The 62,744-nt window shown below is 34.7% G+C and overlaps 5 protein-coding genes across 7 annotated transcripts; 2 read left to right on the top strand and 3 right to left on the bottom strand.

Annotated features, from left to right (window-relative positions):
* Window positions 1-21,336: 21,336 nt before the first annotated feature.
* LOC140787042 (23 kDa jasmonate-induced protein-like) lies at window positions 21,337-23,108 on the bottom strand. 2 transcript variants are annotated; one of them, XM_073135790.1, is made up of 3 exons: window positions 23,050-23,108; window positions 21,964-22,438; window positions 21,337-21,826 (listed from the first exon to the last, which is right to left on the bottom strand). In XM_073135790.1, exons 2-3 carry the CDS (start codon window positions 22,417-22,419, stop codon window positions 21,629-21,631), a joined length of 654 nt encoding a protein of 217 aa, XP_072991891.1. In that variant the 5' UTR covers window positions 22,420-22,438; window positions 23,050-23,108; the 3' UTR covers window positions 21,337-21,628. The 2 variants fall into 2 exon arrangements, with proteins under 2 accessions (XP_072991891.1, XP_072991892.1); XM_073135791.1 differs by lacking the exon at window positions 23,050-23,108 and adding an exon at window positions 22,705-22,929.
* A 6,364-nt stretch (window positions 23,109-29,472) lies between these two features.
* Window positions 29,473-29,955, top strand: LOC140785983 (uncharacterized). Its single transcript, XM_073134144.1, has one exon. It carries the CDS (start codon window positions 29,473-29,475, stop codon window positions 29,953-29,955), a length of 483 nt encoding a protein of 160 aa, XP_072990245.1.
* Window positions 29,956-38,545: 8,590 nt separating this feature from the next.
* On the bottom strand, window positions 38,546-42,731 carry LOC140787045 (23 kDa jasmonate-induced protein-like). Its single transcript, XM_073135793.1, has 3 exons — window positions 40,444-42,731; window positions 39,243-39,717; window positions 38,546-39,100 (listed from the first exon to the last, which is right to left on the bottom strand). The coding sequence occupies exons 2-3, from the start codon at window positions 39,696-39,698 to the stop codon at window positions 38,966-38,968; spliced, it is 591 nt and encodes a 196-aa protein (XP_072991894.1). The 5' UTR covers window positions 39,699-39,717; window positions 40,444-42,731; the 3' UTR covers window positions 38,546-38,965.
* Window positions 42,732-51,060: 8,329 nt separating this feature from the next.
* LOC140787041 (23 kDa jasmonate-induced protein-like) lies at window positions 51,061-52,899 on the bottom strand. Of its 2 annotated transcripts, none has more exons than XM_073135788.1 (3): window positions 52,776-52,899; window positions 51,688-52,162; window positions 51,061-51,550 (listed from the first exon to the last, which is right to left on the bottom strand). In XM_073135788.1, exons 2-3 carry the CDS (start codon window positions 52,141-52,143, stop codon window positions 51,353-51,355), a joined length of 654 nt encoding a protein of 217 aa, XP_072991889.1. In that variant the 5' UTR covers window positions 52,144-52,162; window positions 52,776-52,899; the 3' UTR covers window positions 51,061-51,352. The 2 variants fall into 2 exon arrangements, with proteins under 2 accessions (XP_072991889.1, XP_072991890.1); XM_073135789.1 differs by having other exon boundaries at window positions 52,429-52,798.
* A 1,312-nt stretch (window positions 52,900-54,211) lies between these two features.
* LOC140786728 (uncharacterized) lies at window positions 54,212-58,001 on the top strand. Its single transcript, XM_073135353.1, has 3 exons — window positions 54,212-54,763; window positions 56,212-56,275; window positions 57,181-58,001. The coding sequence occupies exons 1-3, from the start codon at window positions 54,234-54,236 to the stop codon at window positions 57,655-57,657; spliced, it is 1,071 nt and encodes a 356-aa protein (XP_072991454.1). The 5' UTR covers window positions 54,212-54,233; the 3' UTR covers window positions 57,658-58,001.
* The last annotated feature ends 4,743 nt before the right edge of the window (window positions 58,002-62,744 follow it).

Below are 62,744 nucleotides of genomic sequence, written 5' to 3'. Positions count from 1 at the left end.
GCATCATCTAGCCTCGAGAGTTGACAAAACCTTTTTTCAAGTTTCCCTTGTATATGCCCAGAAAGATAGCTTCTAGAAACCCCTAATCAGGACTAATAAGAGCAAGTTAACAAAATTGTTCGAACGAGATCTGGAGCGTTCAAACGGTTTGAGTTCCAGCCAATCGCGTTCCACAAATCTCGTTCGAATGGGTATCGAATGTTCGAAGTCTTTAACTCATCCGTTCAAACATCTTTCCCACATTCAATAACCATTTGTCTCTTGCCGTGTATCACATTTGAATGGAATATTGTTACGGATATTTGTTCGAATGCCTTTTCACTCTTATGAGAAAAATGCTTCATGGGAAAACCTGTAACACCCCATTTATACAAAAAAATGGTGCACACATGCGTGGCATGTGCGCCCCCTGCCTTCTCCCTCCCTCTCTCTTTTCTTTCTTCTTCTCTTCCTTTCCTTCTTTTCTTCTTTTTCTTTCTTCTTCCTTCTCCCTACTCACAGCTGCCATAGCCCCATTTTGGTTTTCGCCGCATTGGAGCATCGTGGAGGCTTGCCGTCAACGCCAATCGATCCACCTGTAAGTGCTCTACCCTCCTCTTGTAGTTAATTTTAGTTAATTTGGACTAGATCACTTGTCATTTCATTTCTCCCCCTTTTGGCCTCATCGGCGTTTTGGCTGGTCGGCAATCTCGGTCGCCACCGTGCCGGTCTGGGAGCTTCACCTCATGAAGCTCTCCCGGTTGCTGCCCTTTTCACCCCTACGCGTGGTTGTGCATCGAGGCTTATCCCGACGGCCTTGTGAGCTATTTTTTGGCTACTGCCATCACCGGCTTCGCTACCCAACAAGTGGGTTAGCTTCCTCTTCGTGAGGAGTCTCCGTGGGGTGCCCACATTTGTACAAACAGTTTGTGTGAGCTCTACGATTAATAAAGGTAGGAATTACGATATAGACCTACCCAAGCTTGTAGTGAACGTTAATAATATATTTAACTAATTAGTGATAAAAATATTATGCTTATGCTTTTTATTTACTTTTCTTATCGAGGTGGACTCCGTACCCTATAAGGATGATCTCATGGCGTAGTTGCAGTTAGTATCAAGAAAGCAGTTCAAGTAAGTAAAACTTTTATAATCTAGGAGTAGTGTAGAGAATGAAATATCTTACCTTATAAAATCATCACATTCATAGCATACATGTGCATATGTTTTTCTTACCATTATTATTGCACGTTATGCATGGTAATTTTATTTTGCTGTTCGGTAAGATTTTGTATATCATGATGTCTACGCATATTTATTGGGCATGATCATATATTTTAGCATGCAAAACATGATAATGATGGGCATTACATTATGTTTCTTGTGTTGTATAATATTATGCCACTTGCACATATGCACGATCATAAAGGGCGTGATTGCTGCATCTCAACAGTACCCGACACCTCCCAAACTAGGGTTAGGGGCGGGCAATACTATGATACTATATATATATCATGATGTCTACGCATATTTATTGGGCATGATCATATATTTTAGCATGCAAAACATGATAATGATGGGCATTACATTATGTTTCTTGTGTTGTATAATATCATGCCACTTGCACATATGCACGATCATAAAGGGCGTGATTGCTGCATCTCAACAGTACCCGACACCTCCCAAACTAGGGTTAGGGGCGGGCAATACTATGATACTATATATATATATATATATATATATAAATTAGGGTCCAAGGATGAGGTCTTAGTTTGTTGATCACAAACAATCAGGTAGCCGTTTTGCGGAGAGATTGGTGATTTATTATCGATCGACAAGAGTCATGGCCGGAGCCGCCGAGTGGCCTCTCACCTTGGCAGGCAGTTGAGACGAGGTGGATTCTCACCGTCGGCTGCCTCTAGCATCTTAGCTTCCCCTCGACTGTCTTTTGTTTGTCTAGAGGAGCGTGTCGGTGGGTCCGCCTTGGTTGCCGGTGGCTGAGTTAGCCGGCAGCCCTCCCCCCTAACCAATTGGTTCTTGCCTGTCGGTGGGTGGTCCCCATCTTCCCCTAGGGTGCCTTCCTCTGCCAATGGGTGTTGGCCTGTCTATCGGCCCTGGCTGTCGGCGGCAGTGGCCTCCAGCAGCCACCCTTCCTCCCTTATTTCGATCGAGGTGAGGAAGGAGAGAGGGGGTGTCTTGGGCTCAGGCTAGGTGTAGCCAACCTGAGTGCTGAGTCAGGCTGGGTGCAGCCTAGCCCGAGTTTCAAGTCCGGCAGGGTGTGACCCAGCCCGGGGCCCACGTGCCGGGCTGGGCTAGATGCGGCCTATCCCGTACTCTAGGTTGTGGTTGGGCTGCATGCAACCCAGGCCAGGTTTGGGGTGAGTGGGGTTGCAGGTCGCCCAACCCATGTATTTTTTTTGGTTAAGGTGGGCTTTGGGCCAATTTTTGGTGGATTTATTTTGGCTTTGTGCTGGCTAAATAGGGTAATTACCATCTGATTATCTGTTTAAATTATTTAAGTTATTTTTAATCATTTTTAGTGCTGGCAACCGTGAGCCTTAATTAATTATTGTTTTTAGTTGATAGTAGTGTTCACTACATTAATTGTTTTATAAATTAATTTTAATGAGTTAGACCATGGCCTGAGACCGTCCGTTACAAATAACACATAATATGAACTAGCTCTAATTGGATATTAATATTTGCTGATTATAATTTTGGGCTAATTCAATTTTATCAAAGAAGTCGGTGGTCAGGGTGTATCTGTATTAATTGCTCATATCAGAGAATTAATACATATAAATGTAGGAAACTGATATTAAGTAAATTGCATTATTTGACGAAGCTTATTAATTAAATATTTCATAATAGCAATTTGGGCAATAATTTGAGGAGAATATATTTATTACGTTTAATAATGCATTAGGTCTTGGTACAGCTATGTGAGCTCTACCTGATTAATAAAGGTAGGAATTACGATATGGACCTACCCAAGCCTGTAGTGAACGTTAATAATATATTTAACTAATTAGTGATAAAAATATTGTGCTTATGCTTTTTATTTACTTTTCTTATCGAGGCGGACTCCGTACCCTATAAGGATGATCTCATGGCGTAGTTGCAGTTAGTATTAAGAAAGCGGTTCAAGTAAGTAAAACTTTTATAATCTAGGAGTAGTGTAGAGAATAAAATATCTTACCTTATAAAATCATCACATTCATAGCATACATGTGCATACGTTTTTCTTACCATTATTATTGCACGTCATGCATGTTAATTTTATTTTGCTGTTCGGTAAGATTTTGTATATCATGATGTCTACGTATATTTATTGGGCATGATCAGATATTTTAGCATGCAAAACATGATAATGATGGGTGTTACATTATGTTTCTTGTGTTGTATAATATAATGCCACTTGCACATATACACGATCATAAAGGGCATGATTGCTGCATCTCAACAATACCCGACACCTCCCTAACTAGGGTTAAGGGCGGGCGATACTATGATACTTATATATATATATATATATATATATATATATATATATATATATATATTAGAGTCCAAGCATAAGGTCTTAGTTTGTTGATCACAAACAATCAGGTAGCCATTTTGCGGGGAGATTGGTGATTTATTATCGATCGACGAGAGTCATACTCTTTAGGGTGTTTAAGATAGAGAGAGAATGGTAGGATGACGTAGACCTAGCAGTACTCGATAATGCACGGTGAGGGCGTCCATAAGCGACAGCTCATGATTTTTGCATAGTAGTTTGATGATGTGGAACCGAGGGCTTGGATGGTAGTATCGATGTGCGATACTGACCTATGCGATGGGCTTACGATTGAGATCCTTAGTCTATGGTGGTGGACAATTGGTCATGCTGTTCGCTTGGTGATAGGTTGGTGATTCTACCGCTCGGATCTACCCTCCCTTAGGGGAATGTGTGGGGTTGAGTGTGAGATGATGTGGCCTACGGGTGTAGCTCTATAAGAGCTCAGTGTGAGCTCGAGTTTGAGGACTTCGTGGTAGGTTATCGATTGCTAATGCATGTGCATATTGGATGAACATGACGAGTATGCTATAGTGATGCATTCTATTTGATTATAATGCGCATATTTATATTTACTTTTTGTTGTATCTTTCATCACACTACTTTTAGACTATAGCAGTGGATACTTGTTGGGCTCTATGCTCACCACTGTTTAGTGGAATTATTTTTAGATTAGTAGATGAACCCCAGGCGCGTGGAGGATCTGACGAAGACTAACTTTGAGTCTTCTAATTCTTACTCTTATTCTATTTATGTAAATTAAGTTAAATGGCTTGTAGCTCCTACGTGGGCTTTGTCTTATTTTTGTTATGGATATATATTTTGGATTTGTTGTGACCTTAGTGTTATGGGCTTTTTTGCCTGTATTATTTATGGAAATGTGGGTTTTTTGCTTAAATATTATGTTGAAATATTAACCAGCAGGTTACATGAGTTCTACCCACACGAGGGGTACATGTTTGGTAGCGGGTGTTACAAAATTTGTTCGAACGAAAACTCTTCTTATACAATTCAATCTAATAAGTTACAATTCATATGATTTTTGTTTTGTCACAAATTTGCTAATTACAAGTGCTAATATGACATAAATAAAATTTAATATTCAGAAGTACCCTTTTTATTTTACAACAACTAATTAGAAAAATATTGTTTTGTGAAAATTCTTCTTTCTCTGGCTTTTCTTCATTTCAATCTTTCTTACTTTAATTTTGATATTTGCAAATATTCCAACAAAAAGATATAATAGATAGAATGATCAAAAGTTTGACAGTTTTAATAGTCAATTAGTTTCACCGTTAATTTTAGATGGAAGAAATAATGGTTGCATATATATTACAATTACAGCGAGATTAAGTTATCATGATACAAAAAAAAGTTCAAGAGACTTTGGATTTGAACTAAATATAAGAGGTAAAATATTTTTTTTTGCAAATTAGTAGTACATTATTCTTACCATTTAGTACAGTGATTTACAAGTATCAAACGAATTATTCAATGCTTAAGAGGCTAGAATTACGTTCTATACTCATCATGGTTTCAAATATTAAATTATGAATATGATTTTTGAATGGTGCACGAATTGTCCAGTTACCAGGTAGAGATGGGATTGAAAGGAGCGTTTGAGGAGCTGGAAGATGTACAAAAGCTAAAGGTAATGAGTGATATGATTGAGGATTAATGTCTTGCATAATTTTGTTGATCACCTCATTTTCATCTCTATGCATTAAATAAATTAGGTGGATAAGTTGAGTTAACCGGTTGTTGTTAGTTGTTATCTCAACAATGTTACTTTAAAAGCTTAAGCTTACAGGTCTAGAATGGTGAATTTGGATTATTTACACTCTTAACACTTCTGGCTCATATTTGAGGTAAATGAGCGACCTCGGGCAAACATGATCATTAGGCTCGACCCGTCCAAACCCATCGGGTTTTAATTGGGCTAGGCCCGGCTCGAGCCTGATTTAGGCCTGGCCCGATCCAAGCCTAAGATGGTAGTGGGTGGCATGGGCCAAGCGTTTGCCCGTCCGAAAGCCCGATCCGTTACTCTTATCTATGACCCAATGCATAATGCATGCATATTGCTATAATTTTTTTATTTCTAAATTGGATATTTAGTAAACTATATATCAATATATAACTATGTTATCATGAAAGATAACTAAAATGTCCTATTAAACTCGGCCCAATAAGATATAATATTTTTTATATTTAACCCATTATGTTAAACCCATTATATCCAACCCAAGTCCAATATGTAATGAACCAATGGACGGTAACGGGCTACAATATTTTAGCCCGGCCAGAGTGATTGGTGGGTCGGGCCATGAATAAATATTTAAGCATAGTTGGCTCGAAAAGTCCGGCCCGAACTAGGCCGTTTCGCTCGATGATCACGTCTAACCTCTAGTGAGCTGGGCCTGGCTGATAAGCTCCCTTCAACTAGATGAGGATTTTTTCTAAGGTAAATCCTTAGGCCATCTCTCACAGAACCTCACCGCCCTTACTCACGGCGTTAAGAAATGGTCTTATAATGAATCCCCGTTTTAAGCACAAGGCCATTGAGGATGAGATTTTAGATCTCCCGTCCCATTCTTGGCTAAATAGATTCAAGACCTTGCCAAGATTAGGATGGAGTTCTTGATTTTACTTCAAACACATCTTCACTAGTTCTAGCCCTCCCTCCCCTTCTAAGGCACTTTAGTCTCTAGGTTTTGTTGTCAAGATCACAGCCCTCTTGTCACTGCTCCTACTGAGGAAGAGATCTGCAAGGTCCTCAATAGCCTGGGCTCAGACCGAGCTCTAGGTCCTGATGGCATAAACGCATGTTTCTTGCAAAAACTCTAGCCAATCGTTAAGAGTGCTATATGCATTGAGGTGCAAGCCTTCCCAACGAGCATCATAGATGCTGCCCTTAACTGGTCCACTATCATGCTCATCCTAGAAAAGGAAGTTCTCGCGGACATCAATGACTACATGTCAGTCAACCTATGTAACACTATCTATAAGATCATAGCCAAACTCGTGGATAGAACCAAATCCCACATTCTTAGTCTAATATCTGCACCCTAGAATGCCTTCGTGCTAGGTACGCAGATCACAAACAATCTGGTTATTGCATTGGAATTGGATCAATTAATCCCGTAGTTTTCTTGTTCTCCATTCTAGAGTTTTCAATATTAATTATTTATTATTATTATTATTATTATTATTCTTGGTTTTTGCTTTTGATTTCTTCTATGTTTTATAAATTTGTTGCAATATATCCATATGTATTAATAGATAACTAACAAGTATCTTTCACGTTAATGCATGCATGAAGGTGTATCATAGAATCCTCCATGTATCAGGACTAGGAAGTATCGAAGTGGACGACGTGAAAACCGTCATATGAGGCATAGGCAAACTTGTCCTCCTCTACAAAGTGAGCACGCTGGTGTGGGACTTCTTCTTGGCAGAGCACAGCTTCCAAATAGCAACTCGTGATGCAGTGGTGGACGTAGCGTCGTACGTCGACGGTGCACTAGTCAGGTGAGTTGTCATTGCTGCCTCGATTAGCGGAGCATTGGAAGGCATTGAGGCATCTGCTATGTTTGTGCTCTTGGCCTGGACATTGCCTAGCATAATAGGGAGCTTTCTCATTGGAGCATTTGTTGGGTGGTTGCTTGATTTCTTCATCAAATATAGGGGAAAGGACACAATAAATCGGCACGGATGGGCATGTATGTTATGTGGCACCCATGCCTGATGGGGTTTCTTTTGCACGTCAAATTGCATATGAAAACAATCCTCCAAAACCTTAGATAGTAAGGTTTTTCATATGAACTCGGTCAGGTCTAACCACATCATAAGGATATTGGGCTCGATAGATCGAGTCAATCTATATTTTAATTAATTGATCATAATGTAAGCCTTTAAGATAAGTCTAGTTAAGTCATCTAAGCCCATAAGATAAGTCTAATCAAGTCAAATAAGCCCTTAAGACAAGCTAGTTAAGTTAAGTAAGTTTTTAAAGCAAATCCTAATTCCAATCGTGTAAGCTTTTAGGACTATTTCTACTATGACTCATTGTACAGCGACCTCTATTTATAGAGGGGTTGGGCTCTAATCATCTAAGCATCCAATGAAGAATAAATAATTATGTTTTAACTTTAGACCATTACAGGAGTAAGAGTAAGATAATTTAGGAGTAGAAGTAAATTTATCATAGCCGTTTATTTTTCTAAGATTAGATTCAACTTAGAACCCTAATTCTACCTCTCAATCCTAACTACCATTTTCCTCTATGAGCCACCTTAGCTTATGGTTGTTTTTCAAATGATTCATATCGTTTTTCAACTATCACCTTACCTTACGGTTCTCTAACTTGAAAGGTATTCATAATAGCCTTAGTAGCAACATCATTGGCAGATGCATTGTCAAAGGTGATAGTTGATACTTTATCTTCTATCTGCCAAGCAATTAAACAATTAATAATATATAACATCTGAAATAGCATCTCCAGTGCGTAGAGGTTCAAATTGTAAGAAATTGATAATGCATTTTACAAAGTCCAATCAAAACTAACAAAGTGAGTAGCCAAAGACATATATCTAACATTTTGATTTGAGGTCCATAAATAATTGATTAGCTGTAATTAATTGACACATAAGTGCGCACATTAAGATGTAAAAAAATTATTAGCCGTCTATTATGCTATTCTCTCACATGAATTTATATAATGATCTAAAGCAAAGGATTAGCTACAGTAAATTGGCTAATAGTGAGCACATTAAGATGTAAATAATAATATAAACTAATGCTTAGAAAACACCTCCTGTCGGTGGAGGATGAGATTTTTTGGCGGAAGACAAGTTTAACTAGGTGAAGCCCGATGATAGTGGATTTTAATGGATGATATGAGGTCTGTAACACCCACCACCAAACTCGTGCCCCGCACATGGGTAGAACCCACGTGACCTGTCAGTCAATATTTCAACACAATATGCAAGCGAAAAGTCTACATTTTCATAAATAATATAGACAAGAAACCCATAACACTAAGGCCGCAATAAGCCCAAAATACATATCCATAACAAAATAAAACAAAGCCCACATAGGAGCTACAAGCTATTAACTTAATTTACAATAATAAAATAAGAATAAGAATAAGAATAAGAATTAGAATAAAAAGACTCAAGCCAATCTTCGCTAGATTTGCCATGAACTCCGGCTCCTCTACTAATCTGAAAATATTTCCACCAAAAGATGGTGAGCATAAAGCCCAGCAAATTTCTACTTCTATAGTCTAAAGGTAGTGTAATTAATGATGTAACAATAAGTAAATATAAATATGCGCATCATGATTAAGTCAATACATCAGTCCTAACTATCAAGTCAACTCGATGCTCACACTAAGCTCCGCCCATAGGCCATGTCAACACCATACCACATAATGTGCATTCGGCATCTCTAGATTTAATCATAACATTTGTATTCATCTCTAGAAAATGATAAGCTTTGCTATTAGAAGTATAACCAATAAAAGCACATTTAGTAGTTCTTACATTGCGGTGGTCGTCAGAAGGTGGCAGACAACTAAAGGCGACAGTGGGCTATTGTATAGTGGGGTGGCTTGTGCTAGAGGATAGTGGCTAGGGTTTGGAACAATAGTTCGGCGATTAAGATCTACTCCTACAAAGATAGTGACGATCTAACGAATACGATAAAAGATAAATGCGAGATAAAGAAAATAACTAAACTCAATATCATTCCATGATAATAAACAACTCATGACCACTCTTATTTATAAGAGTAAAGTCCTAGTGGATTGGATCCACATGCGGGGTATCTACTTTATTTGAAATTTAAATAATAAGCAAGTCTAACAAAATAACTTGACTTGACTCGACTGACTTAACCCACATGTTCGTATCTAGTTCGTAATAGTGGCATCAGAGCCAAGTTTCGATCCTGGGACCTATGTGTTATGGGCCTAGGATGTAGAATGTAAGGAAATTATACTATTTTTATGGTTTGCATCCTTATTAGTTACGAATCCAATGGTTTTGGTTTCACATTATTTCTAGGTTGAAGTGAAAAGATAAAAAAAACAATGGAGGAAGATCAAAATTGGATAAATTGGTAATTATCTAACATTGCGACGAAAGTTGGAGAGTGGTAGATGACTAAAGGTGGTGATGGACGGCTGTAAGGTAGGTGGATCGTGGAGGAAGATGGTGGTTAAAGTTTGAAAGTTTAGAAGGGTTCTACAGTTAAGATTTACTCCTATAAAAATAAAAACAATCTAACCGCTACAATAAAACGGTAAATATGATAATAATAAATTAACTAAACTGAATAATTTCTCAATGCTTAGATGATTAACTCATGACCACTTTTATTTATAAGAGTAAAGTCCTAATGGATCGGATCCACATGCTGATTATCCATTTTATTTAAAATTCAAAATAATAACGAAGTCTAAATAAATAACCCGACTTGACTCGACTTACTTAACCCACGTATTCGTATCTAGTTCGCAATAGTGGGCATTAGAGCCAAGATTCGATCCTAGGACCTGTGTGTTATGGGCATAGGATCTAGAATGTAATAAAATTATAATATATTTATGAGTTGTATCCTCATTAGTTACGAATCCAATGGTTTTGGTTTCACATGATTCTGAGGTCGAACTGAAAAGATAAAAATAAAAGAATGGAGGAAGATCATAATCAGATAAATTGGTAATTATCTAAAATTGCGACAGTCGTCGGAGGGTGGCGGATGACTAAAGGTGGTGGTGGACAGCTGTAAGTAGGTGGCTCGTGGAGGAAGGTGATTGCTAGGGTTTGGAAGTTTGGAAGGGGTCTACGGTTAAGGTCTTCTCCTATAAAAAAAAGATCATTTGACAGCTACGATAAAATGGTAAATATGATAATAATAAATTAACTAAACTGAATAATTGATCAATACTTGAATGATTAAACAAAGGAGTCTATCCCTTCTATATATGTTGGTCGGGTACAATGAATCCTACTAAAACTAGTCATAAAGGCATACACAACTCGAACTAGAATTTGCCCTAAAGGTTTACTTGACATAATTGGGCATGCCTTATAGGCTTATTTGACTTAACTAGACTTGCCTTATAGGCTTAATTAGAGTTTGGCCTCTTCTATTTCCAAATTAAGACAAAGACAAAATTCACTTAAAATAGAATTCGAAGTGCCTTTCATAAAATAAATGATAAAATCTGGACTAAAATCCATTTCTTGTGTAATTCTTTTATATAATCTTATTTCCACATCTTCAAAACAATTTTCAAAAGAATCATGATCTAGAGATTTAGATTCCTTAAATGTTTTACCTTCAAAAAATTCGGCATCTCTAGATTTAATCATAACATTTGTATTCATCTCTAAAAAATGATAAGCTTTGCTATTAGAAGTATAACCAATAAAAGCACATTTAATAGTTCTTACATTGCGGTGGTCATCGGAGGGCGACGGACAACTAAAGGCGACAGTGGGCTATTGTATAGTAGGGTGGCTTGTGCTGGAGGATAGTGGCTAGGGTTTAGAATAATAGTTCGGCAATTAAGATCTACTTCTACAAAGATAGTGACGATCTAACGAATACAATAAAAAATAAAGGCGAGATAAAAAAATAACTAAACTCAATATCATTCCATGATAATAATCAACTCATGACCACTATTATTTATAAGAGTAAAATCCTAGTGGATTGTATTAAGGAGCAAATTTGGCAACATCTTGTAGCGTCATTATCCCCTCGTATACGGTGGTGGTGTCCTCACGGATGGACACACCTGACTAATACTCGTTCAAGACATCTTCGCAATGGATGCCAGATTTCTCCATCTTATCACTGATTACACCCCAAACGGTGTTGTCGAAGTGGTTGGGTTTGCGGATCTCGGTGTATGCCTGCAGCATGCATGAAAAATTAATAGATCATTAGTTCTGTAAATGGTTTTGCTCACTCGGCCCTTGATTGTACTGCGTGCCTTAATGGTTATAAATGATTGTATGAATAGTACTTAGTTTGCATGAATAAATGATTCTATTCAACGGGTTGTCCCAAGCCAACATCCAGTCACAATGATCCCCAGCTTGGTTCTTGTCGTGGTACACTACAGCTGCACTTGAGCGAGATGCTACTCCAGCAACTTTCCCGTGTAGAAACGCACCCAAGCAACCTTATCAATCAAGATAAAATAAAAATACTAGTGCTGATGTAGACATTTATTTGTGAACACAGAGAAAAAATACACTAGTGTTGATGTAGACATTCATTTGTGAACACACTAAACCCGAGCGATATTTTTAGTTAAGTTAAAATAAAAATATTGGTTCTAATACAGACATTCATTTATGAATGCAATAAACCCGAGAGACCTTATTAGTCAAGATAAAATAAACACATTGGTTTTGATGTAGATATTTATTTATGAACATACTAAACCTAGGCAACCTTATTAACTAAGATACAATAAATACACTGATGTTGATGTAGACATCTAATTGTGAACACAAAAACCTAAGCAACCTTATCAAAAGTCATGAGCCATCACATACCCAACCTCAGCGACCTTATTGATTAAGATAAACTAAAACACCACTATAGATGGTCGAAGGCATTGAAAAAGTCCATCGACTTATTGAGAGAATTAAAATTTTTTTCTATGCATGGCATGATGCACCACCAAAGATGGATGTCTGCTTATAAATAACCATGGGATGTTCCTCTTCCTCATTACACATGCATACTTGTCATACTCAAATGAATAGAGTTGTTATTCTCAACGATGGCCAGCTTCGCAAGCTTGCTCTTATTATTTACCGCACAGAAGAAGATACCTTATACTCCATCAAATTTGGGTCCGAAAACGAGCTCGCCAAGTACCACGCGGATAGTAGGTCTAACTACGAATCCGTGTTGGGTCTCTTGGATGCTGGCTCTGAAGTGAAACGCAAGTATCAGGATGATAAAGTTAAGGCTCCTATTGCTGATAACATCAATTCTTATATTGTCTACTACGTAAATAATGCACTCCAAACTATACCAAACTAACTTGTACCAATAAAATATTTAGGAAAGATCAATGAACACATCCAATCTCTTATTAAAATCTGGATGAGGTGAGACCAATAGCTTGGAACAACAACGGCGTCTAACGTATGAGAATCGAAGCAGCCAAGTGCGGCGATGCTATGTTGAAGTTTACTAAGATGTATAAAAGTAGCTTGTCACACGATTACTCTACATGGGACAAGAGCACCGGCATGGAGTTTCATGAGCTAGTGGAGAGGTACGTACTCCCGTCCATAGATTTTATGTTTTCATCTTGGTTTTGTTATGTTTAAATTAGATTGGATATTGTTTTTGACCTAGCAAGATATTTGCATATTTCTCTCTCTCAATACTTTATCATATGCTTTAGTTTTGTTATATACCCCTTTAGATTATGGTTAAAAAAAATGATATATACCTATACCAAGAAAAAGCACATAGATCAAAATTAGCTTGGGAAAATACAATTTGCAATCATATGTGGTTTAACCAAAATTTTAATGTTGATTGAAGTCTTTATTTAAATTATTGCGATTAATTTTTATTTAATCTTATGACTATTAATTTTTGTATGATCATATATTTATCTTGAGAAATTTACATAAAAATTAGTTTAAACTTTTTCCCCTATTATTGTTAATATTTTGTTTCTTTAATTAAATGGTAGGGTATGTAGAAATTTCTGGTAAAGAAACACATATTTTTAAGAACGTCAACCACAAGGCAAGGCAATAATTAGTTGTTGTAGCTCAACGTTAGTGACTCTTGAAGCAATCTCAACTGCCTTTTCACTCTTAGGAGAAAAATGCATTCGAAAAACCCGTCCGAACGGAAACTCTTCTTATACAATTTAAATAATAAGTTACAACTCATATGATTTTTCTTTTGTTACAAATTTGCTAATTACAAGTGCTAATATGACAGACGTAAAATTTAATATAAAAATTCAGAAGTACCCTTTTTATTTTACAACAACTAATTAGAAAAATATTGTTTTGTTAAAAAAAATTGTTTTTTCTCTGGCTTTTCTTCATCTCAAGCACTTTAGTTTTGATATTTACAAATATACCAACAAAAATAGCATAATAGATCAAATGATCAAAAGTTTCACAGTTTTAATAGTCAATTATTTGCAACGTTAATTTTAGATGGAAGAAATAATGGTTGCACATATATTACAATTACAAGGAGGTTAACTGATCATGATACAAATAAAAGTTCAAGAGACTTTGGATTTGAACTAAATATAAGTGGTAAAATGTCTTGCATAATTTTTGATTGAGGATTAATGAGTGATATGATTGAGGATTAATGTCTTGCATAATTTTTGATGTACGACTTTTGTTGATCACCTCATTTTCATCACTATGCATTAAAAATGAGGTAGATAATTTGAGTTTACCGGTTGTTAGTTGTTATCTCAACAATTTTACTTTAAAAAGCTTAAGCTTACATGTCTAGAATGGTGATAGGATTATTTATGCACTTAACATCTCTAGCTCATATTTGAGGTAAATGAGCAACCTTGAGTAGACATAATTATTAGGCCTGACCTGCCCAAACCAGCACAGTTGTAATCGGGCTAAGCCCCGCCTGAGCCCGATTTAGGCTCAGCCCAACCCGAGCTAGAGATAGTAGTGGGCGATATTGGCTAAGCTTTTGCCCGTCCGAAAGCCTGATCCAGTACTCTCATCTATGGCCCAACGCATAATGTATGCATATTCCTATAAATTTATTAGTCTCAAAATAGATATTTAGTAAACTATATATCAATATATAAGTATGTTACTATAAAAGATAACTAAAATGTCACATTAATCTCAGCCCAATAAGATATAGTATTTTTTTTATATTTAACCTATTATATTAGACCCATTATATCCAACCCAAGCCTAATGGACGGTAATAGGCAAGAATATTTTAGCCCGGCCCGAACCAGGGCTGCTCGCCCGATGATCACGTCTAACCTCCAGTGAACTGGGCCTGCCTGATTAGTCCCCTCAACTTGAGGAGGACTTTTTCTAAGGTAAATCCTTAGGCCCCTCTCTTATGGAACCTGACCGCCCTTATTCACGGCGCTTTTGATCTCTTCTATGTTTTAAATCTGTTGCAATATATCTATATGCACTGATAGATAACTAACAAGCATCTTTCACGTTAATGCATGCATGCAGGTGTACGATAGAATCCTCTAGGTATCAGGACTAGGATGTATCGAAGTGGACGACGTGAAAACCGTCATATGAGGCGTGGGCAAACTCGTCCTCCTCTACAAAGCGGGCACGCTGGTGTGGGATGTCTTCTCGGTCGAGCATGGCTTCCAAATTGCAACTCGTGACGCAGTGGTGGATGTAGCATCGTACGTCGGTGGTGCGCTAGTCGGGAGAGTTGTCACTGCCGCCTTGACTAGCGGAGCATTGGAAGGCATTGAGGCATCTGCTATGTTTGTGCTCTTGGCCGGGACAATGTCTAGCATAATAGGGAGCTTTCTCATTGGAGCATTTGTTGGGTGGTTGCTTGATTTCTTCATCAATTCTAGGGGGAAGGACACATTCAGCACAGATGGGCATGTATGTTATGTGGCACCCATGCCTAATAGGGTTTCTCTCGCACGTCAAATTGCATATGAAGACAATCCTCCAAAACCTTAGTTAGTAAGGTTTTTGATGTATACTCAGTCAGGTCGAATCACATCATAAGGATATTAGGCTCAATAGATCGAGTCTATCTGTATTTTAATTAATTGATCATGATGTAGACCCTTAGGGTAACTCTAGTTAAGTCAAGTAAGCCCATAAGATAAGTCCAATTAAGTCAAATAAGCTCTTAAGACAAGTCTAGTTAAATCAAGTAAGTATTTAAGGCAAATCATAATTTGAGTTTCGTAAGACTTTAGAACTATTCCTAGTATGACTCATTGTACAACGACCTCTATCTATTTATTAACACAAAATATGAGACGAGAGAAGCATAAAAAAATGATCTTTATTTTTTTTAAAAGGGAATAATTTTCTAAGTAGTTGTTATAAAACAAAACTTGCGTAAACCTGCCCAAGTGAATAGTTTATGTAAAAAATTTGATTGCAACTTCCACCGGTGATAAGGGAATATGAGTAATAACAAGAAATATAGTTACAAATTTACCCTCTTCACTTTTCAAAGCAACGAATATCTTTACAAAATAATAAGTATAATATCTCACTATAAACAAATAAATATATAAAATATGACTAAAATAGACTAGGTATAGAAAAGTGATATGCCCCTTACCAAAATAATCTTTAAGCACAAAAATAATTTTCTATTTATTATTATATAAGTATATTTTATGATAATAAATTTGATAATATTTTTGTGTTTTACCCAATATTATTTTTAAATACCAATATTACCCTTGCAAAACTTTTGAGAATATCTTCATACATTAAATGCTCGGAGATCTCATAAAAACCTTCTTGCAATATGAGGTAAAAATAAATAATATTTTGTAGTGCTCTTATTGAAAATATTACAAAAATATTGAAAAATATTTCTTTTCAACCCATAATTGATGAAAAAATATATCTACAATTTGAAAAACAAAAGATATCATCTGAAACCATATCAACAAAATTTTATCTTAGACTATCTCCATGCTTATATATTTAATTGTAAATAAATAGATAAATTTTTAATATATGTTGATTTCAAACATTAACAAAATATTCTCATCCTTAATAAAGCTAACTTCAAATCTAGCATAGTGAAATTCTTTCTAATGCTTATCTAATATTATAGTATCCTCTATATGGAAAATAATTATGGCATACCAGTGTAGAGGTCTGAAAGTATTACCTATTGAGGTTTCCATTTGAGAGGTGAGGAAAAAAAAAATTAGAGAATAATGCAAAAGAAGAACTATTTGAGTTTTTGTTGCTAGAATGAAAAAGAAGAAAAAAAATTTAGAAGTTGTTATATTGCTGAAGGAAAAAGAATGTATTTTGTCAATTTATATATTTGTACTATCGTTTCCCAAAAGGTGATATCTTATTTACTAGAAAAAGGTACATAAAAAATGACAAGAATCAAAGCTGCAGTTAGGCGATCATTATAAGGAATAGACCAGGGATGTAGGGCTGATCTTGTGGTGTGGATGGAAGAGGGGGAAGGTTGGTGAATGAGGTGGAGAATGGCCAAGGGTTTGGATGGAAGTGGATGGATGGATTAGGGCATAGGGAAGGTGGCTAGGTTGTAAGAGAAGGATAGAGAAGAAGATGCGCCGCTCCTTAGGGTCAAGAGATACGGCTAGTCGAGGAGATGGTTAGCAATGGTGGATCACAGGAAGATCTAGGTCAACCAAGCTTGGAGGAAGGAGAAGAGAAAGAAGAAGAAGAGTCAAAGTTCCTTTGATTAATTAATAATGAAAAGAAGCTACCTTTCCACATATTTAGAGGCTAGCCAATCATTCAAAATCCTAAAAAAATCTTATTACAACTCAATTTTTCTATCGCTCATTCGAACGCACCCCGATCACGTTCGAATGCCCCAAATAGGTCTCAGGATTTGCTAATGTGAATCAGTCATTCAAATGCCCCAAAACAAGGCTCCAGATTTGCAAATGTTAATCAGGCATTCGAATCCCAACCATTTGCTTTCGAACTCACTTGCTAAAATCTATCTTATTTCCCTAAACATCTAGTAAGCAATTAACAAGACTTCAAGGTTTAAAAATGAAATACAATGCATAATTAAACAAAAGCTAAAAATTAAGATAACAAGGGACGCCAATGAACCATCACAACCCACGATGCTTCCCCCATCTTGTCCTCAAGATGTGAAGTCTAGTGTGGATGTGGTGTCATATGCTTCCAAATGATAGCACGCAATGCAGTGGTGGATGTGGTATCGTACGCCAGCGCGTTGCTAAAAAGAGTCGTCAGAGTTTTCTTATAGGAGCATTTGTGGGGTTCTTGTTTCATCTCTTCATCAATTCTTGGGGTCATGACATATTTAGCACTGATGGGCATACATGTTATGTGGCACCCATGCCTGATGGAGTCCTTCCTACACATCAAATTGCTTGCTTGGGGTATTTCTACATAAAAACTTTTGTGTTTACAATTGTCTTTTTCACGCTTTATTTTTAGCATATTATTATCAATAGCGTGTAATAAGTCTTATCTCGGAAGTTGTTTCTTATGTTTTTCACTCTCAAAGTGTAATGCCCCCACCCGGCATAGGCATGTGCATGCCCACGTGCCCACACGGCACGCGGCAGGTCGGGCGGGACCCATCACGTACAAATACACTCCTGTGCACATATAATCATGACATCATTAAATAATACCTACTAACATATCCATGCTCACATAATTCAACACTAAATAAATTATACTATCAACTAAATAAACGTATTAATATATAAATATCCAAGTCCACAATAATATACACTAGACCACTACAAAATCTAGCAGGACCCACACAGGTTATGATAAACCATCAAGATACAACTAAACAACTAATACACGAGTACACTATAATTTGACATGTATTATACAAATCATCGTCTAATATGCCTTAGCAAATGGCATGTGTCCAAATATCTGCTACGCACATAGACTAACGACCTCGGACGTAAGGCCACAGAATTGCGACTATGTCGAGCGATCAATCATCCACCAAGCGCGTCCTAACCCTCACGCTAATTCAGGTATCCTCACGCTTTCTATCAACTATCATATCAATTATATTTTATGTTGTCCTTCTAAATAACAGATCATATACATATATCAAGTACGATAACAAGTCAATGCATAACAAGAATATAGGTGGAACAGGAATCAAGAGAAAAATAATATAATATAGTCTCCAACCATTTAGTCAACACATGTATACCCATGCTAATTGTCACATGCATACTCATGCTACAGATCAACATGTACATAAAATTATAATAGTATAGTCATCTCTAATCATCTCTATTTATCATCATCATACTCATATCCAAAATCAACATAATCACATGCATGATAAAAATATGCTCGACTATAATCATCTCTAGATAAAGTCATATAATCATGCTGGAGGCCAAAACATGCATGCACATAATATATAATATAACCTAATTTGAGAAATGCATCTAGGGGACCGACGTCGGTAGCACGGCGGTGGTCTAAAGTGACCGGCCTCGGCATACCAAGATGGGGAAGCTTAAGAGACAGAGACAGAGAGAGAGAGAGAATGAGAGGGATAGATAGACAGAGAGAGGCGAGAGGCGGTGGCGAAAACGGGCAGCAACGGTGGGGAGCTGGTTGGCTGCGGCAATGGCAGTTGGGGCCACGTCGGCCGGCCACGTCGTGCCCAATGTTTTTTTTAATTTTTTTTAGGACAGGTTGTTACATAAAGCCACTAACTCAGACTCCATAATAGAATGAGTTATACGAGTATGTTTATTAGATCCCCAACAAATAAAAATACAACCAAAAGTAAAAATCCACCCACTTGTAGATTTAAAATCATCATCGACATAGTTTTAGTTTGCGTCACTATATCCTTCAATAACATATGTATTTCCTCTATGGTATAGTGCAAATGATTTAGTTTCTTCCAAATATCCTAATACAATGGATATTGATTTCCAATGCTTAAAATTAGGAATAACTAGTGCATCTACTTAATTTGCCTACCACATAAGCAATGTCTAGACATGTGCAATACATTCCATACATCAGACTCTCAATAACCCTTGAGTAATCAAGTTATGATACACATCGATTTTTATCAAGCTTCAAGCTTGAATTATAAGGAACTCTTGAAATCTTATTATATAATTGAGAAACTTCTTTTAAAAGATTTTTTTCATATAATGACTTTGTGACAATACAAGAGACTTTCTATCTTTGTGTATTTACATACGAAGAATAGTTGTTGCAATATCCAAATCTTTCATATCAAAATGTGATGATAAAAAATTTGTACTTATTTTAATGCATAAATCACTCTTGCTACAAATAAATATATCATCCATATATAAGCATATGGTCACAATATCATTATCAATCATCTTATAATAGATGCATTTGTTTGTCTCATTTGATCGAATTCATTAGAAATGATAACATTGTCAAACCTCTCATGTCATTGCGTAGGGGCTTGTTTTGGACCATATAATAATCTAACCAATTTACATACTTTATTTTCTTGACCTTGCAAAATGAAACCTTCTTGTTGATTTATATAATCTTCTTCATCCAAATAACTATGCAAAAATATCATTTTCACGTTCATTTGATAGATTTTGAAATTATATATTAATGCCAATAAAATTAAGATTCTAATCAAAAATATCCTAGCTACGTAGGCATCGGTATCAAAATAATCAATGTCCTTGGATTGTCTAAACCATTTCGCTACCAATCTAGCCCTATACTTGTCAATGGATTGATCAGATTTAAGTTTTCTCTTAAATATCCATTTACGTCCAATAAGTTTAGATCTCAGTCTACCAAATTCTTAAGTATTATTAAACAAAATGAACTCCATTTCATCATTGTTCCAAAAATTAGCATTCTTGATTTCATTGCTTCATCAAAGCTAGAAGGATCACTCTCCATATTAAGACAAAGACAAAATTCATTTAAAACAAAATTTGAAGTGCCTTTGGAAAGATAAGTTATAAAATCACCACTAAAATTCATTTCTTTTCTAATTCTTTTAGATTTTCTAATTTCCAAATCTTTAAAACAATTTTCAAAGAATCATGATCTAGAAATTTCTCCTGATTATTAAAATATCTAGAAATTTAGATTCTTTAAAGGTTTTATCGTCAAAGAATTCGGCATCTCTAGATTTAATCACAACATTTGTATTCATCTCCGGTAAAGAATAAGTTTTGCTATTAGAAGTATAACTAATAAAAGCACATTTAGTGGTTCTTACATTGCAGCAGTCGTTGGAAGGTGGCGGACAACTAAAAGCGGCAGTAGACGACTATATAATAGAGTGGCTCATGGTGGAGGATGGTGGCTAGGGTTTGGAATAATGATTCTACAGTTAAGATCTACTCCTACAAAGATAGTGATGATCTAACGAATACGATAAAAGATAAATGCGAGATAAAAAAATAACTAAACTCAATATCATTCCATAATAATAATTAACTCATGACCACTCTTATTTATAAGAGTAAAGTCCAAGTGGATTGGATTCACATGTGGAGTATCTACTTTATTTGAAATTTAAATTAATAAGCAAGTCTAACAAAATAACTTGACTTGACTCGACTAACTTAACCCATATGTTCGTGTAATACTTGCATTAGACCCAAGTTTTGATCGTGGTACCTGTGTGTTATGGGTCTAGGATCTAGAATGTATGGAAATTATACTATTTTTATGGTTTGTATCCTTATTAGTTACGAATCCAATGATTTTGGTTTCACATGATTTCGAGGTCGAAGTGAAAAGATAAAAATAAAACAATAGAGGAAGATCAGAATTAGATAAATTGATAATTATCTAATATTGCGATAGTCGTCGGAGGGTGGCGGATGACTAAAGGTGGTGGTGGATGGCCGTAAGGTAGGTGGCTCGTGAAAGATGGTGGTGCCTAAAGCTTGAAAGTTTGAAAGAGTTCTACAGTTAAGATCTACTACTATAAAGATATAGACCATATGACAGCTACAATAAAACGGTAAATAAGATAATAATAAATTAACTAGACTGACTAATTTCTCAATGCTTGGATGATTAAACAAAAGAGTCTATCCCTGCTATATATATTAGTCGGGTACAATGAGTCCTACTAGAACTAGCCATACGGCTTACACAACTCAAACTAAGATTTGCCCTAAAAGCTTACATGACATAATTTGACTTGCCTTATATGCTTATTTGACTTAATTAGACTTGCTTTAAGGGCTCACATGACTTAATTAGACTTGTCTTAATAACTTACATCATGATTTAAATAAAAGATAAATAAACTCGATCCATTGAGTCCAATATCATGATGATGTGACTCGACCCGACCCGGTTCGTATTAGGGAGCAAATTTGGCAACATCTTGTAGCGTCATTATCCCCTCATATACGGTGGTGGTGTCATCACCGATCGACACACCTGACCAACACCCATTCCATACATCTTCAGAATGGATGCCAGATCTCTCCATCTTATCACTGATTACACCCCAAACTGTTTTGTCGAAGTGGTTAGGATCACGGATATCCGTGTATGCCTGCAACATGCATGAACAATTAATAGATCATTAGTTCTAAAAATGGTTTTGCTCACTCGGCCCTTGATTGCACTGCATGCCTTGATAGTTATAAAATATTAGAATTTGGCCTCTTCATGAGTACGAATAGTACTTACTTTGCAAGAATAACTGATTCTATTCCACGGGTTGTCCCAAGCTAGCATCCAGTCACAATGATTCCCTGCTTGGTTCATGCCGCGGTACACTACAGCTGCATTTGAGCCAGATGCTGCTCCGGCAACTTTCCCGTGTAGAAACGCACCCCACTGGCCATTCTCTATCTTGTATGGGTATGGGGAGTACCAAATGTGGCCAAAATAATCATGGCTCGTGATATACGTTAGAGGGTCCCCAGTGGCATTGTAAATAACGCATAGTGTGGCGACTCCATTGCCATACCTCTGTTTTAGCTGCTCCACGAATTGACGAGCATTCACATCCTTATTCTCTGCATTTTTCATATCGAGAGCAACTTTAGCCCTATCTTTGCGTGTTATCGGCTTTCTCATGTATTCGTTCATTCTTTCCAATGTTTTGGTGGTGATAGGGGTTCCAAATACGTTGTATGCCATCGATTATATATATCAATTCCTACAAACGCAAATAAATATGAGTGTTGATTATAAGTTATTATTGTTACATAACATCGCTAAAGCTGACAAATTATATAACTTTATATAATCGTTTGAAACCGAATAATTTAGCCCCGAATGTATTGCCGATCTTCGTTCACTTGGATGCATGATCTTATTTTATATATATATATTGCACAAGAATATATGTTTCTAATTATTAGATTAAAGAAGCACGCATATATAGTAATCTAAAGGCCATGAAAAGGTTAATAGTTATTGCACCTCATCATAAGCAGTGCATGTTTGTAAAAGTTATATAAGATTACTTCCTTGCGAGCGAAGATTGCAAAGATCTCCGTCATAGGGGCTTTGCATAGAGAAGGAGAAGCAAAGATCTCCCAAGTTTTGTACTACAAAGTAAAACTGTATGATGAAAACTAATAAGAATAAAGAAACGATGGTAGGATAATTAAATATATGATGGTCGAAGAAAGGGTGGAAGACTATATATAAAACGAAAAGACCAAACGGAGAAAGAAAGAAGTGAAAATAAAATCAAAGAGATGTGATAGGTGAAAATCGAAGGAGATCTCTAGCAAATATTGCTCTAAGTAGATAAAACAATACCTCACAAGAGTTCTCCTCAATCTTTCAAAAGCATGGCTTTGCTAACACATCTATATATAAAGAGAGAGTTTCTTCCGTGCAATCGAATTAATTCTTTATCAATCAATTTGATGAAAATCTAACGGTTAAGATCTTTAAGGGTATAATAGGAATGAAAGATATTATCGGTTTAGCAGGTAATTTTTTTTAGATATATAATCTTGCACATTATTTTTTAACAATTATATTATCTTAATATTTTATTAAGTAAAAGACATATATATCATTAACTGAGAGTAATGTATATATATTAAAATAAGGGTATTGATGTCTTTTATAATTAACTTGATGAAATTTTAATTACATTTATCTTTTTAATTATTTTTTATTATTTACATATATCTCCCATTAGTTTAAGATTGATTTAAATTAAATTTTAATAGATAGAGATAGAGAATTGTATTTAAATTAAAGTTTATCTCCAAATAATCAAATTTAAATTATTTAATATTAAATGATATCTCCTATAATTAAGGCATAATTATATTTAAGAGAGAAATCTTAACGGAAAAAACGTGTAGAGCGCTTCTTCCATACTTATCAATCACTTTGATGAAGATCTAATGGTTAAAATCTTCAAGGGTATAACAAGAAAATTGGAAAGTTAGGCACACGTAATTAATCTTCTTAACTGATATACTCTTTTTCTTACGTAATGTGATTTTGAAACCGGTACTGGAAAACCGGTACCGGGTATGAAAACTGGCTATTATAGCCGTTGGATTAAGATTATAATTTTTAAAGGTGCATTGAAGTATTTGCCATATATAAAATATTTCGGGCATCAAGTTCTCGTGCCATCTGTCAAGAAAGTGTTAGCTAGTGCTAGTGTGAATGGAATCAAAGATATTTTATGCACATAATTGTTAAAACATAGTGCAGAATTTCTAAATAGTAAAAAAGCAATGTTTAAATCACAAATTAGTTAAAAGGAAGGTGTTAAATATAAATTTTTCCGACAAAATTAAATAATTGTAAGTAGTAGATGAAAGGACCATTCAGTTATGATTTCGCTTGGTGTCGATCATTATTTGGGATATTAATTAATTATTATTTATGATATTAATTAATCGCAAAGACAGTTTATGTAAAAAAATTTTCCGACAAAATTATTTCAGGCATCAAGTTCTGTGCCATCTGTCAAGAAAGTGTTAGCTAGTGCTAGTGTAAATCGAATCAAAGATATTTTATGCACATAATTGTAAAAACAAAGTGCATAATTTCTAAATAGTAAAAAAGCAATGTGTAAATCACAAATTAGTTAAACGGAAGGTGTTAAATATAAATTTTTCTGACAAAATTAAATAATTGTAAGTAGTAGATCAAAAGACCTTTCAATTGTAATTTCGCTTGGTGTCAATCATTATTTGGGATATTAATTAATCGCAAAGACTAGTTTATGTAAAAAAAACTTTCGACAAAATTATTTCGGGCATCAAGTTCTGTGCCATCTATCAAGAAAGTGTTAGCTAGTGCTAGTGTAAATCGAATCAAAGATATTTTATGCACATAATTGTTAAAACATAGTGCAGAATTTCTAAATAGTAAAAAAGCAATGTTTAAATCACAAATTAGTTAAAAGGAAGGTGTTAAATATAAATTTTTCGGACAAAGTAAATAATTGTAAGTAGTAGATGAAAGGACCATTCAGTTGTGATTTCGCTTGGTATCGATCATTATTTGGGATATTAATTAATCGCAAGGACTAGTTTATGTAAAAAAATTTTCCAACAAAATTATTTCGGGCATCAAGTTCTGTGCCATCTATCAAGAAAGTGTTACTAGCTAGTGTAAATCGAATCAAAGATATTTTATGCACATAATTGTTAAAACATAGTGCAGAATTTCTAAATAGTAAAAAAGTAATATTTAAATCACAAATTAGTTAAAAGGAAGGTTTTAAATATAAATTTTTCTGACAAAATTAAATAATTGTAAGTAGTAGATGAAAAGACCATTCAGTTGTGATTTCACTTGGTGTCAATCATTATTTGGGATATTAATTAATCGCAATGACTAGTTTATGTAAAAAAAATTTCCGACAAAATTATTTCGGGCATCAAGTTCTGTGCCATCTGTCAAGAAAGTGTTAGCTAGTGCTAGTGTAAATTGAATCAAAGATATTTTATGCACATAATTGTTAAAACATAGTGCAGAATTTCTAAATAGTAAAAAAGCAATATTTAAATCACAAATTAGTTAAAAGGAAAGATGTTAAATATAAATTTTTCCGATAAAATTAAATAATTATAAGTAGTAAACGAAAGGACCATTCAAGACCATCCACTTGTAATTTCGCTTGGTGACGATCATTATTTGGGATATTAATTCATTATTATTTGGGATATTAATTAATCGCAAGGACTAGTTTATGTAAAAAAATTCCCGACAAAATTATTTCGGGCATCAAGTTCGTGCCATCTGTCAAGACAAAGTGTTAGCTAGTGCTACTGTAAATCGAATCAAAGATATTTTATGCACATAATTGTTAAAACATAGTGCTGAATTTCTAAATAGTAAAAAAGCAATGTTTAAATCACAAATTAGTTAAAAGGAAGGGTGTTAAATATAAATTTTAATTACAAAATTAAATAATTGTAAGTAGTAGAAGGAAGGACGGTTCAAGATCATCCACTTGTTCTTTCGCTTGCTGTCGATCATTAATTGGGATATGAATTAATCATTATTGGACTAGTTTATGTAAAAAAAATTCCCGACAAAATTATTTCGGGCATCAAGTTCTGTGCCATCTGTCAAGAAAGTGTTAGCTAGTGCTAGTGTAAATCGAATCAAAGATATTTTATGCACATAATTGTTAAAACATAGTGTAGAATTTCTAAATAGTAAAAAATCAATATTTAAATCACAAATTAGTTAAAAGGAAGGTGTTAAATATAAATTTTTCTGACAAAATTAAATAATTGTAAGTAGTAGATGAAAAGACCATTTAGTTGTGATTTCGCTTGGTGTCGATCATTATTCGGGATATTAATTAATCGCAAGAACTAGTTTATGTAAAAAAAATTTCCAACAAAATTATTTCGGGCATCAAGTTCTGTGCCATTTGTCAAAAAAGTGTTAGCTAGTGCTAGTGTAAATCGAATCAAAGATATTTTATGCACATAATTGTTAAAACATAGTGTAGAATTTCTAAATAGTAAAAAAGCAATGTTTAAATCACAAATTAGTTAAAAGGAAAGATGTTAAATATAAATTTTTCCGATAAAATTAAATAATTGTAAGTAGTAGGAAAGGACCATTCATGACCATTCACTTGTGATTTCGCTTGCTGCCGATCATTATTTGGGATATTAATTAATTATTATTTGGGATATTAATTAATTGCAAGGACTAGTTTATGTAAAAAAATTCCCGACAAAATTATTTCGGGCATCAAGTTCTGTGCTATCTGTCAAGAAAGTGTTAGCTAGTGCTAGTGTAAATCGAATCAAAGATATTTTATGCACATAATTGTTAAAACATAGTGCTGAATTTCTAAATAGTAAAAAAGCAATGTTTAAATCACAAATTAGTTAAAAGGAAGGGTGTTAAATATAAATTTTTTTGACAAAATTAAATAATTGTAAGTAGTAGAAGGAAGGACCGTTCAAGCTCATCCACTTGTTCTTTCGCTTGCTGTCGATCATTAATTGGGATATGAATTAATCATTATTGAACTAGTTTATGTAAAAAAATTCCCGACAAAATTATTTCGGGCATCAAGTTCTGTGCTATCTGTCAAAAAAGTGTTAGCTAGTACTAGTGTAAATCGAATCAAAGATATTTTATGCAAATAATTGTTAAAACATAGTGTAGAATTTCTAAATAGTAAAAAAGCAATGTTTAAATCACAAATTAGTTAAAAGGAAGGGTGTTAAATATAAATTTTTCCGACAAAATTAAATAACTGTAAGTAGTAGAAGAAAAGATCGTTCAAGATCATCCACTTGTTATTTCGCTTGTTATTTCGGGCATCAAGTTCTGTGCCATCTATCAAAAAAGCAATGTTTTAACTAACGAGTGGACCGTTCAAGATCATCCATTGTCTCTAACCTAGCTAGATATTTGCATATTTCTCTTTCTCAATACTTTATCATATGCTTTAGTTTTGTTATACCAAGAAAAAGCACATATATCAAAATTAGCTTGGGAAAATACAATTTGCAACCAAATGTGGTTTGACCAAAATTTAGGGTACCTCCCTGCAGTGGTGGAGCGAGGGAGGTACCCTCTCTTCTCAGCCCACTGTAATTAATTTGTTTCCTATTCTTTTTACTCTTTACTTATTTTCAATCAGTGTGCATCTCTAATAACTCACTTGATCGCTATAAGTGTTCTTTCTCCCTTCAATCCAATCCATTTGAGTGGGGTCTAAATATTAAATATTAAATATTATTTCTTAAATTGGTCCATGGGAAAGTTACGTAGTTGGTTTGATAAATATATCAACTGAGATCATCAATGCAATCATTTAACTATTTAATTATAGGCTGGAAATTTTAATGTTGATTGAAGTCTTTATTTAAATTATTGCAATTAGTTTTTATTTAATCTTATGACTATTAATTTTTGTATGATCATATATTTATCTTGAGAAAATTACATAAAAATCAGTTTAAAATTTTTCCCCTATTATTGTTAATATTTTGTTTCTTTAATTAAATGGTAGGGTATGTTGAAATTTCTGGTAATGAAACACATATTTTTAAGAACCTCAACCACAAGGCAAGATAATAATTAGTTGTTGCAACTCAGCCTTAGTGATTCTTGAAGCAATCTCAACTGCCTTTTCACTCTTATGAGAAAAATGCTTTGTGGGAAAACCTGTCCAAATGAAAACTCTTATACAATTCAGATAATAAGTTACAACTCATATGATTTTTCTTTTGTCACAAATTTACTAATTACAAGTGCTAATATGACCGACGTAAATTTTAATATAAAAATTCAGAAGTACCCTTTTTATTTTACAACAACTAATTAGAGAACTATTGTTTTGTTAAAAAAAATTGTTCTTTCTCTGGCTTTTCTTCATCTCAATCACTTTAGTTTTGATATTTGCAAATATTCCAACAAAAAAGCATAATAGATGAAAAGTTTCACAGTTTTAATAGTCAATTATTTGCACCGTTAATTTTAGATGGAAGAAATAATGGTTGCACATATATTACAATTACAAGGAGGTTAACTGATCATGATACAAATAAATGTTCAAGAGACTTTGGATTTGAACTAAATATAAGAGGTAAAATATATTTTCTACAAATTAGTAATACATTATTCTTACCATTTAGTACAGTGATTCACAAGTATCAAACGAATTATTCAGTGTTTAAGAGGCTAGAATTACGTGCTATACTTATCATGGTTTCAAATATTAAATTATGAATATGATGTTTGAATGGTGCACGAATTGTCCAGTTACCAGGTAGAGATGGGATTGAAAGGAGCGTTTGAGGAGCTGGAAGATGTACAAAAGCTAAAGGTTATGAGTGATACGATTGAGGATTAATGTCTTGCATAATTTTTGATGTACGACTTTTGTTGATCACCTCATTTTCATCACTATGCATTAAAAATGAGGTAGATAATTTGAGTTTACCCGTTGTTAGTTTTTATCTCAATAATGTTACTTTAAAAAGCTTAAGCTTACATGTCTAGAACGGTGATTTTAGATTATTTACGCTCTTAACACCTCTAGCTCAAATTTGAGGTAACTGAGCAACCTTAAGTAGACATGATTATTAGGCCTGATCCACCCAAACCAGCCCAGTTGTAATCAGGCTAAGCCTGACCTGAGCCCGATTTAGGCTCGGCCCAACCCGAGCGTGAGATAGTAGTGGGCAGTATTGGCTAAGTTTTTGCTGGTCCGAAAGCTCGATCTACTATTCTCATCTATAACCCAACGCATAATGCATGCATATTCTTATAATTTTCTTAGTCTCAAAATAGATATTTAGTAAACTATATATCAATATATAAGTATGTTACTATAAAAGATAACTAAAATGTCTCATTAAACTCAGCCTAATAAGATATAGTATTTTTTATATTTAACCTATTATGTTAGACCCACTATATTCAATCCAAGCCTAATATCTAATGAGCTAATGGACGGTAATAGGCTAGAATATTTTAGCCCGGCCCGAACCAGGGCTGCTCGCCCGATGATCACGTCTAACCTCCAGTGAACTGGGCCTGGCTGATCAGCTCCCCTCAACTTGATGAGGACTTTTTCTAAGGTAAATCCTTAGGCCCCTCTCTCATGGAACCTGAACGCCCTTATTCACGGCGCTTTTGATCTCTTCTATGTTTTAAATCTGTTGCAATATATTCATATGTACTAATAGATAACTAACAAGTATCTTTCACGTTAATGCATGCATGCAAGTGTATGATAGAATCCTCCAGGTATCAGGTCTAGGAAGTATCGAAGTGGACGACGCGAAAACCGTCATACGAGGCGTGGGCAAACTCGTCCTCCTCTACAAAGCGGGCATGCTAGTGTGGGATGTCTTCTCGGCCGAGCATGGCTTCCAAATTGCAACTCGTGACGCAGTGGTGGACGTAGCATCGTACGTCGACGGTGCACTGGTCGGGAGAGTTGTCACTGCCGCCTTGACTAGCGGAGCATTGGAAGGCATTGAGGCATCTGCTATGTTTGTGCTCTTGGCGGGGACAATGTCTGGCATAATAGGGAGCTTTCTCATTGGAGCATTTGTTGGGTGGTTGCTTGATTTTTTCATCAATTCTGGGGGGAATGACACATTCAGCACGGATGGGCACGTATGTTATGTGGCACCCATGCCTGATGGGGTTTCTCTTGCACGTCAAATTGCATATGAAGACAATCATCTAAAACCTTAGTTAGTAAGGTTTTTGATGTAAACTCAGTCAGGTCGAATCATATCATAAGGATATCGGGCTCGATAGATCGAGTCTATCTGTATTTTAATTAATTGATCATGATGTAAACCCTTAGGGTAAGTCTAGTTAAGTCAAGTAAGCCCATAAGATAAGTCCAATTAAGTCAAATAAGCCCTTAAGACAAGTCTAGTTAAGTCAAGTAAGTATTTAAGGCAAATCCTAATTTAAGTCGTGTAAACCTTTAGAACTATTCCTAGTATGACTCATTGTACAACGACCTCTATCTATAGAGGGCTCTTTTGTCTAATCGAAGCATCCAATAAAGAATAAATAATTATGTTTTAGCCTTAGACCATTATAAGAGTAAGAGTATGATAATTTAGGAGTAAAACTAAATTAATCATAGCCCTTTATTTTTCTAAGAGTAGATCTAACTTAGAATCCTAATTCTACCTCTAAATCTTATCCATCATATTCCTCCACAAGCCACCCTACTTTACGGTTGTCTCCCACCACCCTCGGCTGACCGCCACCCTTCGACGATCGCCGTTAGATAATTATCAACCTTTCCAGTTCTAACATTCTTCCACTATTTTAATTTTATCTTTTCACTTCGATATTGAGATCATGTGAAACTAATGCCATTAGATCCGTGACTTCCGACGCTTCTTTTTATAAACATATCATAATTTTCTTACATTCAAATCGTTTCAAATCTAATTTGTAACAATTTTGTTTGCATAAATGACATTAAAGTTAATGATGGTAGATATATGAGCTACTGTGATTTAACAACAAGGGTAATGTACTCATCATATATGTAAACGATAAGACATATGAAATCATCTCTTTTTATAGTTTACAAATGGAAAAATTATATTTGATCCTTTATAGCTAGGCTAAATTCTGACATAAATCTTGGAGTTATATTGGTGTCACTTAATCTGTATACAGTTATTATCTATTTTTTTAATATTTGTAATTTTAAAACATAAATTAAGAAAATATGAGATGAGAGAAGCATAACACAAAAGGATCTTTATTTTTTTTTAAAAGGGAATAATTTTCTAAGTAGTTGTTATAAAACAAAACTTGCGTAAACCTGCCCAAGTGAATAGTTTATGTAAAAAATTTGATTGCAACTTCCACCAATGATAAGGGAATATGAGTAATAACAAGAAATATAGTTACAAATTTACCCTCTGCACTTTTCAAAGCAACGAATATCTTTACAAAATAATAAGTATAATATCTCACTATAAACAAATAAATCTATAAAATATGACTAAAATAGACTAGGTATAGAAAAGTGATATGCCCCTTACCAAAATAATCTTTAAGCACAAAAATAATTTTCTATTTATTATTATATAAATATATTTTATGATAATAAATTTGATAATATTTTTGTGTTTTACCTAATATTATTTTTAAATACCAATATTACCCTTGCAAAACTTTTGAGAATATCTTCATACATTAAATGCTCGGAGATCTCATAAAAACCTTCTTGCAATATGAGGTAAAAATAAATAATATTTTGTAGTGCTCTTATTGAAAATATTACAAAAATATTGAAAAATATTTCTTTTCAACCCATAATTGATGAAAAAATATATCTACAATTTGAAAAACAAAAGATATCATCTGAAACCATATCAACAAAATTTTATCTTAGACTATCTCCATGCTTATATATTTAATTGTAAATAAATAGATAAATTTTTAATATATGTTGATTTCAAACATTAACAAAATATTCTCATCCTTAATAAAGCTAACTTCAAATCGAGCATAGTGAAATTCTTTCTAATGCTTATCTAATATTATAGTATCCTCTATATGGAAAATAATTATGGCATACCAGTGTAGAGGTCTGAAAGTATTACCTATTGAGGTTTCCATTTGAGAGGTGAGGAAAAAAAAAATTAGAGAATAATGCAAAAGAAGAAGAACTATTTGAGTTTTTGTTGCTAGAATGAAAAAGAAGAAAAAAAATTTAGAACTTTTTATATTGCTGAAGGAAAAAGAATGTATTTTGTCAATTTATATATTTGTACTATCGTTTCCCAAAAGGTGATATCTTATTTACTAGAAAAAGGTATATAAAAAATGACAAGAATCAAAGCTGCAGTTAGGCGATCATTGTAAGGAATAGACCAGGGATGTAGGGCTGATCTTGTGGTGTGGATGGAGGAGGGGGACTGATCTTGTGGTGTGGATGGAGGAGGGGGAAGGTTGGTGAATGAGGTGGAGAATGGCCAAGGGTTTGGATGGAAGTGGATGGATGGATTAGGGCATAGGGAAGGTGGCTAGGTTGCAAGAGAAGGATAGAGAGGAAGGTATGCCACTCCTTAGGGTCAAGAGGTACGACTAGTCGAGGAGATGGTTAGCAATGGTGGATCATAGGAAGACCTAGGTCAACCAAGCTTGGAGGAAGGAGAAGAGAAAGAAGAAGAAGAGTCAAAGTTCCTTTGATTAATTAATAATAAAAAGAAGCTGCCTTTCCACATATTTAGAGGCTAGCCAATCATTCAAAATCCTAGAAAAATCTTATTATGACTCAATTTTCCCATCGCGCATTCGAACGCATCTCGAGCACGTTCGAACGCCCCAAATAGGTCTCAGAATTTGCTAACACGAATCAGGCGTTCAAACGCTCCAAAACAAGTCTGTAGATTTGCAAATGCGAATCAGGCATTCGAATGCCAATCATTTGCTTTCGAACTCACTTGCTAGAAACTATCTTATTTCCCTAAACATCTAGTAAGCAATTAACAAGTCTTCAAGGTCTAAAAATGAAATACAATGCATAATTAAGCAAAAGCTAAAAATTAAGATAACAAGGGACGCTAATGAACCGTCACAACCCACTACGCTTCCCCCACCTTGTCCTCAAGATGTGAAGTCTAGTGTGGATGTGGCGTCGTATGCTTCCAAATAATAGCACACAATGCGGTGGTGGATGTGGCATCCTACGCTAGCGAGGTGTTGCTAAAAAGAGTTGTTAGAGTTTTCTTATAGGAGCATTTGTGGGGTTCTTGTTTGATCTCTTCATCAATTCTTGGGGTCATGACATATTTAGCACTGATGGGCATACATACATGTTATGTGGCATCCATGCCTGATGGAGTCCTTCCTACACGTCAAATTGCTTGTTTGGGGTATTTCTACGTAAAACTTTTGTGTTCGCAATTGTCTTTTTCACGCTTTATTTTTAGCATATTATTATTAATAGCGTGAGATAGGTCCTATCTTCGAAGGTGTTTCTTATGTTTTTCACTCTCAAAGTGTAACGCCCCCGCCCGGCATAGGCACCTGCACACCCATGAGCCCACAAGGCACGCGCAACACACGCGATAGGTCAGGCAGGGCTCGTCACACATAAATACACTATTGTGCATATATAATCATGACATTATCAAATAATACCTACTAACATATCCATGCTTACATAATCCAATACCAAATAAATCATAATATCAACCAAATAAACATGTTAACATATGAATATCTAAGTCTACAATAATATACACTAGACCACTACATAATCTGGCAGGACCCACACAGGCCACGACAAACTATCAAGAGACAACTAAACAACTAATACACGAGTACACTATAGTCTGATATATATTATACAAATCATCATCTAATATAATAAAGTACAAATATAATAAACAACGATACAACTCAAATTTTATACAAATTATCATCTTTACCGTCTCGCACTTATAGCTCACCTCATCAATCTAAAATATCTTCTTGGGATATCTCAAGTCGCTATCACGTACCACATATCTAAGGGGTTAGAAAAGAAATAAAGAGAGACATGAGCAAAAGGCTCGGTGAATAGACCTTACTCCAAATTAGTGATGCTAAACGAGAGTAAATCATGTACTAAATAATATGAATCAGAAAAAGCATCATGTTATGAATGAGTATATGAATGTATCATCAATAATATATAAATGAAAAGTAGATAACATATCATAACTAATAAAAGTATGCAATCATCGACAATGAATAAACAAATCATCATGTCATACTATCATCATAACTCTCTCTCAAATATGACACATGATGCATGCTGACCATGACCATGCTATTATACCAAATGCAACCATATATGATGTATATTGATCACTCGATAATCAGGTAATCAGATGATAAAAAAATTATATGTATTTTTTAACATCTTAGTCATCAATATCAACTCTATATGTCATCATCATACTAAACCATGACCATGCTATTGTACCAAATATAACCATATATGATGTATATTGACTACTCGATAATCAGGTAATCAGATGATAAAGAAATCATATACATTTTTCAATATCTTAGTCATCAATATCAACTCTATATGTCATCATCATACTAGACCATTGTGCACAGTTAATACCCGGTACTCGGTCTCAACATCATGCCCAAATGCTCAGAGTATACTCTGTCACCCATAAGAAGTATCTTAAATATAACCATACCCTATCACCCACTAGGGTATCAACATCCATCCGGCCGGGCACCCTTCTAGCCGATAGAAACCTCGTGAGGATAACTCGCCATATATGCCCTGGTGAATGACATGTGTCCGAATATCTGCTGCGCACACAGACTAACGACCTCAAACGTAAGGCCATAGGATCGCGACTATATCGACCGATCAATCATCCACCAAGCGCGCCCTATGATCAACTATAATCATCTTTACATAAAGTCATATAATCATGCTGGAGGCCAAACAAGGGGGTTCGGGATCTTAAAATATTTAAGTAGCATGAAGTTAGTCGTTTATCTAATTAGAATTAATTTAAGTAAAATATAAAGATTTATTAGATTTAGAATTACTTCTTTTTATTTTTTATTACATAACTAGATCTATATTATAGATACGATTCAAGCACTATAATTATACTATTATCATAAAATGCTAGTTATAACATAAGGAGAAATTTTTGTTTCGTTTTATTTAAAAATATTCTAAATATATAATTATAAAGTAAAAGCTAAATAATTATAAATAAGATATAAGTATAGATAAGATCTATTTTATAATAAATTTTATAATTCTTACTCTATCTTGATTAATCAAAAATTATATAGTATTTACTTAATTATGCAAAATAATAAATAAATAAATAAATAAGACTAGTATCTTATTCTACACACAATAGTATACAATAAATTGTTAAAATTACTTAAAATGCATATACTATGAATATTAGTACATAAATCTAATATAAATAAATAAATAAATATAAGTATTACCTATATTTATGCTTAATAGTTATAACCTAATTAATCATTAATTAAACTAATTATAATTAATAATCATCATGATGAAGAATATATATTATTATGAACATAATTAATGTCTAAATAATTTATCTGCATTAATTAAGAAAGCGATACCTAACTAAATAAATAAACAAACATAAAATAAAATAAATAATAAAAGCAATGTTAGTAGTGCTGGGCTCGGCGAGGACTGTTGCAGAAATAGAAGAAAGAGCTAAGAAAGGAGAAGAAGAAGGAAGAGAAAGAAGAAGATGGAAGAAGAAGAAGATGGAAGAAGAAGAAGAAGAAGAACAATAAGAAGAAGAAGAAGAGGAGAAGAAGAGGAGAAAGAGAGGAGGGGACCGGGCCGGCAGGGAGGGGCTCGGCCGTTGTTGGCCAGCTAGCGGCTGGCCTCTTGTCGGCGGCTCTGTTCCAACGAACTCGAGCGAGAGAGAGAGAGAGAGAGAGAGAGAGAGAGAGAGAGAGAGAGAGAGAGAGAGAGAGAGAGGGAGAGAAGAAAGGGGGCACCCGGTCGCTTCTTGGTGACGGGTCGAGTGGTCGAGGGCAACGGTAGTAGGGAGAAAGAGAGAGAGAAATAGAGAGAAACGGAGAAAGAGAGAGGGAGAGAGAGATAAAGAGAGAAAAAAAGGAAGAGGAGGAAGGAGAAGGAGGAGGCTCACCAGCGTCGATAGCACAGCGGTGGTCCAAAGTGCCCGGCATCAGCATACCAAGATGGGGAAGCTTAAGAAAGAAGAACGAGGGAGAGAGAGAGAGAGCATCTAAGAGGAAGAGAGAGAGAGAGAGAGAAGTAAAGGGAGAGATAGATAGAGAGAGGCGGTGGCAGAAACGGGAAGTGGCGGTGGGGGCCCCTCCCCAGCCAGCTGGCTATAGTCGGTTGGCTGTGACAACGGTAGTTGGGGCGCGTGGCAACCCCTCCCCCCTTACACACAAGCTACTCATGCAGCTTGCATGGCCATAAGGCCGGCCACATCGTGCCCAAATTTTTTTTTTTTTAAGGACATGTTGTTATACAAAGCCACTAATTCAGACTCCATAATAAAATGAGTTATACAAGTATGTTTATTAGATCCCCAACAAATAAAAACACCACCAAAATTAAAAATCCACCCACTTGTAGATTTAAAATCATCATCGACATAGTTCAGTTTGCGTCACTATATCCTTCAATAATGCAAACGATTTAGTTTCTTCCAAATATCCTAACACAATGGATATTGATTTCCAATGTTTAAAATTAGGGAATAACTAGTGCTTCTACTTAATTTTCCTACGACATAAGCAATGTCCGGACATGTGCAATACATTTCATATATCATATCTCAATAACCCCTGAGTACTCAAGTTATGATACACATCGATTTTTATCAAGCTTTAAACTTGAATTATAAAGAACTCTTGAAATCTTATTATATAATTGAGAAACTTTTTTTAAAGGATTTTTTTTCATATAATGATTTCAATACAAGAGAGTTTCTATCTTTGTGTATTTTCATACCAAGAATAGTCATTGCAATATTTAAATCATTCATATCAAAGTGGGATGATAAAAAATTTCTTGTTATTTTAATGCATAAATCACTCTTGCTACAAATAAATATATCATCCATATATAAGCATATGGTCACAATGCCATTATCAATCATCTTATAATAGATGTATTTATATGTCTCGTTTAATCAGAATTCATTAGAAATGATAACATTGCCAAACCTCTCATGTCATTGTATAGGGGCTTGTTTTGGACCATATAATGATCTAGCCAATTTACATACTTTATTTTCTTGATCTTGCAAAATTAAACCTTCTCGTTGATTTATATAATCTTCTTCATCCAAATAACTATGCAAAAATGTCATTTTCACATTCATTTGATAGATTTTGAAGTTATATATTGATGTCAATAAAATTAAGATTCTAATGAAAGTTATCCTAGTCACATAGGCATAGGTATCAAAATAATTAATGTCCTTGGATTGTCTAAACCATTTCGCTACCAATCTAGCCCTATACTTGTCAATAGATTCATCAGATTTAAGTTTTCTCTTAAATATCCATTTACATCTAGTAAGTTTAGATCTCAAAGAAAAGTCTACCAAATTCTTAAGTATTATTAAACAAAATGGACTCCATTTCATCATTGATAGCTTCCTTCCAAAAATTAGCATTCTTGATTTCATTGCTTCATCAAAGCTAGAAGGATCACTCTCCATATTAAGACAAAGACAAAATTCATTTAAAACAAAATTTGAAGTGCCTTTTGCAAGATAAGTTAGAAAATCAGTACTAAATTTCATTTCATTTCTAGTTCTTTTAGATTTTCTAATTTCCAAATCTTTAAAACAATTTTTAAAAGAATCATGATCTAGTGATTTCCCTTGATTATTAAAATATCTAGAGATTTAGATTCTTTAAAGATTTTATCGTCAAAGAATTTGGCATCTCTAGATTTAATCACAACATCTCCAGTAAATAAATGAGTTTGTTTATTAGAAGTATAACCAATTAAAGGCACATTTAGTGGTTCTTACATTGCAACGGTCGTCAGAAGATGGCAGACAACTAAAGGCGACAGTGGACAGCTATATAGAAGAGTGGCTCGTGGTGGAGAATGGTGGCTAGGGTTTAGAATAATGATTCTACGGTTAAGATCTACTCCTACGAAGATAGTGATGATCTAACGAATACGATAAAAGATAAGGGCGAGATAAAGAAAATAACTAAACTCTATATCATTCCATGATAATAATCAACTCATGACCACTCTTATTTATAAGAGTAAAGTCCCTGTGGATTGGATTCACATGCGAGGTATTTACTTTATTTGAAATTTAAATTAATAAGCAAGTCTAACAAAATAACTTGACTTGACTCAACTGACTTAACCCACGTGTTCGTATCTAGTTTGTAATAGTGGCATTAGACCTAAGTTTCGATCTCGGTACCTGTGTGTTATGGGCCTAGGATCTAGAATGTAAGGAAATTATACTATTTTTATGGTTTGTATCCTCATTGAGTCCAATGGAGGGAGATCAGAATGGGATAAATTGGTAAGTATCTAATATTGCGATGGTCGTCAGAGGGTGGCAGATGACTAAAGGTGGTGGTGGATGGCCATAAGGTAGGTGGCTTGTGACGGAAAGTAGTGGCTAAAGTTTGAAAGTTTGGAAGAGTTCTACGGTTAAAATCTACTACTATAAAGATAAAGATCATCTGACAGCTACGATAAAATGGTAAATATAATAATAATAAATTAACTAGACTGAGTAATTTCTCAATGCTTGAATGATTAAACAAAAGAGTCTATCCCTTTTATATATATTGGTCGAGTACAATGAGTCCTACTAGAACTAGCCATACGGCTTACACAACTCAAACTAGGATTTACCATAAAAACTTACATGACATAATTTGACTTGCCTTATAGACTTATTTTACTTAACTAGACTTGTCTTACTAACTCACATAATTTAATTAGACTTGCCTTATAGGCTTATTTGACTTAATTAGACTTGCTTTAAGGGCTCACATGACTTAATTAGACTTGTCTTAATAGCTTACATCATGATTTAAATAAAAGATAAATAAACTCGATCCATTGAGTCCAATATCATGATGATGTGACTCGACCCAACCCGGTTCATATTAGGGAGCAAATTTGGCAACATCTTGTAGCGTCATTATTCCCTCGTATACGGTGGTGGTGTCATCACCGATCGACACACCTGACCAACACCCGTTCCGCACATCTTCGCAATGGATGCCGAGATCTCTCCATCTTATCACTGATTACACCCCAAACGGTGTTGTCGAAGTGGTTAGGTTCACGGATCTCGGTGTACGCCTGCAACATGCATGAACAATTAATAGATCATTTGTTTTGTAAATGGTTTTGCTCACTCGGCCCTTGATTGTATTGTATTGCATGCCTTAATAGTTATAAAATATTAGAGTTTGGCCTCTTCATGAGTACCAATAGTACTTACCTTGCATGAATAAATGATTCTATTCCACGGGTTGTCCCAAGCGAGCATCCAGTCACAATAATCCCCTGCTTGGTTCATGCCGCGGTACACTACAGCTGCATTTGAGCCAGATGTTGCTCCGGCAACTTTCCCGTGTAGAAACGCACCCCACTGGCCATTCTCTATCTTGTATGGGTATGGGGAGTACCAAATGTGGCCAAAATAATCATGGCTCGTGATATACGTTAGAGGGTCCCCAGTGGCATTGTATATAACGCATAGCGTAGCGACCCCATTGCCATACCTCTCTTTTAGCTGCTCCACAAATTGACGAGCATTCACATCCTTACTCTCTGCATTTTTCATATCGAGAGCAACTTTAGCCCTGTCTTTGCGTGTTATTGTCTTTCCAATGTACTCGCTCATTCTTTCCAATGTTTTAGTGGTGACAGGGGTTCCAAATACGTTGTATGCCATCGATTCTATAGATCAATTCCTACAAACGCAAATAAATATGAGTGTTGATTATAAGTTATTATTGTTACGTAACATCGCTAAAGCTGACCAACTATATAACCTTATATAATTGTTTGAAACCGAATAATTTAGCCCCGAATGTATTGCTGATCTTCTTTCCTTCTTCTATTTCCAGATTTCATCGTACAACATAATACAAATAACTATCAAATTTGTCATTACTTTCTTTTGTCCTGCGCTACTATTTTCTTTTAGTAAGAGAATATATATATATATATATATATGCCTATCGAATAATGTTAATAAGATCATGCAACCAAGTGAATAGAAGCAAGTATTACACAACAATATATGTTTCTAATTATTAGATTAAAGAAGCACTCATATATAATAATCTAAAGGCCATACAAAAGCTAATAGATATTGCACCTCATCATAAACAGTGCGCGTTTATAAAAGTTATATGGATTACTTCCTTGCAAGAAATGACATTCCCTCGTAGGGGGCATTGCAGAGAGAAGAAGCAAATAATAATATCTATATAACTTTTATATACGATGAAAATTAATAATAAACGGTAGGATAATTAAACATAACATGGCAGAAGAAAAGGTGGAAGACTATATATAACAGGAAAAGATCAAATGGAAAAAGAAAGAAGTGAAAAATAAAATCAAAGAGATATGATAGGAGAAAATAGAAAGAGATATGTAGCAAATATTGCTCTAAGGAGATAGAACAATACCTCACAAGAGTTCTCAATTTTTCACACAAGCAGGCTTTGCTAACACATCTATATATAGAACATTTCCAGACTCAAAGAGCGGACAATAGCTATTAGGAAAATTTGTATTTTATACTTTTTTTTAACGAATTTATAGTTCACACTCTATAATTTAATTATTTATAATTTGAGATATATATTTTAGCCAATAGGTATAGAAGTAAGTTGATAGAATATTAGAAAGACTATGACAATATCCTTGGTAATCACGTTTTTGCCCTAAGAGAGGAGAGTGCAAGAGAGAAGAAAAGTGGAAAACTAAGTGTATTTTAGTTATTTTTTTTCAAAAAATATTTAACATTGACGGAAAGACGAGATGGAGAGTGGAAGAGAGAAGAAAGGTGGGAAACTAAGTTTATTTTAGTTATTTTTTTTTAAAAATATTTAACATTGAGGGAAAGACTGGATGGAAAGGACTTTATAACTACTATATAAAAAGACTATCCACACAGTTCGTAGACTTTATTCGCAAGCTGCAATTACTAGATGGAAAGGACCACCCACCTACTAGAATTAATAAATAGTATTATATGTTGAAAATATTGGAACACCAGATATACTGATTTACATCCTCTATATATATATATATTTATTTGTGAATATACTAAACCTTAGCGATCTTATCAATCGAGATAAAATAAAAATATTAGTATTTATATAGATATTTATTTGTGAACGTATTAAACCCAGGCGACCTTATAAATCAAGACAAAATAACAATAGTGGTGTTTAATTTTATCAATCGAGAAAAAAAAACACTAGTGTTGATGCAGACATTCTTTGGTGAACACACTAAACCCGAATGACCTTATCAGTCAAGATAAAATAAAAAAATTGGTTTTGATGCAGATATTCATTTGTGAACACACTAAACCCGAGCGACCTTATCAATCAAGATAAAATAAAAACATTGGTGTTGATGCATGCATCCATTTGTGAACACACTAAACTTGAACGACTTTATCAAAAGTAAAAAAAAAAATATAGAATTTATTATTGAAGATATGATTTGTTGAAAGTTCATGAGCCATCACATACCCAACCTAAGTGACCTTATCAATTAAGATAAATAAAACACCACCATAGATGGGCGAAGGCACTGATAGAGTCCATCGACTCGTTGAGAGAATTGATAATTTGTTTCTATGCATAGCTTGATGCATGACCATATATGATCTCTGCTTATAAATAGCCATTAGTTGTTATTCTCAATGATGGCTAGCTTCGCAAGCTTGCTCTTATTATTTACCGCATAGAAGAAGATGCCATATACTCCATCAAATTTGGGTCCGAAAACGAGCTGGCCAAGTACCTCGCGAATAGTAAGTCTAACTGTGATTCCGTGTTGGGTCTCTTGGATGCTCTGAAGTGAAATGCAAGTATCAAGATGACAAAGTTAAGGCTCCTATTGCTAATAACATCAATTCTTACATTATCTACTGCGTAAATAATGCAATCCAAACTGTACCAAACTACCTTGTACGAATGAAATATTTAGAAAAGATCAATGAACACATCCAATCTCTTATTAAAGATCTGGATGAGGTGAGACCAAGCTTGGAACAACGACGACGTTGATCGTCTGGGAATCGAAGCAGCCAAGTTCGGCGTTGCTATGCTGAAGTTTACAAAGATGTATAAAAGTAGCTTGTCACACGATTACTCCACATGGGTCAAGGGCACCGGCATGGAGTTTCATGAGCTAGTGGAGAGGTACTCCAGTCCATAGATTTTCTATTTTCATCTTGGATTTTGTAATGTTGAACTTAGATTGGACATTGTTTTTAACCTAGCTAGATATTTTGCATATTTCTCTCTCTCAATACTTTATCATATGCTTTAGTTTTGTTATATACCCCTTTAGATTATTGTTCAGAAAAAAATGAAATGTACCTATACTAAGAAAAAGTACATAGGAAAATTAGCAACCATATGTGGTTTAACCAAAATTTAGGGTACCTCCCTGCAGTGGCGGAGCGAGGGGCCAACCTCTCTTCTGAGCCCACTGTAATTAATTTGTTTCCTATTTTTTAACTCTTTACTTATTTTCAATCAGTGTGCTTATCTAATAACTCACTTGATCGCAGCAAGCGTTCTTTCTCCCTTCAATCCAATCCAATTGAGTGGGGTCTAAATATTAAATATTAAATTTTATTTCTTAAATGGGTCCATGGGATAGGTACGTAGTTGGTTTGATAAATCTATCAACTGAGATCATCAATGCAATCATTTAACTATTTAATCACAGGTTGGAAATTTTAATGTTGATTGAAGTCTTTATTTGAATTATTCCAATTAGTTTTTATTTAATCTTATGACTATTAATTTTTGTATGATCATATATTTTTCTTGAGAAAATTACATAAAAATTACTTTAAACTTTTACGCCTATTATTGTTAATATTTTGTTTCTTTTATTGAATGGTAGGGTACGTAGAGATTTCTGGTAATGAAACACATATTTTTAAGAACATCAACTACAAGGCAAGGCAATGATACAATGCTTTCTGAAGAAAATAAAAAAAATTACGTTGGGACAACTTTTTTAAGTTTTAGTGGAATTTACGGACATGAGAATTACTTTTATCATTCTAACACTAGCATTGAGAAATTGTGGTCATCTGCCCTACAGATGAGCTTGTGGAGAGTGAAAATAGTTGGAAGTACTTTCAATATTGTTATTACTTGCAATCTTAACGATAGTGTTTTGCTTGACTCCCCCTCAATACATCGCCTCTTGTGCTTGGTTCACAACCTAGATGTCCCTTAAAGTTGTAGCTAAGCTTCGGTGACCCTTGAGGCAATTTCAACTGCCTTTTACAATCTTGTACTAAGTGAGCATGAGATGACTCCAATATCTTCAAGCTTCATGCCTCTCCAAGAGCACACCTCTCTTCTCTCTCTCCAAGAGCACACCTCTCTTCTCTTTAGTATAGCATCATCTAGCCTCGAGAGTTGACAAAACCTTTTTTCAAGTTTCCCTTGTATATGCCCAGAAAGATAGCTTCTAGAAACCCCTAATCAGGACTAATAAGAGCAAGTTAACAAAATTGTTCGAACGAGATCTGGAGCGTTCAAACGGTTTGAGTTCCAGCCAATCGCGTTCCACAAATCTCGTTCGAATGGGTATCGAATGTTCGAAGTCTTTAACTCATCCGTTCAAACATCTTTCCCACATTCAATAACCATTTGTCTCTTGCCGTGTATCACGTTTGAATGGAATATTGTTACGGATATTTGTTCGAATGCCTTTTCACTCTTATGAGAAAAATGCTTCATGGGAAAACCTGTAACACCCCATTTATACAAAAAAATGGTGCGCACGTGCGTGGCATGTGCGCCCCGCCTTCTCCCTCCCTCTCTTTTTTTCTTTCTTCTTCTCTTCCTTTCCTTCTTTTCTTCTTTTTCTTTCTTCTTCCTTCTCCCTACTCACACCGCCATAGCCCCATTTTGGTTTTCGCCGCATTGGAGCATCGTGGAGGCTTGCCGTCAACGCCAATCGATCCACCTGTAAGTGCTCTACCCTCCTCTTGTAGTTAATTTTAGTTAATTTGGACTAGATCACTTGTCATTTCATTTCTCCCCCTTTTGGCCTCATCGGCGTTTTGGCTGGTCGGCAATCTCGGTCGCCACCGTGCCGGTCTGGGAGCTTCACCTCATGAAGCTCTCCCGGTTGCTGCCCTTTTCACCCCTACGCGTGGTTGTGCATCGAGGCTTATCCCGACGGCCTTGTGAGCTATTTCTTGGCTACTGCCATCACCGGCTTCGCTACCCAACAAGTGGGTTAGCTTCCTCTTCGTGAGGAGTCTCCGTGGGGTGCCCACATTTGTACAGCTGTGTGAGCTCTACCTGATTAATAAAGGTAGGAATTACGATATAGACCTACCCAAGCTTGTAGTGAACGTTAATAATATATTTAACTAATTAGTGATAAAAATATTATGCTTATGCTTTTTATTTACTTTTCTTATCGAGGTGGACTCCGTACCCTATAAGGATGATCTCATGGCGTAGTTGCAGTTAGTATCAAGAAAGCAGTTCAAGTAAGTAAAACTTTTATAATCTAGGAGTAGTGTAGAGAATGAAATATCTTACCTTATAAAATCATCACATTCATAGCATACATGTGCATATGTTTTTCTTACCATTATTATTGCACGTTATGCATGGTAATTTTATTTTGCTGTTCGGTAAGATTTTGTATATCATGATGTCTACGCATATTTATTGGGCATGATCATATATTTTAGCATGCAAAACATGATAATGATGGGCATTACATTATGTTTCTTGTGTTGTATAATATTATACCACTTGCACATATGCACGATCATAAAGGGCGTGATTGCTGCATCTCAACAGTACCCGACACCTCCCAAACTAGGGTTAGGGGCGGGCAATACTATGATACTATATATATATCATGATGTCTACGCATATTTATTGGGCATGATCATATATTTTAGCATGCAAAACATGATAATTACAAGGAGGTTAACTGATCATGATACAATTATTTTAATCATGCAAAACATGATTAATTTTAGATGGAAGAAATAATGGTTGCACATATATTACAATTACAAGGAGGTTAACTGATCATGATACAAATAAAAGTTCAAGAGACTTTGGATTTGAACTAAATATAAGTGGTAAAATGTCTTGCATAATTTTTGATTGAGGATTAATGAGTGATATGATTGAGGATTAATGTCTTGCATAATTTTTGATGTACGACTTTTGTTGATCACCTCATTTTCATCACTATGCATTAGAAATGAGGTAGATAATTAGAGTTTACCAGTTGTTAGTTGTTATCTCAACAATTTTACTTTAAAAAGCTTAAGCTTACATGTCTAGAATGGTGATAGGATTATTTATGCACTTAACATCTCTAGCTCATATTTGAGGTAAATGAGCAACCTTGAGTAGACATAATTATTAGGCCTGACCTGCCCAAACCAGCACAGTTGTAATCGGGCTAAGCCCCGCCTGAGCCCGATTTAGGCCCAGCCCAACTCGAGCCAGAGATAGTAGGCACAGTTGCAACTCGTGACGCAGTGGTGGATGTAGCATCGTACGTCGGTGGTGCGCTGGTCGGGAGAGTTGTCACTACCGCCTTGACTAGCAGAGCATTGGAAGGCATTGAGGCATCTGCTATGTTTGTGCTCTTGGCCGGGACAATGTCTAGCATAATAGGGAGCTTTCTCATTGGAACATTTGTTGGGTGGTTGCTTGATTTCTTCATCAATTCTAGGGGGAAGGACACATTCAGCACAGATGGGCATGTATGTTATGTGGCACCCATGCCTGATAGGGTTTCTCTCGCACGTCAAATTGCATATGAAGACAATCCTCCAAAACCTTAGTTGGTAAGGTTTTTGATGTATACTCAGTCAGGTCGAATCACATCATAAGGATATTAGGCTCAATAGATCGAGTCTATCTGTATTTTAATTAATTGATCATGATGTAGACCCTTAGGGTAACTCTAGTTAAGTAAGTAAGCCCATAAGATAAGTCCAATTAAGTCAAATAAGCTCTTAAGACAAGTCTAGTTAAATCAAGTAAGTATTTAAGGCAAATCATAATTTGAGTTTCGTAAGACTTTAGAACTATTCCTAGTATGACTCATTGTACAACGACCTCTATCTATTTATTAACACAAAATATGAGACGAGAGAAGCATAACAAAAAATGATCTTTATTTTTTTTAAAAGGGAATAATTTTCTAAGTAGTTGTTATAAAACAAAACTTGCGTAAACCTGCCCAAGTGAATAGTTTATGTAAAAAATTTGATTGCAACTTCCACCAGTGATAAGGGAATATGAGTAATAACAAGAAATATAGTTACAAATTTACCCTCTTCACTTTTCAAAGCAACGAATATCTTTACAAAATAATAAGTATAATATCTCACTATAAACAAATAAATATATAAAATATGACTAAAATAGACTAGGTATAGAAAAGTGATATGCCCCTTACCAAAATAATCTTTAAGCACAAAAATAATTTTCTATTTATTATTATATAAGTATATTTTATGATAATAAATTTGATAATATTTTTGTGTTTTACCCAATATTATTTTTAAATACTAATATTACCCTTGCAAAACTTTTGAGAATATCTTCATACATTAAATGCTCGGAGATCTCATAAAAACCTTCTTGCAATATGAGGTAAAAATAAATAATATTTTGTAGTGCTCTTATTGAAAATATTACAAAAATATTGAAAAATATTTCTTTTCAACCCATAATTGATGAAAAAATATATCTACAATTTGAAAAACAAAAGATATCATCTGAAACCATATCAACAAAATTTTATCTTAGACTATCTCCATGCTTATATATTTAATTGTAAATAAATAGATAAAGTTTTAATATATGTTGATTTCAAACATTAACAAAATATTCTCATCCTTAATAAAGCTAACTTCAAATCTAGCATAGTGAAATTCTTTCTAATGCTTATCTAATATTATAGTATCCTCTATATGGAAAATAATTATGGCATACCAGTGTAACAAGGGACGCCAATGAAATACAATGCATAATTAAACAAAAGCTAAAAATTAAGATAACAAGGGACGCCAATGAACCATCACAACCCACGATGCTTCCCCCATCTTGTCCTCAAGATGTGAAGTCTAGTGTGGATGTGGTGTCGTATGCTTCCAAATGATAGCACGCAATGCAGTGGTGGATGTGGCATCGTACGCCAGCGCGTTGCTAAAAAGAGTCGTCAGAGTTTTCTTATAGGAGCATTTGTGGGGTTCTTGTTTCATCTCTTCATCAATTCTTGGGGTCATGACATATTTAGCACTGATGGGCATACATGTTATGTGGCACCCATGCCTGATGGAGTCCTTCCTACACATCAAATTGCTTGCTTGGGGTATTTCTACATAAAAACTTTTGTGTTTACAATTGTCTTTTTCACGCTTTATTTTTAGCATATTATTATCAATAGCGTGTGATAAGTCTTATCTCGGAAGTTGTTTCTTATGTTTTTCACTCTCAATGTGTAATGCCCCCACTCGGCATAGGCATGTGCATGCCCACGTGCCCACACGGCACGCGACAGGTCGGGCGGGACCCATCACGTACAAATACACTCCTGTGCACATATAATCATGACATCATTAAATAATACCTGCTAACATATCAATGCTCACATAATTCAACACTAAATAAATTATACTATCAACTAAATAAACCTATTAATATATAAATATCCAAGTCCACAATAATATACACTAGACCACTACAAAATCTAGCAGGACCCACACAGGTTATGATAAACCATCAAGATACAACTAAACAACTAATACACGAGTACACTATAATTTGACATGTATTATACAAATCATCGTCTAATATGCCTTAGCAAATGGCATGTATCCAAATATCTGCTACGCACATAGACTAACGACCTCGGACGTAAGGCCACAGAATTGCGACTATGTCGAGCGATCAATCATCCACCAAGCGCGTCCTAATCCTCACGCTAATTCAGGTATCCTCACGCTTTCTATCAACTATCCTATCAATTATATTTTATGCTGTCCTTCTAAATAACAGATCATATATATATATCAAGTACGATAACAAATCAATGCATAACAAGAATATAGGTAGAACAGGAATCAAGAGAAAAATAATATAATATAGTCTCCAACCATTTAGTCAACACATGTATACCCATGGTAATTGTCACATGCATACTCATGCTACAGATCAACATGTACATAAAATTATAATAGTATAGTCATCTCTAATCATCTCTTTTTATCATCATCATACTCATATCCAAAATCAACCTAATCACATGCATGATAAAAATATGCTCGACTATAATCATCTCTAGATAAAGTCATATAATCATGCTGGAGGCCAAAACATGCATGCACATAATATATAATATAACCTAATTTGAGAAAGGCATCTAGGGGACCGACGTCGGTAGCACGGCGGTGGTCTAAAGTGATCGGCCTCGGCATACCAAGATGGGGAAGCTTAAGAGACAGAGAAAGAGACAGAGAGAGAATGAGAGGGATAGATAGACAGAGAGAGGCGAGAGGCGGTGGCGAAAACGGGCAGCAACGGTGGGGAGCTGGTTGGCTGCGGCAATGGCAGTTGGGGCCACGTCGGCCGGCCATGTCGTGCCCAATGTTTTTTTTTAATTTTTTTTAGGACAGGTTGTTACATAAAGCCACTAACTCAGACTCCATAATAGAATGAGTTATACGAGTATGTTTATTAGATCCCCAACAAATAAAAATACAACCAAAAGTAAAAATCCACCCACTTGTAGATTTAAAATCATCATCGACATAGTTTTAGTTTGCATCACTATATCCTTCAATAACATATGTATTTCCTCTATGGTATAGTGCAAATGATTTAGTTTCTTCCAAATATCCTAATACAATGGATATTGATTTTCAATGCTTAAAATTAGGAATAACTAGTGCATCTACTTAATTTGCCTACCACATAAGCAATGTCTAGACATGTGCAATACATTCCATACATCAGACTCTCAATAACCCTTGAGTAATCAAGTTATGATACACATCGATTTTTATCAAGCTTCAAGCTTGAATTATAAGGAACTCTTGAAATCTTATTATATAATTGAGAAACTTCTTTTAAAAGATTTTTTTCATATAATGACTTTGTGACAATACAAGAGACTTTCTATCTTTGTGTATTTACATACGAAGAATAGTTGTTGCAATATCCAAATCTTTCATATCAAAATGTGATGATAAAAAATTTGTACTTATTTTAATGCATAAATCACTCTTGCTACAAATAAATATATCATCCATATATAAGCATATGGTCACAATATCATTATCAATCATCTTATAATAGATGCATTTGTTTGTCTCATTTGATCGGAATTCATTAGAAATGATAACATTGTCAAACCTCTCATGTCATTGCGTAGGGGCTTGTTTTGGACCATATAATAATCTAACCAATTTACATACTTTATTTTCTTGACCTTGCAAAATGAAACCTTCTCGTTGATTTATATAATCTTCTTCATCCAAATAACTATGCAAAAATATCATTTTCACGTTCATTTGATAGATTTTGAAATTATATATTAATGGCAATAAAATTAAGATTCTAATCAAAGATATCCTAGCTACGTAGGCATCGGTATCAAAATAATCAATGTCCTTGGATTGTCTAAATCATTTCGCTACCAATCTAGCCCTATACTTGTCAATGGATTGATCAGATTTAAGTTTTCTCTTAAATATCCATTTACATCCAATAAGTTTAGATCTCAAAGGAAAGTCTACCAAATTCTTAAGTATTATTAAACAAAATGAACTCCATTTCATAATTGTTCCAAAAATTAGCATTCTTGATTTCATTGCTTCATCAAAGCTAGAAGGATCACTCTCCATATTAAGACAAAGACAAAATTCATTTAAAACAAAATTTGAAGTGCCTTTGGAAAGATAAGTTATAAAATCACGACTAAAATTCATTTCTTTTCTAATTCTTTTAGATTTTCTAATTTCTAAATCTTTAAAACAATTTTCAAAAGAATCATGATCTAGAAATTTCCCTTGATTATTAAAATATCTAGAAATTTAGATTCTTTAAAGGTTTTATCGTCAAAGAATTCGGCATCTCTAGATTTAATCACAACATTTGTATTCATCTCCGGTAAACAATAAGTTTTGCTATTAGAAGTATAACTAATAAAAGCACATTTAGTGGTTCTTACATTGCGAACATCGTTGGAAGGTGGCGGACAACTAAAAGCGGCGATAGACGACTATATAATAGAGTGGCTCATGGTGGAGGATGGTGGCTAGGGTTTGGAATAATGATTCTACAGTTAAGATCTACTCCTACAAAGATAGTGATGATCTAACGAATACGATAAAAGATAAATGCGAGATAAAGAAAATAACTAAACTCAATATCATTCCATAATAATAATTAACTCATGACCACTCTTATTTATAAGAGTAAAGTCCAAGTGGATTGGATTCACATGTGGAGTATCTACTTTATTTGAAATTTAAATTAATAAGCAAGTCTAACAAAATAACTTGACTTGACTCGACTAACTTAACCCATATGTTCGTGTAATACTTGCATTAGACCCAAGTTTTGATCGTGGTACTTGTGTGTTATGGGTCTAGGATCTAGAATGTATGGAAATTATACTATTTTTATGGTTTGTATCCTTATTAGTTACGAATCCAATGATTTTGGTTTCACATGATTCCGAGGTCGAAGTGAAAAGATAAAAAAATAAAACAATAGAGGAAGATCAGAATTAGATAAATTGATAATTATCTAATATTGCGATAGTCGTCGGAGGGTGGCGGATGACTAAAGGTGGTGGTGGATGGCCGTAAGGTAGGTGGCTCGTGAAATATGGTGGTGCCTAAAGCTTGAAAGTTTGAAAGAGTTCTACAGTTAAGATCTACTAATATAAAGATATAGACCATATGACAGCTACAATAAAACGGTAAATAAGATAATAATAAATTAACTAGACAGACTAATTTCTCAATGCTTGGATGATTAAACAAAAGAGTCTATCCCTGCTATATATATTAGTCGGGTACAATGAGTCCTACTAGAACTAGCCATACGGCTTACACAACTCAAACTAAGATTTGCCCTAAAAGCTTACATGACATAATTTGACTTGCCTTATAGGCTTATTTGACTTAATTAGACTTGCTTTAAGGGCTCACATGACTTAATTAGACTTGTCTTAATAACTTACATCATGATTTAAATAAAAGATAAATAAACTCGATCCATTGAGTCCAATATCATGATGATGTGACTCGACCCGACCCGGTTCGTATTAGGGAGCAAATTTGGCAACATCTTGTAGCGTCATTATCCCCTCATATACGGTGGTGGTGTCATCACCGATCGACACACCTGACCAACACCCATTCCATACATCTTCAGAATGGATGCTAGATCTCTCCATCTTATCACTGATTACACCCCAAACTGTTTTGTCGAAGTGGTTAGGATCACGGATCTCCGTGTATGCCTGCAACATTCATGAACAATTAATAGATCATTAGTTCTAAAAATGGTTTTGCTCACTCGGCCCTTGATTGCACTGCATGCCTTGATAGTTATAAAATATTAGAATTTGGCCTCTTCATGAGTACGAATAGTACTTACCTTGCATGAATAAATGATTCTATTCCACGGGTTGTCCCAAGCTAGCATCCAGTCACAATGATTCCCTGCTTGGTTCATCCCGCGGTACACTACAGCTGCATTTGAGCCAGATGTTGCTCCGGCAACTTTCCCGTGTAGAAACGCACCCCACTGGCCATTCTCTATCTTGTATGGGTATGGGGAGTACCAAATGTGGCCAAAATAATCATGGCTCGTGATATACGTTAGAGGGTCCCCAGTGGCATTGTAAATAACGCATAGTGTGGCGACTCCATTGCCATACCTCTGTTTTAGCTGCTCCACGAATTGACGAGCATTCACATCCTTACTCTCTGCATTTTTCATATCGAGAGCAACTTTAGCCCTGTCTTTGCGTGTTATCGTCTTTCCCATATACTCGCTCATTCTTTCCAATGTTTTGGTGGTGACAGGGGTTCCAAATACGTTGTATGCCATCGATTATATATATCAATTCCTACAAACGCAAATAAATATGAGTGTTGATTATAAGTTATTATTGTTACATAACATCGCTAAAGCTGACAAATTATATAACTTTATATAATCGTTTGAAACCGAATAATTTAGCCCCGAATGTATTGCCGATCTTCGTTCACTTGGATGCATGATCTTATTTTATATATATATATTGCACAAGAATATATGTTTCTAATTATTAGATTAAAGAAGCACGCATATATAGTAATCTAAAGGCCATGAAAAGGTTAATAGTTATTGCACCTCATCATAAGCAGTGCATGTTTGTAAAAGTTATATAAGATTACTTCCTTGCGAGCGAAGATTGCAAAGATCTCCGTCATAGGGGCTTTGCAGAGAGAAGGAGAAGCAAAGATCTCCCAAGTTTTGTACTACAAAGTAAAACTGTATGATGAAAACTAATAAGAATAAAGAAACGATGGTAGGATAATTAAATATATGATGGTCGAAGAAAGGGTGGAAGACTATATATATAAAACGAAAAGACGAAACGGAGAAAGAAAGAAGTGAAAATAAAATCAAAGAGATGTGATAGGTGAAAATCGAAGGAGATCTCTAGCAAATATTGCTCTAAGTAGATAAAACAATACCTCACAAGAGTTCTCCTCAATCTTTCAAAAGCATGGCTTTGCTAACACATCTATATATAGAAAATTTCGGGCATCAAGTTCTGTGCCATCTGTCAAGAAAGTGTTAGCTAGTGCTAGTGTGAATGGAATCAAAGATATTTTATGCACATAATTGTTAAAACATAGTGCAGAATTTCTAAATAGTAAAAAAGCAATGTTTAAATCACAAATTAGTTAAAAGGAAGGGTGTTAAATATAAATTTTTCTGACAAAATTAAATAATTGTAAGTCGTAGAAGAAAGGACCGTTCAAGATCATCTACTTGTTATTTCGCTTGCTGTCGATCATTATTTGGGATTTTAATTAATCGCAATGACTAGTTTATGTAAAAAAATTTCCCGACAATTATTCTGGGCATCAAGTTCTGTGCCATCTGTCAAGAAAGTGTTAGCTAGTGCTAGTGTAAATAGAATCAAAGATATTTTATGCATATAATTGTTAAAACATAGTGCAGAATTTCTAAATAGTAAAAAAGCAATATTTAAATCACAAATTAGTTAAAAGGAAGGGTGTTAAATATAAATTTTTCTGACAAAATTAAATAATTGTACGTAGTAGAAGAAAGGACCGTTCAGGATCATCCACTTGTTATTTCGCTTGCTGTCGATCATTATTTGGGATATTAATTAATCGCAAGGACTAATTTATGTAAAAAAAATTTCCGACAAAATTATTTCGGGCATCAAGTTCTGTGCCATTTATTAAGAAAGTGTTAGCTAGTGCTAGTGTAAATCGAATCAAAGATATTTTATGCACATAATTGTTAAAACATAGTGCAGAATTTCTAAATAGTAAAAGAATAATGTTTAAGTCACAAATTAATTAAAAGAACGGGTGTTAAATATAAATTTTTCTGATAAAATTAAATAATTGTATGTAGTAGACTAAAGGACCATTGAGGACCATCCACTTGTAATGGGGGACAAACCGTTTGTAGATGAGAAGGACCACCCCACTTACTAGAATTAATAAATAATATTATATGTTAAAAAAAATATTTTGATACCAGATATACTGATATACTTCCTTATTTAATTATTGATAGGTGCTACCATGTACCGACCATAATTTGCGAAATCAATTAATTGCAAGTATTAGATGGAAAGGACTATCCACGCAGGAGAATTAATGGGGGTGAAAACGATGGGCAGTGAATATAGACATTTATTTCTGAACATACTAAGCCTAAACGACCTAATTCATAGAAGATTATATAAAAAAAAACTGGCTTTGATATAGAAATTTATGCTTGAAAATAATAATTGTTGAACGTTTACGAGCCATCACATACCTAACTTGACTTATTATATGTCACAAATATAAGCAGAGAATTATTATATGAAAATAATAATTCTCTGCTTATAAATAACCATGCGATGTTCCTCTTCCTCATTGTACATCCACACTTGTCATACTCAAATGGATAGAATTGTTATTCTCAACGATGGCCAGCTTCGCAAGTTTGCTCTTATGATTTACCGCACAGAAGAGGATGCCATATACTCCATCAAATTTGGGTCCGAAAACGAGCGTGTCAATTACCTCGCGGATAGTAGGTCTAACTACGAAGCCGTGTTGGGTCTCTTGGATGCTGGCTCCAAAGTGAAACGCAAGTATCAGAATGACAAAGTTAAGGCTCCTATTGCTGATAACATCAATTCTTACATTGTCTACTGCGTAAATAATGCACTCCAAACTGTACCAAACTACCTTGTACGACTGAAATATTTAGGAAAGATCAATGAACACATCCAATCTCTTATTAAAGATCTGGATGAGGTGAGGTCAACAACTTGGAACAAAGACGACATCAAACGTCTGGGAATCGAAGCAGCCAAGTGCGGCGATGCTATGTTGAAGTTTACTAAGATGTATAAAAGTAGCTTGTCACACGATTACTCTACATGGGTCAAGAGCACCGGCATGGAGTTTCATGAGCTAGTGGAGAGGTACGTACTCCAGTCCATAGATCTTCTGTTTTCATCTTGGTTTTGTTATGTTGAAGTTAGATTGGACCATTGTCTCTAACCTAGCTAGATATTTGCATATTTCTCTCTCTCAATACTTTATCATATGCTTTAGTTTTGTTATACCAAGAAAAAGCACATAGATTAAAATTAGCTTGGGAAAATACAATTTGCAACCAAATGTGGTTTGACCAAAATTTAGGGTACCTCCCTGCAGTGGTGGAGCGAGGGAGGTACCCTCTCTTCTCAGCCCACTGTAATTAATTTGTTTCCTATTCTTTTTACTCTTTACTTATTTTTAATCAGTGTGCATCTCTAATAACTCACTTGATCGCTATAAGTGTTCTTTCTCCCTTCAATCCAATCCATTTGAGTGGGGTCTAAATATTAAATATTAAATATTATTTCTTAAATCGGTCCATGGGAAAGTTACGTAGTTGGTTTGATAAATATATCAACTGAGATCATCAATGCAATCATTTAACTATTTAATTACAGGCTGGAAATTTTAATGTTGATTGAAGTCTTTATTTAAATTATTGCAATTAGTTTTTATTTAATCTTATGACTATTAATTTTTGTATGATCATATATTTATCTTGAGAAAATTACATAAAAATCAGTTTAAAATTTTTCCCCTATTATTGTTAATATTTTGTTTCTTTAATTAAATGGTAGGGTATGTTGAAATTTCTGGTAATGAAACACATATTTTTAAGAACCTCAACCACAAGGCAAGATAATAATTAGTTGTTGCAACTCAGCCTTAGTGATTCTTGAAGCAATCTCAACTGCCTTTTCACTCTTATGAGAAAAATGCTTTGTGGGAAAACCTGTCCAAATGAAAACTCTTATACAATTCAGATAACAAGTTACAACTCATATGATTTTTCTTTTGTCACAAATTTACTAATTACAAGTGGTAATATGACAGACGTAAATTTTAATATAAAAATTCAGAAGTACCCTTTTTATTTTACAACAACTAATTAGAGAACTATTGTTTTGTTAAAAAAAATTGTTCTTTCTCTGGCTTTTCTTCATCTCAATCACTTAGTTTTGATATTTGCAAATATTCCAACAAAAAAAGCATAATAGATGAAAAGTTTCACAGTTTTAATAGTCAATTATTTGCACCGATAATTTTAGATGGAAGAAATAATGGTTGCACATATATTACAATTACAAGGAGGTTAACTGATCATGATACAAATAAATGTTCAAGAGACTTTGGATTTGAACTAAATATAAGAGGTAAAATATATTTTCTACAAATTAGTAATACGCTATTCTTACCATTTAGTACAGTGATTCACAAGTATCAAACGAATTATTCAATGTTTAAGAGGCTAGAATTACGTGCTATACTTATCATGGTTTCAAATATTAAATTATGAATATGATGTTTGAATGGTGCACGAATTGTCCAGTTACCAGGTAGAGATGGGATTGAAAGGAGCGTTTGAGGAGCTGGAAGATGTACAAAAGCTAAAGGTAATGAGTGATATGATTGAGGATTAATGTCTTGCATAATTTTTGATGTACGACTTTTGTTGATCACCTCATTTTCATCACTATGCATTAAAAATGAGGTAAATAATTTGAGTTTACCCGTTGTTAGTTGTTATCTCAATAATGTTACTTTAAAAAGCTTAAGCTTACATGTCTAGAACGGTGATTTTAGATTATTTACGCTCTTAACACCTCTAGCTCAAATTTGAGGTAACTGAGCAACCTTAAGTAGACATGATTATTAGGCCTGACCCACCCAAACCAGCCCAGTTGTAATCAGGCTAAGCCTGACCTGAGCCCGATTTAAGCTCGGCCCAACCTGAGCGTGAGATAGTAGCGGGCAGTATTGGCTAAGTTTTTACTGGTCCGAAAGCTCGATCTACTATTCTCATCTATAGCCCAACGCATAATGCATGCATATTCTTATAATTTTCTTAGTCTCAAAATAGATATTTAGTAAACTATATATCAATATATAAGTATGTTACTATAAAAGATAACTAAAATGTCTCATTAAACTCAGCCTAATAAGATATAGTATTTTTTATATTTAACCTATTATGTTAGACCCACTATATTCAATCCAAGCCTAATATCTAATGAGCTAATGGACGGTAATAGGCTAGAATATTTTAGCCCGGCCCGAACCAGGGCTGCTCGCCCGATGATCACGTCTAACCTCTAGTGAACTGGGCCTGGCTGATCAGCTCCCCTCAACTTGATAAGGACTTTTTCTAAGGTAAATCCTTAGGCCCCTCTCTCATGGAACCTGACCGCCCTTATTCACGGCGCTTTTGATCTCTTCTATGTTTTAAATCTGTTGCAATATATTCATATGCACTAATAGATAACTGACAAGTATCTTTCACGTTAATGCATGCATGCAGGTGTATGATAGAATCCTCCAGGTATCAGGTCTAGGAAGTATCGAAGTGGACGACGCGAAAACCGTCATACGAGGCGTGGGCAAACTCGTCCTTCTCTACAAAGCGGGCATGCTAGTGTGGGATGTCTTCTCGGCCGAGCATAGCTTCCAAATTGCAACTCGTGACGCAGTGGTGGACGTAGCATCGTACGTCGGCGGTGCACTGGTCGGGAGAGTTGTCACTACCGCCTTGACTAGCGGAGCATTGGAAGGCATTGAGGCATCTGCTATGTTTGTGCTCTTGGCTGGGACAATGTCTAGCATAATAGGGAGCTTTCTCATTGGAGCATTTGTTGGGCGGTTGCTTGATTTTTTCATCAATTCTGGGGGGAATGACACATTCAGCACGGATGGGCACGTATGTTATGTGGCACCCATGCCTGATGGGGTTTCTCTTGCACGTCAAATTGCATATGAAGACAATCATCTAAAACCTTAGTTAGTAAGGTTTTTAATGTAAACTCAGTCAGGTCGAATCATATCATAAGGATATCGGGCTCGATAGATCGAGTCTATCTGTATTTTAATTAATTGATCATGATGTAAACCCTTAGGGTAAGTCTAGTTAAATCAAGTAAGCCCATAAGATAAGTCAAATTAAGTCAAATAAGCTCTTAAGACAAGTCTAGTTAAGTCAAGTAAGTATTTAAAGTAAATCCTAATTTAAGTCGTGTAAACCTTTAGAACTATTCCTAGTATGACTCATTGTACAGCGACCTCTATCTATAGAGGGCTCTTTTGTCTAATCGAAGCATCCAATAAAGAATAAATAATTATGTTTTAGCCTTAGACCATTATAAGAGTAAGAGTAAGATAATTTAGGAGTAAAACTAAATTAATCATAGCCCTTTATTTTTCTAAGAGTAGATCTAACTTAGAATCCTAATTCTACCTCTAAATCTTATCCATCATATTCCTCCACAAGCCACCCTACTTTACGGTTGTCTCCCACCACCCTCGGCTGACCGCCACCCTTCGACGACTGCCGTTAGATAATTATCAACCTTTCCAGTTCTAACATTCTTCCACTATTTTAATTTTATCTTTTCACTTCGATATTGAGATCATGTGAAACTAACGCCATTAGATCCGTGACTTCTGACGCTTCTTTTTATAAACATATCATAATTTTTTTACATTCAAATCGTTTCAAATCTAATTTGTAACAATTTTGTTTGCATAAATGACATTAAAGTTAATGATGGTAGATATATGAGCTACTGTGATTTAACAACAAGGGTAATGTACTCATCATATATGTAAACGATAAGAGATATGAAATCATCTCTTTTTATAGTTTACAAATGGAAAAATTATATTTGATCCTTTATAGCTAGGCTAAATTCTGACATAAATCTTGGAGTTATATTGGTGTCACTTAATCTGTATACAGTTATAATCTTTTTTTTTAATATTTGTAATTTTAAAACATAAATTAAAAAAATATGAGACGAGAGAAGCATAACACAAAAGGATCTTTATTTTTTTTTTAAAGGGAATAATTTTCTAAGTAGTTGTTATAAAACAAAACTTGCGTAAACCTGCCCAAGTGAATAGTTTATGTAAAAAATTTGATTGCAACTTCCACCGGTGAGAAGGGAATATGAGTAATAACAAGAAATATAGTTACAAATTTACCCTCTGCACTTTTCAAAGCAACGAATATCTTTACAAAATAATAAGTATAATATCTCACTATAAACAAATAAATATATAAAATATGACTAAAATAGACTAGGTATAGAAAAGTGATATGCCCCTTACCAAAATAATCTTTAAGCACAAAAATAATTTTCTATTTATTATTATATAAGTATATTTTATGATAATAAATTTGATAATATTTTTGTGTTTTACCTAATATTATTTTTAAATACCAATATTACCCTTGCAAAACTTTTGAGAATATCTTCATACATTAAATGCTCGGAGATCTCATAAAAACCTTCTTGCAATATGAGGTAAAAATAAATAATATTTTGTAGTGCTCTTATTGAAAATATTACAAAAATATTGAAAAATATTTCTTTTCAACCCATAATTGATGAAAAAATATATCTACAATTTGAAAAACAAAAGATATCTTCTGAAACCATATCAACAAAATTTTATCTTAGACTATCTCCATGCTTATATATTTAATTGTAAATAAATAGATAAATTTTTAATATATGTTGATTTCAAACATTAACAAAATATTCTCATCCTTAATAAAGCTAACTTCAAATCTAGCATAGTGAAATTCTTTCTAATGCTTATCTAATATTATAGTATCCTCTATATGGAAAATAATTATGGCATACCAGTGTAGAGGTCTGAAAGTATTACCTATTGAGGTTTCCATTTGAGAGGTGAGGAAAAAAAAAATTAGAGAATAATGCAAAAGAAGAAGAACTATTTGAGTTTTTGTTGCTAGAATGAAAAAGAAGAAAAAAAATTTAGAAGTTGTTATATTGCTGAATGAAAAAGAATGTATTTTGTCAATTTATATATTTGTACTATCGTTTCCCAAAAGGTGATATCTCATTTACTAGAAAAAGGTACATAAAAAATGACAAGAATCAAAGCTGCAGTTAGGCGATCATTGTAAGGAATAGACCAGGGATGTAGGGCTGATCTTGTGGTGTGGATGGAGGAGGGGGAAGGCTGGTGAATGAGGTGGAGAATGGCCAAGGGTTTGGATGGAAGTGGATGGATGGATTAGGGCATAGGGAAGGTGGCTAAGTTGTAAGAGAAGGATAGAGAAGAAGATGCGCCGCTTCTTAGGGTCAAGAGATACGGCTAGTCGAGGAGATGGTTAGCAATGGTGGATCATAGGAAGATCTAGGTCAACCAAGCTTGGAGGAAGGAGAAGAGAAAGAAGAAGAAGAGTCAAAGTTCCTTTGATTAATTAATAATGAAAAGAAGCTACCTTTCCACATATTTAGAGGCTAGCCAATCATTCAAAATCCTAAAAAAATCTTATTACAACTCAATTTTTTGCTCATTCGAACGCACCCCGATCACGTTCGAATGCCCCAAATAGGTCTCAGGATTTGCTAATGTGAATCAGTCATTCAAATGCCCCAAAACAAGGCTCCAGATTTGCAAATGTTAATCAGGCATTCGAATCCCAACCATTTGCTTTCGAACTCACTTGCTAAAATCTATCTTATTTCCCTAAACATCTAGTAAGCAATTAACAAGACTTCAAGGTCTAAAAATGAAATACAATGCATAATTAAACAAAAGCTAAAAATTAAGATAACAAGGGACGCCAATGAACCATCACAACCCACGATGCTTCCCCCATCTTGTCCTCAAGATGTGAAGTCTAGTGTGGATGTGGTGTCGTATGCTTCCAAATGATAGCACGCAATGCAGTGGTGGATGTGGCATCGTACGCCAGCGCGTTGCTAAAAAGAGTCGTCAGAGTTTTCTTATAGGAGCATTTGTGGGGTTCTTGTTTCATCTCTTCATCAATTCTTGGGGTCATGACATATTTAGCACTGATGGGCATACATGTTATGTGGCACCCATGCCTGATGGAGTCCTTCCTACACATCAAATTGCTTGCTTGGGGTATTTCTACATAAAAACTTTTGTGTTTACAATTGTCTTTTTCACGCTTTATTTTTAGCATATTATTATCAATAGCGTGTGATAAGTCTTATCTCGGAAGTTGTTTCTTATGTTTTTCACTCTCAAAGTGTAATGCCCCCACTCAGCATAGGCATGTGCATGCCCACGTGCCCACACGGCACGCGACAGGTCGGGCGGGACACATCACGTACAAATACACTCCTGTGCACATATAATCATGACATCATTAAATAATACCTGCTAACATATCAATGCTCAAATAATTCAACACTAAATAAATTATACTATCAACTAAATAAACCTATTAATATATAAATATCCAAGTCCACAATAATATATACTAGACCACTACAAAATCTAGCAGGACCCACAGAGGTTATGATAAACCATCAAGATACAACTAAACAACTAATACACGAGTACACTATAATTTGACATGTATTATACAAATCATCGTCTAATATGCCTTAGCAAATGGCATGTGTCCAAATATCTGCTACGCACATAGACTAACGACCTCGGACGTAAGGCCACAGAATTGCGACTATGTCGAGCGATCAATCATCCACCAAGCGCGTCCTAATCCTCACGCTAATTCAGGTATCCTCACGCTTTCTATCAACTATCCTATCAATTATATTTTATGCTGTCCTTCTAAATAACAGATCATATACATATATCAAGTACGATAACAAATCAATGCATAACAAGAATATAGGTAGAACAGGAATCAAGAGAAAAATAATATAATATAGTCTCCAACCATTTAGTCAACACATGTATACCCATGGTAATTGTCACATGCATACTCATGCTACAGATCAACATGTACATAAAATTATAATAGTATAGTCATCTCTAATCATCTCTTTTTATCATCATCATACTCATATCCAAAATCAACCTAATCACATGCATGATAAAAATATGCTCGACTATAATCATCTCTAGATAAAGTCATATAATCATGCTGGAGGCCAAAACATGCATGCACATAATATATAATATAACCTAATTTGAGAAAGGCATCTAGGGGATCGACGTCGATAGCACGGCGGTGGTCTAAAGTGACCGGCCTCGACATACCAAGATGGGGAAGCTTAAGAGACAGAGACAGAGAGAGAGAGAATGAGAGGGATAGATAGACAGAGAGAGGCGAGAGGCGGTGGCGAAAACAGGCAGCAACGGTGGGGAGCTGGTTGGCTGCGGCAATGGCAGTTAGGGCCACGTCGGCCAGCCACGTTGTGCCCAATGTTTTTTTTAATTTTTTTTAGGACAGGTTGTTACATAAAGCCACTAACTCAGACTCCATAATAGAATGAGTTATACGAGTATGTTTATTAGATCCCCAACAAATAAAAATACAACCAAAAGTAAAAATCCACCCACTTGTAGATTTAAAATCATCATCGACATAGTTTTAGTTTGCGTCACTATATCCTTCAATAACATATGTATTTCCTCTATGGTATAGTGCAAATGATTTAGTTTCTTCCAAATATCCTAATACAATGGATATTGATTTCCAATGCTTAAAATTAGGAATAACTAGTGCATCTACTTAATTTGCCTACCACATAAGCAATGTCTAGACATGTGCAATACATTCCATACATCAGACTCTCAATAACCCTTGAGTAATCAAGTTATGATACACATCGATTTTTATCAAGCTTCAAGCTTGAATTATAAGGAACTCTTGAAATCTTATTATATAATTGAGAAACTTTTTTAAAAGATTTTTTTCATATAATGACTTTGTGACAATACAAGAGACTTTCTATCTTTGTGTATTTACATACGAAGAATAGTTGTTGCAATATCCAAATCTTTCATATCAAAATGTGATGATAAAAAATTTGTACTTATTTTAATGCATAAATCACTCTTGCTACAAATAAATATATCATCCATATATAAGCATATGGTCACAATATCATTATC

Source organism: Typha latifolia, chromosome 4, assembly GCF_019914945.1.
Source record: "Typha latifolia isolate L0001 chromosome 4, TyphaL0001v2, whole genome shotgun sequence".
In the NCBI taxonomy this organism is placed as follows: Eukaryota; Viridiplantae; Streptophyta; class Magnoliopsida; order Poales; family Typhaceae; genus Typha; species Typha latifolia.
The sequence above is the reverse complement of the archived record's forward strand: the minus strand, read 5'-3'. Positions and strand labels throughout refer to the sequence as shown.

What these genes read in the sequence shown, in the direction of transcription:
- LOC140786728 (XM_073135353.1), top strand. Translation starts at nt 54,234, where the DNA reads ATGGATAGAATTGTTATTCTCAACGATGGCCAGCTTCGCAAGTTTGCT. An exon ending in TTTCATGAGCTAGTGGAGAG is followed by an intron (nt 54,764 to 56,211) that starts GTACGTACTCCA and finishes CGAATTGTCCAG; the next exon opens with TTACCAGGTAGAGATGGGAT. An exon ending in AAGATGTACAAAAGCTAAAG is followed by an intron (nt 56,276 to 57,180) that starts GTAATGAGTGAT and finishes GCATGCATGCAG; the next exon opens with GTGTATGATAGAATCCTCCA.
- LOC140785983 (XM_073134144.1), top strand. Translation starts at nt 29,473, where the DNA reads ATGCAAGTGTATGATAGAATCCTCCAGGTATCAGGTCTAGGAAGTATC.
- LOC140787045 (XM_073135793.1), bottom strand. Translation starts at nt 39,698, where the DNA reads ATGGCATACAACGTATTTGGAACCCCTGTCACCACTAAAACATTGGAA. An exon ending in GAATCATTTATTCATGCAAG is followed by an intron (nt 39,101 to 39,242) that starts GTAAGTACTATT and finishes TGCATGTTGCAG; the next exon opens with GCGTACACCGAGATCCGTGA.
- LOC140787042 (XM_073135790.1), bottom strand. Translation starts at nt 22,419, where the DNA reads ATGGCATACAACGTATTTGGAACCCCTATCACCACCAAAACATTGGAA. An exon ending in GAATCAGTTATTCTTGCAAA is followed by an intron (nt 21,827 to 21,963) that starts GTAAGTACTATT and finishes TGCATGTTGCAG; the next exon opens with GCATACACGGATATCCGTGA.
- LOC140787041 (XM_073135788.1), bottom strand. Translation starts at nt 52,143, where the DNA reads ATGGCATACAACGTATTTGGAACCCCTGTCACCACCAAAACATTGGAA. An exon ending in GAATCATTTATTCATGCAAG is followed by an intron (nt 51,551 to 51,687) that starts GTAAGTACTATT and finishes TGAATGTTGCAG; the next exon opens with GCATACACGGAGATCCGTGA.